The sequence below is a fragment of the Meleagris gallopavo genome, chromosome 5 (genome assembly GCF_000146605.3).
Source record: "Meleagris gallopavo isolate NT-WF06-2002-E0010 breed Aviagen turkey brand Nicholas breeding stock chromosome 5, Turkey_5.1, whole genome shotgun sequence".
NCBI classification, from domain to species: Eukaryota; Metazoa; Chordata; class Aves; order Galliformes; family Phasianidae; genus Meleagris; species Meleagris gallopavo.
This window is the reverse complement of record NC_015015.2, coordinates 53,642,501-53,707,205: the sequence shown is the minus strand read 5'-3', so window position 1 is coordinate 53,707,205 and position 64,705 is coordinate 53,642,501. Positions and strand designations below refer to the sequence as shown.

The following is a 64,705-nucleotide window of genomic DNA, read 5'->3' as shown; positions in this document are numbered from 1 at the left end:
GCGTAAGAACTTCTTCACGGTGAGGGTGACGGAGCACTGGAACAGGCTGCCCAGGGGGTTGCGGAGTCTCCTTCTCTGGAGATATTCAAGTCTCGCCTGGACGCCTACCTGTGCGACCTGGTGTAGGGAACCTGCTTTGGCAGGGGAGTTGGTCTCGATGATCTCTAGAGGTCCCTTCCAACCCCTACAATTCTGTGATTCTGTGATTCTGTGAAATATCTAGAGTTGTAAATAGGGCCATGGCACACAGTAAAGAGACTGTGGAGTGTTTAACATGCTACTTTATTCAAATCAGCAAGCCCCATTACAGCACATTACCATAATGTCTTCTGTCATGCTCATACTTCTTTTCTTCGTTGGAGCTCAGCATCTCCCAGACGCACAGCTGCTGTTTGCATGAGGTATTGGGACCCCTGTCGCAGTGTGAGGTACTGTGGGCAGCAGTTATTTCCATTTCAGCTGTGCTGTGGTTAAAGTCAGCAACTGCACTATGGTTTTCAATCTCCCTTGTGCTGTGCGGTCCAGGCAGTAAAGCAGAAATACCTGTGTTATCTCTCCCAGCTCTGATCTTGAAGCATTAGATACATTCTTTTCTATAGGGTTGTGTTTAACCACACGTAGAGGAAGCACATCGCTTGCTGAATGCACTTTTTGTCAGATTCTAATCACCATCGTTGACATATGGTGAGAACCAGGAAGCAGAATAGAGACAGACCAAACATGACCTTTACCTGAATCTATCTACATTGCAAACCAAATGTAGGCAGGCTGATTTTAGTGACAGAATGCTGCTGGCTGTTTTCACTAATGCTTACTTCTTCTTGCAATAGAGCAACAGAACAACAAATTAAGTACATGGTTAGCAGGCAATATTGGTGGCAGGGGAATGGTTGGACTAGATGATCTCAGAGATGTTTTCCAGCCTTTATGATTCCGTGATTCTAACTGAAGACATCTTTAAAAGGCCTGAATTTTCAGAGGATGTCTCAATAGCTCATAAGAAGCCATGTCCCCCTATTGTCTTACAAGTGGGAGCTTTGAAATCTCTGCTCTCTGTGGAGGGGCTTGATTTGCAGCTTAGGTTATTTCTTTCACATAGGAAATGCACTGACTTGAATTGGACTCGGAAGCAGGGGAGAAGGCCAGGTGCAATGAAAGCAGTGAGATGCACAACATTCGCACCTACTTGTATATAACAATGCGGATAGCTTCCAATAGAACGGCCCGAAAGGAAGATACAGAACCAGGATCCCTGTCTGGAGGCTGTCAGAAGCAGTCTGTAGGATCTAAAGCCCAGCTATGAGATTTCTAGGGAGATGTCTGAAATGTGCCTGCAGTAGAAACAACGTAAAGCCGTCGAACAGATTTTTATAGCGATTGTTCTCAGAAGCTGGGAAGGCTTAATCCCACCGTGCCTCTGCACTTCCAGAGAGATTTTTGCACGCTTCAAAACTCGACACAAGAGGGCTCCAGTTCCATTCGTCAGGCGAAATCCCGGCTGGTGAAAAGAGCACAGCCAGGCTGAGAGCTTCCCGGCCGCTGGAGCGCGGTGACAAGGAGCAGCGAGCCGCTGCCGGCAGAAGGTGTCTGCTGTGTGCCTGGCCCGCAGATCCCCGGGGGAGATGGGAAGAAGAACCTGCAACAAGCACGGCAGGAATGTAGCTGTAAAAATGAATGCAAACACGTTGTGCGTGAAAGCCTGAGGTTTTGTGCTCCAACGGCGGTGTTAGGGGGAGGTCAGGAGGAGTTCAGCCTGCTTGCTTCAGCTCCTGCCATCCGCAGCCTCCTTCATTCTTCCTCTCCTCCTCGTACAGCTCCGAACCGGGCAGGACAACGGTGTGTGCTGCCCTCAGCCCAGGGATGGGCAGCATGGCTGAGAGCTGGAGGGAGCTGGGATGAAAGCACACGGTACTCTGTGCTTAAACGTGAGAGAGTGATCTGGCTCCTGTGAGTAATAATAATAATAATAGAAAGCAGAGATAGGCATTAATTTGAAGCATGACACGAGGCTGTGGTACACAGAGTGAGAGCTGGTCCTCTCTGAAGTTTACAGCAATACTGATCCACTGTCAGCTTGGGCTCTGCTCGGTGGTTTGCCTCATGAAGGTCTCTGTTCTGCACACCCTCTGCACCAGGATTTGCCCTTGGAAGGCAGATATTGTGCTGCCCATTGCTGTCTCCCCTGCAAGAACCATCTCTCTGCTTTTAAAAGAGCTTTGCAAACTTCTTCCTGTTGCTTTAGTACGCTGTCGAACTTGGACAGGTGGTGGAGGGCCTGTTACTGTGTGCAAGATCTCACCCACGATGTGTTCTCCCCTCATGATGTATGAACCAGTGCTGGCATAAGGCAGTGTTTTTTCTCAGGACTCGAGCATACTTTTTGCAAAGAAGGAGTGGTCATATCTCTGAAAGGAGGGACTATGTGCTTAGCAAGTTGCTGAGCACTGTAACTGGGTCCCAGCAAAGGCTAAAGGTTAATCCTGCAAACTGACTTCAGTGCCACTTCTGAAAATCACACCCATGCTGAATTCCTCTGGACACTGTCTTAGGGAGTAGCTCTGACAGTCCATAGTTTGCAGGGTTTTGTGGCACAAGTTATTAACTTTTTCAGTTTGGTTGTTCTGTGCAGCTCCGGCCCCTTAAATATCACCTTTGTATAAACCCCACAGCCTGACCGTCCTGAAATGCAAAGATCCCTAATGAAATTCAGCTTTAGAAAATGCAGGTGTTACAACACCTGCCTTTGCTCTGACAGCACATTAATGCAATTAGCTTCCCAAAGCCTTACTGTATGGGGAGAGAGATGCACACGAGAGCTCCAGGCATCGCTTTAAGCGACAAGTACCTCTTTTCTTCGTGGTGCCAGAATTAAGAGACAAAAAGTTTCATGGGTGGTCTGCAATGACGGGAGGAATCTTTTCCTTTCCTTTTCTTTTCCATCCCCCGCAAACAAGCAGCAAAGAATACATTGCTTTCAGCAGGCAGAATGTCCCTATCACTTTTAATTGCACCTTTCAACGAATTTACCAACTGCTCCGTTGCCATTTATTAGCCAGGGGCCAAAGTGTGAAAGGTGGTGATCTGAAGTGTGCTTTGTGAGGCTGAACTCACTGTGAGGTTGGTGATATCCAGCCCTCGGTTTGTTTGATTGCACTGTGCCCAGCCTAAGGGACACATCTGTGACCCACAGTAAAGATAAAGCCAGAAAGCTACAGGAGATTTGATCTTCTGGATTCTCTCTTAGGAAAAGCAGCTGCTCATATCTGCTTAGATTCAAAGTGGATTCATAGAGTCACTGCATCACAGAATGCTGTGTGTTGCCCATAATAGTGATAAGTTTCACAGAAGTTAATGTCTTATCTGTGCCTCCCCATCCACGTGCCACAGCTCCAGACAGGACTCAGTGGTGTGACCCAGCTTCACCAGTTTGGTTGCCAATGCACTCCTTTAGCCTCCCTAGCTGTCCCCTGGAGCCAGATGTGGGTTCCCATTAAAACACGTTCCTTTATAACCTGGTGACCGTGGGAAAACGCTTCTGCACGCTCTGATATTTCAGAGTGTTCCCATGAACAGTGAATGCCTGTGTGTGTCCCAGCCCAGGCAGATTTTCCTCCCACATGGCCCAGTGGCCAACCAGTGATGCTGTGTGATTGGCGCAGCTGTGATTTGTTAGAGGGACGGATGGAGGCTCAGGAAGCTGGCTCACGCCTTGTCTTGGCTGTAGACTCCCTGTGGGTTTTGCACATAGTGCGTGAGCACCTCCACTATCCCTAAGCACCAGGGACTCAGGGCTTTCTTTGGGATGTGTAGTCTACTCTCTGCTACTTGTAGAACTGGGTCTGGGCAGATAGGAGATGTCCCTACCTCCCCTTCTTCAGCTACTTCATTATTTATATCCCTCACCCCATCACAGCAGCCAGAATCATGGAAACATTGAGGTTGGAAAGAGCATTAAAATCATCTAGTCCAACCACCAGTGCTTGCCTGTGACCACTCTAGATCATGTCACTCTGTGCAACAGTGAGGTACTAAATGAGTTTTTTGAGGTACTAAATGAGTTTTTTGCCTTAGTCTTCACTTCAACATAGCAAAGTGCAAGGTTTTGCACTTGGGTCCCAGATACAGACTGGGAGAAAAACTGCTTGAGAGCAACCCTGCAGAGTAGGACATGGGGGTCCTGGTGGATGAAAAACTGAACATGAGCCAGCAGTGTGCTCTTGCAGCTCGGAAGACCAATGATATCTTGGGCTCCATCAGAAGAGGGGTGGCCAGCAGGGATATGGAGGTCATTTCCCATCTCTACTCTGCCATTGTGAGGCCCCATCTGGAGTATTGCATCCAGGTCTGGGGACCTCAATACAGGAAAGATGTGGAGCTGTTGGAGAACGAAGTTGTCCAGGGGGCTGGAGCACCTCCCCTACGAAGACAGGCTGAGGGAGCTGGGCTTGTTCAGCCTGGAGAAAAGAAGGCTGAGGTCTTCCAGTATTTAAAAGGGGATTATAAACAGGAAAGGAATCGACTTTACAGGAGTAGACTGTGCCAGGACAAGGGGGAACTCGACGATCCTTGGGATCCCTTGCAACTCAAGCCACTCCATGATTCTATGGCAGTGCTGGATCCTGCTGTACTAGGGGTCACCAACCAGTCTCCTGCAGCCCACGTCCTCATGTGCACACTCATCCATGCACATGAAAGAGAGGAAGCAGGATAGCTACAAAGGCACAGTGGCTGGTTTTATATCACCCTGCATAGTCTGCAGGGGCAGCTCTGTGTGTCTGAGCAGTGCTGTCATTCCAGCCTGGGTGAGAGCATGGTGGTGGGAGAATAGAAAGGCAGTGACAGCTCCAGACAGAAACCATCATCGAAAAAGAGCTGGTAAGTCAGCAAAAGTCCTCTCTTCTCATCATCTGAAATCTGACAGAAAAAAAAAGTATGCTGAACAGACCCTATATGACAACCTCTATGCTGGAGACCCTGTATTATAACCTTTAATCCCTTTCCTTTTCAACCTCTTAATGTAATGGTCTTGCTGAAGTCCTCGGGAAGCTCTGAACACAACATCTGATCCTCTGAGTTCAGCCCCATGGTAATAGGATGTGTTCATATGTGCAGCTCAGGTCAGAGGGCCTGTTATGCACAAAGCAAGGTGCTATTGGCTTTATAATCATTTTGAAGGATATCTGTTCTTTGTCTGAATGTTGGATAATGTTGGATTGGTAACATCCTCAAGACTGACACTCTTAGTCTGAATGCAACTTGGACCACACTTCAAAAGAGCTGTTTAAGAAAACAGAAGAAGTCTGACAAGTTCAACTGACTTTTCTTACAGCCAGGTAAGGTGGTTGTGAGTGCTGAACATGTTTTCAGACATACATTTCTCCCTTATAAAGGGAACAGTGTACAAGAGTGATTGTAACACAGAGGTTCAAGATAGGTGTAGTGCCCAGCAGTGGGTTTAAGGGGAACACAGACCCAGGCAGTACTACAGCACTGAGCTGTATGTGCATCTCTGATAGAGCTCTGCCTGCAACACAGGGCAAAGTCAAGGAGAGCTCTGGTTTTGGAGCATCCACTGCTCTTAGCCCAGCAATAAAGGGTTAAAAACACTTCCCTGTCTCCTTTTTCCATTCCTCCCTGCTCAGATGTTTGCATGTGCTGCAATTCTATTAAGAAGAAATGATGCATTTTTTAATGTTTATAATTATACATTCGTATATTTCTCCATGTTGCTGTTTATTAGTACTTTGGTGCCATTTTTTTTCAGTTTCAGCCGTTCTGGATGCGTGTTCAAATGTGTCGTTTCCTCCCAGGGATTATAATTTTTACATTGTGGATAAAGAAGTCCCAAGAGAATAAGGTTTTTCAGGCAAAATACCCTGGGTACAATATCTGCTTTCATAAAGTTCTGGGCATGCTGTTTGTCATTTCCTAATCTCATCCGTGCTTTTCTATGCTATTAGAGACCAACTTCTGGTGGCAAAGTCCTTGTACAGAAAAAAGTGAATATTTTGACCAATAGCCTGAAATCACACATTCTTTCATTGAAAACAGTTAATTAGGAATTGAGCTCTGAAGTTAATTTCACCAAGGTCACTCACTGTTCTATTGGGTTCAGTGACCCTGTCTTAAGTAATCACGGCATTAACATACAAGGTTATAGCTTTCTTTTCAGTTGATGACATAATCTCTTTAATTGGTGTCAGGAGGCCTGCTTGTGAAAGAAGCATGGAAAACACCTATAGACTATAATTTTACTTTCCCCATTCACAGAGAAAATGAAACAAGCCTTAAGAATGTACTAGAGGCTCATTACATCTCCTGGCCTGTCAACACAAAGCCCCTCCACTGCAGCCAAAGCATTAGGAATGATCAATTCTGTTTACTTCTAACTTCAGCCCGTGAACTATTAACCTTTTCAGCAAAACTGGTGAATAGTAAATGTCAGATAATCCTCTCTGAGAAAGTTAAGAGGGTGGATAATGCATTTTAATTGATTAAAACTTCCATGAACAAAAGTTTAAAATATCAACGAGAGAATCCCTCACGGTCCCTATTTTCGGTGGGACCTGATCCAACCATTCTGCTCTGACCCCAATGTCCGCTTCAATTTATCTTTTCCAAGAGAAAACTTTTCCAAAAATTACACCTGAAAATTAATATCCTGCCTAGCAGAAATTCTGCTTGTAGAACACAGGCTCCTTTCTGCAGCCGGCATGCACAGCTCGCGGGAAAGGAGCTGCAAAGGTTTAAGCACAGCCAGGATTTATACAGGTTGTTACTGTAGGTAGATTTAAAACAGATGTCCCTATCGAAAATATTTGCAAAGCTTCAGAAATGAGTGTGAATACTTTAATGTGTTCTCTTTGTTCTGTAGTACTAGGAATTACTTCTATTCAAAATATTTGGTTATTTTTTCCTTCTTTTTTGGTAGCAGTCTGCACTCCCACATATTCCATGATTGATCCAACTCCTTCACAGAGGATTTTCTTTGTAACCCCTATGGAATCTGTCAGCACTCCCTGACTGACAGGAGCTTAAGAAGTTCTACCACAAACAACACCGTGCTCATTCTGGAGATAGCAAGATGCAAGATGCATTTCACCCCTAACAAAATTATTCACATCTTATGTTCTTTTTTTTTTTTTTTCCCTAAACCTGCTACTATTTCACATTTTTAGTATCTCTTCAGAGTTTTCACATAATCCACTTTTCTGTCTTTTTTGGTATTAAAAAGCCATGGTGGTATGGCTCTCAGGGCCGTGGTCAGAGGGCATGGTGGAGGTGGGCTGGGGTTGGGCTTGGGGACCTTGGAGGTCTTCTTCAACTTTAATGACTCTATGATTCTATTATTGCACATTATCTATGATTCTACTATTGCACATTATCACATGTTCTCAGCCTTGTGAAACTATTTCTTAGGTTCACATTTATCAGCTGAAACCAAGACAACTAATGAACCGTTTCTATCCCTACTCTTGGTCACATCAACTCTTGGCACTGGAACAGGCTGCCCAAGGAAGTGGTTGAGTCATTGCTCCAGGAGGTGTTCAAGAAACGTTCAGATGTTATACTAACAGAGATGGCTTAGTGGGAAATGTTAATGGTACGTGGATGATTGAATGAGATGATCTTGAATGCCTTTTTCAACCTTGGTGATTCTGTGATCCTATAGATCTAGGGATCTAAGGTAAAAGTTCCAAGCCTGCAGAGGGCTTGTTTTCTCCTGAGGTGAGATGGTTGGGGCTGTAATTTCTCTCCCATTTCCTTTTCTCCTCTTGCTTCTATCTGGTTTAGTGGGCGTGGTGGGGTTGGGTGGATGGTTGGATGAGATGATCTTAGTGGTCATTTCCAACCTCAATGATTCTATGATTCTGTACTGAAGGAGAGATCAACCAATGTTTAAGACATTGGCCAAGACCTCAGCTGTCACCAGCTCTCCTGGTGGTGGCAGCACTGAGAATTACTCACCCAGACTTCTGCCATGGACTGGAGTGGTGTTTGCTGGGTCAGGAATTAGGTATTCTCTTTAACCTGTGTATTTAGCTAACCGTCATCTCAAAGCACAATCCTGACTTCATGTGAGTGCACAGATTGCTTAGAATTTACTGCAGGGACTCATGAAGAAAAACAGCTCTTCTTCTCAGACAACAGCACCTGTTTGCCACAACATTTGTTAGGCACATTCAGTCCCCCACACCTCATTTTGTCCTCAGAAGTAAGGCAGCTTCCCTCCGAGGCAAAAACACACCACATATTTCCTATTTATCTTTTCTTTCTTCAAACTTGTTTAAGTCTCTAGGAGCCAGTCTTGGCCATTTAGTTACAAAATGTGTGCGTGTGTGTGTTTCCAGTGAGTGAAAAGAAGGGAAAAAACCCACAGGTTCGAGTTTGTACAATGTTTGCCCCTTTTCCCAGCAGGGATGGGTTTTGAGAGCCAGGAGACAAAAAGCATGGCCTCAACAAGCTGAATTTAAAAAAGAACATCATTTTCATTATGTAGTCAATCTCAATTACAAGCAAATGTTTTCTCTGTTGAGACTTTTCTCTTTTCAGAGCATTATGCAAGCCTCTTTTGTGGGTTGAGAGAAAGGATCAGTGGTCAATAGGGAGCAGAGTGTTGTGTACAGTGGATTTTTGTATCCTTTAGTCTACTACATAATGCGTTTTGTCAGGAGAACAGCCCAACATCCTGAGCAGATTTGCTGAATTAAAGAGCACAGCAGGGATAGGAAACTTGTTGCTAGGTGACTGACAACTGCTGCATGTCAGTATCTCTGTGCCGGAGGTTACTCTTTCCTTTTCTTCCACTCCTCAGTCTTGCCTTTTAATCTGCATCTATAATTAACTCTCTTAATACTGCAGATCCATTTGTTTCCCTTTTACCGTGCTTCGGATGGCTCTATTGCCATTATTTCATCTCGAACAGAGGGAAAACTATTTAATTTTTGTGCTTGGCTTGGCGTGGGGAAGTTGGGGGTTTGTGCGGTGCAATGTCTCATGTCTGCGCTGCGATGAGATGGCTCTTAAAAGACATTTCAGAAGATATGGTCTTTGCTAATCTCAATGCTCAGTGAAACATCTCTGTGTTTACCGTTCCCTCTAAAGCCTGTTTGTTTCAGTTCAACTTCATTGAAACGCGATTGTTTTTAACTGTTTAGGCTTGGTGACCTTCCAAGCTCTTACACTTGTGCATTTTGCAAAATAGATTTTCTTTGTATGAGGCTCTTTCTTAAATGACTGGAAACCAAGGGCTGCATCTGGCCTAGATTTGTACTGGCAGAAGTCAATTAAGCGACAGTGTTCTCCCCGCTCATTTTTGCTGTTATTTTTTGTGCACAGACCAAACCATGAAGCTTGGCGTTGTTCTGAGCGTGGATCTGCAGTGAAGAATTGCATCAATGGTTTCCTTCCATCCGTCTCTCTGGAAATGTGTTTAATTTCAATTTTCATTCACAGAATCATAGGATGGCTTAGGTTGGAAGGGATCTTAAAGATCATCAGGTTGCAAGTCCCTGCATTCCAAGAGGTTATGCCAGATCCATGGGATTAGCAAATATACTCATCGCAGGAATACAACCATGACTGTTTGCTTGTTGTTTTTAATTAGAAAATGTCAGGAAAATATACATCAACTTAAAAAGTAATTTTTTTCTTGGGGGTTTGTGACAAAGCTACTGTCATGGAAAAGCATCTACTTGAGTCAGTGTTTGTACTGAAAATTAGATGGCCATTTAAGAAGAATAGCCAAAGTGCTGCTGGTGAAAATAGGCAGCAGTTGTTGCTTCTAGGGGGCTATCACTTGTTCAGCCCAAAAATGCTGAACTTGTGGAATTTAAAGGAAAAAAAAATCCCAAAACTAAGTAGCAGAGATATTTTCATCCATAACTGTGCTGTGTTGTTTTTCTCCTTCCTGCTAGCAAAGAACAAAGCCCTGCCTGGAGGGATCTGACCTGGAGGAGGAGGAGAGGAAAGTTTGCAAACTCTCGTGTTTGGAGCAGCACACGCAGTAATATATAGGGCCAGGAGAGGGCAAGCACTGAAAAGACACAGGCGTGGCTGTGTTTTGGTATCAGAGCTGGAAAATTCTGCGGTGGCTGATCCAGAAGCATAGAGAACCAATAAGTGACCAACTCAGATGAGTTGAACCCAAGGCTTTCCAACCCAAACAAGGTGTGTCCATCTTATCTGCATTCTTATCAGCTTTTTGGGAGCCAGAAAAAGAGATAAAGGTTTTATTTTACAGCAGCTTGGAGTAGAATTGCAGCAATTCCATCCTTCTCTTGTGCAGACAGAAGCCAGTGCTGGTGTTGAACAAAGCAATTTTGCCTTATGCTCTTCAGCTTTGACAACAGTTTGCTCTTTACTGTTGTACAAGTCTCTTGTGCACTGGGACGGGCACATAAATCTGGCACAGCTGTGGGTTCCCCATCTCTGGAGGTGCCCAAGGGCAGGTTGGATGATGCCCTGAGCAGCCTGGTCTGGTGGGGGTCAACTACCCAATGGCAGAACGGTTGGAACTAGATGATCTTTAAGGTTCCTTCCAACCCAAGACATTCTGTGATTCTATTCTATGGTCTGGGGCAGGCTGGGGTGAGATAAAGGGTCTAGAAAGTAGGATGTTATTATATCCTTGTAATTGTGTGTTGTGGAGACATGGTTTTGTTGTACCAATCTTCAGCATGTCCTAATTCCTTCACAGCAGTATTTCACCCGCATTTATGCTGATTTTGACCAAGTAAAGCAACATTACTTCTTTCGTGTGATGCTATAGATCAAGTTCCACTCTTTGTATGATGTTCTCTTTGAAGCCACCTGGCAAAGTTGACTCTTCTACCTGGAGGACCGACTAGGCTTTCAACCATTAATTTGAGTTGTACTTTTCATAGTCGTTGATTGGTACTGCAAACTTGATGATTAATTTATAAACTGTCAGTGACAGGGTCAAGTCCATGGCTGTCCCCCAGCCTCAGGCTCATGCTACATACACAGGAGCAGGTTCTTGTATTTTCTCTCCCTGACCCATAAGGGTGATGGGTGTACCAGTGTTAAGCAAATGGTCATTTACTTGGCCGTGTCCTCATTTGTGCAGCAGAGAAACCAGGTTGTTTATTATTGCTATGGATTTGTTTTCTTATCTGGAAGAAGGTGTGGGATACCTTTATACCTCCACAACTCATCCAACGTTAAAGGTTAAGCTCTGTGTGAGGAGCATGGCTGAGCATCAGGCAGTACACCTACCTTGCAGAAAACGTGCAGGCAGCTGCTTGGGCTTCAAGTAGATTCTCAGGGATTCCTTTGCTAGGTAAGAGATGGGAAATACTGCTTATAAAAGAGCTTGTACTCTGCTCATCTATAGAATCATAGACTTGTAGAATGGCTTAGGTTGGAAGGGACCTTTATTTTCACTATGAGACCTTGACCTTGTCACATATATGGGCAGGATGTTCCTTTGCCAAAGTTTCTCTTCTAAATAGACACCAACCATGGTGTGAGCAAGGAAGACCCCCACAGATCAAACGACAGGCTGACAACAAGAGGTGATGGCCACTGTTCAGGAAGGAGTTCAACAAGGATTAGCAAATGGGAAAAAAGAGGGAGCCAGAGGGCCAGGGAAAGGCAGAAGAAGCAGTGTGGAATCTCTGGTCTGGAACAGCAGGCCCTCAGCATGGGGACATCCTGGGCAGGGATGTCCATCTCCTCCTTGGTGCAGGTATTTTCCATGGCTAGAAGAAACCTGGACTTAGGCTGGAAATGTGAGATTACAAAACATGTTTCAAATCCCAAACTACCCTTGACCCACTAAAAGGGGAAGGAGCTCCTCATCTCAGGGATTCTTTCCTGACTCGTCTTGATCTCTCTTATTAATAAATTTATGGATTCTAAGATGACTTGGCCAGACTGTGTTCGTGTCTAAATTTAGCAGTCAATTTGGTTTATTGCTTCAGGGCTGCACTGAAGAAAAACCAACAAAAAAGCGTCTCCCTTTTTTTTATCACTGCAGTTGAAAGCGCATTTGTGTGAAAATGGATCTGAGCTCAGAAATAACAGGATTTAATTATTTATTACGCCCAAGCTGGGGACAGGCTGTAAAAAAAAAAAAATTGCACAGCGTCTCTCCCACACAGACACTCGTTTGTCCTTTGTCTGCGTGTTGTCTGTGTGTCACAAGGGCTCTGCCAAGGATATTCCCTGGGCACAAATGCTGCTGCAAGAGGAAGCGGATGCCCTAAGCTATCATAGACGAAAAGATCCTCTTGGTGACCACTTGGCCAACAGCAGGACAGACACCATAGCTCCGGTTTCTGCCATTTCAGAAGCCTATGATGCATCTCTTATATTTTAGTCTGTTCCCAGAAGCTGTCCAGATATGGACCTGGGCAACAGACCTAGCTGTCCCCGTTTGAGCAGGTTGGACCCAGTGACCTCCAGAGGTCCCTTCCAGCTTCAGCCATTCTGTCATTCTGTGCTTCAGCTGAGAAATAAAATTAAATCTTTTCAGTGAAATCAATATGACCAAGCAAAACTTCTCTGGAACCATCTGCTGCCTAGTTAGAACACAAAGAAAGACAGTTCCCCAAATTACTCTTTCAATGGAAAATGAGCAGCAGGGTTTTATAACAGAATTTTGTCTTATGGGAAACCAATCAGAACAGCTTTTGTATCTGAACTTGGTTACTGGCTATGTGTCTCATAATCTCTTACCAAGGCTTCAGCAACTGTGAAAGAGCCTGCTGTCTCATTCTGTTGAAGAAAAAACACAGTGGGAATTGGGTTAAAGTCTTGTCTCTCTGCCTCAGTTATCAGTCATTTGTACAGTTGTTGGGTCAGCTTCTATTTCAACTCATTTTCGAGGCTCAAGAGTGTTGGAGTGGCAAAAACCACTGCTGCATCCTCACTGCACTCCTCAGTTCCCCCTATTTTCTGCTCAATTACAATGAGATTCACTGCCCCAACAGATCAGGAGCATCAGCAAGGGCGAGACATGTAGCAGTGCTGCCTAGAGCTGTGGATGCCCCATCCCTGGAGGTGCCCAAGGCCATGGATGGGGTCCTGGGCAATCTGAGCTGGGGGGCACTCAGCCCATGGCAGGGGATGGAACTCAGTGATATTTAAGCTCCCCTGCAAACCAAGCCATTCAAATGCTCCCCAGAATGCTCTGTTGCTTTGTGGTGAGGTTCTGGTGAACGTTCCGTTGAGTCTGGATTTTTCTTACTCTTCATTTCAAAAGGAATTAACAGTGACCCAAATGTGGAAAATGAGCAATGCTGAAATTTCCAGGCACCTTTTCTTCTTGTTGAAAATGAAAATCTTCAGAAATGTAACCAAACTTGTGTTTATTTATGGAGCAGGGAGCCCTGATGCCATGAAATTAGTTGTGACATTTTAATGTAATTAGACAACATTAGTGTCGGATAAGATTCATTAAGGGACCTTGATTTTTCATGGTTGTTCAAAATTGATTTTTTGCACTGGAAATCTGTGTTGGATTTAAAGAAAAAAAATTATAAATTCACCTTTCTGCTAAAATGCTCAGCTAATTGATGTAAATACATTAATGAGAGCAACACACTAATAGGATTATATCAATATTCTCCCTGCATCAGCCAGAGCGCCAGCAGCAATGGTCATTAATTATTGCCTCATGGTAATCCTTGGCAGCTTTTGCAGGACTTGGATTGTCCCTCTTTGAGAAGATCTTTCTGCTTTGTTATTTTTCCCAAATATGAGGCGTTGCTGTTGTTTATACCAGTGCAATCCCACCGGCCAAAAAGTCAAGCTGTAGTTCAAAGGTAACCAGAGAGTCAAGCCTAAAATACAGGATGCTTTTGAGATCAGAGCCTAACAATTCACTTGGAAGGGATTTTAGTGGTTGGACCAGATGATTCTACTGGTCTTTTCCAACCTTACTAGTTCTATGATTTGCAGGAGCAGGAAACACGAGGGTTCAGTTTGTACTAGAAATAAATTTTTATCAAAATAAAATCCTACTTTTCCATGTCCAAGCTGAAAATTTTTGGCTAAAGATTTCAGCTGAATCACTTCATGTTTATAACACCTTTATATCCCTTGCTTTGAACTGTGTCACACTAAAATAAATTGTTAAAACTGCAGAGTTTTTGTATAGGCTAAGAGTGATAAAATAATGTGGATATTTTTGAACTGACTTGGGTTTGTGATCTTGCAGAAATCACTTATGGGTTTAGTGATCGCAGGTTCTTTTACATAAAATCCTGTTTTTGTTTATCATCTCAATCCATCCCAATTTCATCCCAAATACTTAATGTAATACAAAGCACAAGAAACTGTATGTCCTTTCCCAATAGCACTCATCTGCTCTGGAAAGTCAGCCTATAAATACAGAAAATTCCCCTATTTATAAACCAGTTGCAGTTAGATGTAATCCACGTTTGGAAGCCTTACGGAGCAAAATCCATTAAGTCCAGGTAGCTTTGGATCAGGCTCTGCCTGGGCAGGCATATTTCCAGCTGCAGACAGAGCTCCACCAGCGACTTCCCTATGGAGTCTGAATTGCCTAATATCATCATCTATGAGGTCAGGATATTGGCATCAGTGAATATAAATCTCTACAAGAGTTCAAGATATCTTTGCAAACATGAGAAGCAGCTTGCAGGTTGGATATTAGGGAAAAATTATTCTCAGAAAGAGTGGTGATGCAGTGGCACAGCTGCCCAGGAGTGGTGGGGTCACCATGGAGATGTTCCAGAACTATGGAGATGTGGCACTGAGGGACGTGGTTGGTGGGCAGGTGGGGATGGGCTGGGGTTGGGCTTGGGGATCTTGGAGGTCTTTTCCAACCTTATTGATTCTGTGATTCTACAATTCTTTCCAAACAAAGAGGAATTGGGACAGAGCCTATTGGCAGCATACAGCATCAAGCCTCTCCCAAGAGGCAGAAGAAAAATGTAAAAAGAGACAAAAAGAGCCAAAAAGAGACAGGAAATTAAGTGAAATGTTCACGATTCAAGAATTTTGAGATGGCTTGTTCATCAAAGTGCACAAACCAAATGAATGAAGGCAAGGTAGCATGCAATGCAGTGCTGCAGTAGTAGTGCGGGACACAGCAGGGCAGTCTCAGCTGCAACGACTGAGTGTTGTCCCCAGACTTCTCCCCACAGTGGTGTGGGGGCTTAATACTGAGACCAGAAGCTGAGAGACACACCATGATCTTCTTCCATCCAAAGTGACTGAAGAGGTGGGATGTTTTCCTTAAGAAAATAGTAGAGAGGGATAGGACAACATAGATAGAACCTAACAACTGGGTATATCTAACCCTTTTTTTTTGCATAAGCAAGTCAGGTTTTGTATCTTACTGAGACTTAAACATGAGCTTTTAAGTAAATATCAGTAATGGTATGAATTCACACAGCTTCTCTGCTCAGAGGAAGCAAGCAGGCAAGCAATAGTTGCCCACTTGCGACTTGCAGGTTCCCAGGTAATCATGCATGTGAAAAGCATTAAGGAAAGTTGGTCTTTTGTCATAAGCTAAAGGCATTGGTGCTTATTTCTAGTGCAAGAAAAAAAAATTAGACATTTATGAATTACAACAAGACAGAGTAAGATGGAAATCTTTTTTTTTTTACAGCAGCCACTGGGATGGATGGGCTGAGAAAGCATGGGCACACAGCAGTGCTGAAGCTGCATATCCAGTGAGGCTGATGCAGAGGGGGAGCAACAGTTCCTGTAGTCATGTGCAGTCGTGTAGTCAAGTGGATGGAGCCACCAGGAGTTGTGTTTATTTAAGGTCATGGAAGAAAAGGTTCTTCAGAAAGTATCGAGAGTAGGTGAGGGGCTGACTTTGCACAGCACCTTGGGAAGACGATGAGTAGTGGCACAGGGGAAATGCCAAGAGGTTCTCGTGAAGCAGATACTGGAGTTGGTACATAGGGCATGGAGGGCGTGCGGGGGGACGCAGGCAAAGTGGGAGAGCTGGAAGGATGCAGGGCACAGAGGCAAGGACGAGGAGCTTAAACAAGATGTAGCAGAGGAAGGGGGAGTCAGTGAGGGATTGACAAAGGCTGGGTTGGTCTTGACAAAAGCAAAGATAGATTTCAACAGCCGTGTTCTGCCTGGGTGGCAGGAAGGATGCAGAAAAGCAAGTTTTATTAAATTATGAATAAGTAAATAATTATCCTGGGCTTTTAGCAGTGCCACCTGGAAGGCAGAAATAGAGCTCTTGTCATTCTTCTAATACAGATGCTGTTCTTGGTTCCTGGAAAGAGCTCTGACATTTTGTTCAGCTTTACTTTCATTTGTATTGAATTTTTCTTCCTCATTCACGTGCATGATAAATGTTTTAATTTCATCCCAGCTCAGAAATGCTCCAGACTGACTCTTACTCCAGACTTGCATTGCTGCAAACCCACTGGCAACACTTCAGTTACCCCAAATTTTCTGTGGCTGTAAATGCGAGAAGCATCAAGCTCCTTATTTGGACCAAGAGGGCTGACTGCCTCTTAATAGAAACATAATGAAACCATCAAGAGTTTTCATTCAATTAGACTTCTTTTCCCTCTGGCAAATGATTATAACACATTTGTAGTGTAACGGGCAATTACTTTATACTCCTTGTCTGTTGACATCTTATTAAGTCTACATTTTCTGTCCCTAACAAAGAGATCAGATATAATTGTTAGGAACTACAAGGAAGACTTAAGAACTACCAGAATACATTTAAGCATCATGAATATGTATCTGTTAGTGAGCTGCATGATATGTGATGGCAGATTTTTCCACTCCTTTCTGCTCTGGGGAAATCTCCATTACATATTCTTTTGTTTCTTCATACATTATCTTTTCCTCTGATGTCAAAGAATGATCTTTGTGCTGAATGGATGTGGATAATATAGTGAATAATTCTGTATTTGTGAATATGAAGTCAAGAGATGCAGTGAAGGCTGTGGAGGCAATTTTTGCCCCTGGAGGCTTTGCAGATATATATGTTGTTGGCTTTTCAAATTCTTATAGCAGGAGGCAGAGCAGGAGCAAGAACTGATGGAGCTGGGTATGTTGTGAAGCACAATGGATCCTTCTAACAAAGCTGATGTTTTTTGTTTCCAGCATGGTCAGGTTGGATGGGCTCTGAGCACCTGATGAAGCTGTGGGTGCCTCTGTTCATTGCAGGGAGTTGGACCAGGTGGCTTTTAAGGCTCCCTTCCAACTCAAACTATTCTATGATTCTATGATTCTTTGGGTCCATGGCATTTCTTGTCCAGCCTCTGAAGACTGTGACGCTTCTTTGGTGCTCAACCACCTTGGGATGTCCTGGTTTTAGGCAACAGGCAGATGCATGCAGCATAAATGCTATCAGTGCAAACCATGCCACATGTCTTTGGGAACAGAATTCAGCCTTTGGATGGTGCTGCTTAGCAAACTCTTACGCAAGGATTTAACCATGAGACATGAGCCAATGACTGAGGCAAACAATGTGGGACTGTCTGGGCTTTTGCAAGCCATGGCTCTTCATCATTTTCAAGAGTCTGAAAGGACTTTTGCTATCATTACTGCCAAATGTGGATTATGGGCTGCTTTATTCCAGCCTCTTCTGAAACATCCTCATATGGGCAAATTTTCACATGATGTTGGTGGTTCTGTTTTCATGTAATGAGTGATTTATCACACAGTCAAAGTTTAATCAGTGACAGACTTGGGGTAAGGAGGAATTTGTGCCATTGATCAGATGCACACGGGCCGATTGTTTTCCCTTTGGGGGGTAAAATCTTCCCAATGCCATCCAAGTTTGCACAGAAACATACTGAAGGTATTAATTCAACACACTGAAGATGCCAGATTTGCTACTGATGCCAGAGACTGTGTGACACAGAGGCTAGAAACAGTCACTCATGGGGACTGGTGTGTGCTGTGCTGTGAATCCCTGAGCCTCTATCGTGTGGTGGTGAAACTGGGAACCTTCCTCAAGTCTTCGTCCCTGTCCATCTGCAAATTCTTCGGAAGAATAAGAATGCAAACGTGTGTTTCTGCCTACTGTTTGGTCTTGTCTCTTCATCCCATGGATTCAGGCATGACTTTTTTCACACTCCACTTAAATTATTCATTTTCCACCCATTTGTTTTGTATTTCTTTTATAAGGCAATTTTCAGTATTTTCTTAAACCAGATACCCGTATGTACTTTGTTTTCAGAGTGAATATGAATTTCATCATACTTCAATTATTGTTTAATAGCACTGGGGACAGGATGTTTGGAGGCAGTCTGAATTTTGATTCAAAATGTCAGGTCTTTTTCTGAATAGCTCCTTCAACTGGAGACCTTTCCCATCAGCTCTTTCATAAAGAGAAAGGAGACAAATGGGAAGATGAGCTGACTAGGAAAGAAAGAGATATTCCTTCCCTTGACCTAGAAGCCTGACAGGACTCTTTTTCAATGCAGTGTATTATGTAGTGGTTTTCACTATTATGCATATATTTAGCAAATGTCGCACACCGATCTGCAAAGGGAATGAGGTGGTGAAAGATGGAATTCAAGGGAGGGAAGAAACACAGATGTTTTGTCTCTGCTTTTATACTGCAAAGACTGTACTGGAATATAACAAGAATATATCTCCATTGTAACTTGGGATGCTGTAGCATTAGCATCTCTTTATTAATATACTTCCTGGGGACATTTCTGAACAAAAAGACCACTTCAAACTGCTGTCAGGACCAATCAAAAAGCAGCTGTAATTACAATCAGAAGTAAAAAGATGCAACACAGTGCAATGAGAAACGTAGGGCCTATCAGAGAACACAGACCAACCCAGTCCTCATCCTCCAGCTTGAGAGCATGTACTGAGAAAGATGTCCATAAGCTGGATTTTGAGCATCTTTTAAGGCAGGTTATTTCTGCTGAGATCTTACTCTGCACACAGTATGCATCCTGACTTAAAAATAATTTTCACCTATAAATTTTGGCATCTTGAGTACTTGGTACCTGCTAGTGTGTAGATTCCCTGTTTTAAAGACCTGCTGAAGGAAGGTACCTATAAATGCTGATGTGTCATCAGGTACTGAGCATTTTTTGTTTCCCTGTCTTTATCCCCATGCAGATCATCTGTGTCTCTTGGACTCCATAAGGACAAAAGGGAGCTTTGATTCCAGAAGTAGAAATAAAACCCTGAATCGGGGCACCATGGTAAGCAACAGAAGGAACATCTGAAAAGTAGAGTCATGTAAAATAAGAGATAAAAAGAGCATGAGGGTAGTTGGAAGACCTTATGCTTATAACTGATGTATGTTTATGAAATAGGACAGTCCATCTGAGTAAATATACACGCCAAGAGGACATAAAGCCCATAGAAGATATAATATACAGTATACAATGTATTTAGTTAACACATGGGTGGTGGGGAATCTTTGAGCAGATCTCACTTACTTTGCATATTCAGATATTTGGTGTTATTTTTTAAGTTTACTGTGATGTCTTCCACATCTCACATCCGGTCAAAGGCAGCTCTCTGTGAGTATTGAGTGTTTGTTACTGGGGAATTATTCACTGGATGAAACAGAGCATACAGTGAATATTGCTATTGGTCATCAGCCCTCATCTTCAGTCCTGACCTGCTGGAGTCCTTCTGTAATTGCTGCACAAGTCCCTGTTAAAGACATTTTGAAATAGTTTGTGTGGGCACAGAAGACCTGGTACAGAGGGCAAATGCACAACCAGTGACCAAACACAAGCTAGCCCTCAGCCAAACAAACTCAGAGAAGGGCTCAAGTAGGGCCACTTGAAATGTCAGCATTATGGTCCCTCTCCACTATTTCCAGCACTGCACGTATCACAGCAGCTGAACATTTTGGTGATGCAGTGGTACAGCTGTCCAGGGAGTGGTGGGGTCACCGTCCCTGGAGGTGTTCCAGAACCATGGAGATGTGGCACTGAGGGACGTGGTTGGTGGGTATGGTTGGAGTGGGCTGAGGTTGGAGATCTTAAAGGTCTTTTCCAACCTTAGCGATTCTGTGGTTCTATGATTGTATTTCTGTGAGTGTTCCATCAACAGAATAAACTGAGTATTTACCTCACAATGGATTCACTCTCCAATCTTGCAATGCTCAGCCATGGAGTGAAGCATAAAAGCCTCCAGGTGAGCCTCCATCACAAGCCTCCTATGTCCAGTGGTTCGTACTGACCTCATTTCTTCAGCGCCATGTTTTGTTTCCATTACAATGGAAACGCTGCTCATTTTAGTCTCTTATAAAGGCTTTTAGAAGCAACGTGTGTGGCTCAAGTTAGTTCTGTTCTTGGCTCTGCAGTAATCCCAGAAATGAGAATCATTTCCTAAGTTATCTACCATCCATTGCAAGAGCTGTTTGAGTGGACACTGAAGTGACTGAGAATCAGTCTGTAACACCTTGCCATCATGTGGGAGTTGCAGCATTCAGAGCACAAATGGCCTTTTGGGCAAAAAAAAGGGCTACGTTTATTTTTCTTCATCAAAGTGATTATTGATTGGCTTACAGCAAAGCCGGTGATGAACCATATGGGGCTGCCTGTTATGCGATTGGATTAGTTTGTGTCTAACTGCACTCCAGCTCTAGCTTTAGGATCAATAGAAGATGATGAAGAATGATTAGCTTTGTAGCTTCTCTGGGTGCTGTAACCCTTTAGCCATACAGTAATTAAAAAAAAAAAAAAAAAGAAATGGGGAGACTGAAAAAAATAACGATTATCACTAAAATGCTATTCCTCTGTTTCCTAAACCAGGGGAATGTTTAAGAAACACCAGATGCAGATTCTAGCTAAGTTCAACATTCTATTCCAGGAGATGCCTCTACATCCCAAAAGATGCAAATTTGTAAAGGGTTTGCTCATTTGTCTATAAACTTTTTCAGAGAATTAGATCAGATTTCCTAAAGGATGGAGAATAATGGATTTTCCCCACTAAGTAATACAAATTCTTCAAAACATTCTAAAGCTTCTCCTACATTTGTTCAGAAATATATCACCTCCCCTTTCTTTTGCTTTTAGGACATAGCACAGGGCTGCTTTTGTTCTGCTTTGGGATGAACGTGGAAAAATAGATTTTAATACAGAATACAGTCCCCTATTAGGAACAGCTTCCTAATATATGAGACGGCTTGGGTTACTAATCCTATTAGTAGGAGCAGATGTTGACTGTCCCATTAATCAAAGCAAGTCATTAGGCATTAATTACACTTAGTAACAGAATAATTGCTTGGTTTACCTAAACTGTGCTAGGAACGCTTTTTCTTCTTTCTCAGTAAGATAAGCTTATTTAAATTTTGTCCTGTGCACACTCATGGGACATAATGTCCTGTTCCAAGTCTGTAGAAGGTGGTGAGGCACTGGAACAGGTTGCCCAAGGAGGCTGTGGATGCCCCATCTCTGGAGGCATTCAAGGCCAGGCTGGATGTGGCTCTGGGCAGCCTGGGCTGCTGGTTGGTGACCTGCACATAGCAGGGGGTTGGAACTGGATGAGCATTGTGGTCCTTTGCAACCCAGGCTATTCTGTGATTCTATGATTCTGCTTCTATGATTTGTTTTGTACACGTAGAGGTAAGCTCATCTATGATGCAGTGTTGGCGGGTTGATGTACACAGTCTATAGAAAGGACTGATGGCAAAGGGTGCTGGGCACAGGGATGAATTTTGCAGATTGCAGGTTCTTCCATCATGAAGGAGTGGGAGAAGCTGCCAGTACATGGAAAGAGGGAACAGGAGTGGAAAGAGGCAAAGCCAGTAGGCAGGCAGGGCAAGGTGAAAGGAGGTGGGTGGCTCTGCTTCCACTTGGAGCCCTGGGCTGAGTCACACTGAGGTATCACTAAGGTCGTAGTTCAGCATTAGTGACAGTGACTGCATGGTCAGAGAGTCCAACCTTCCTGTATGCAGCACTCAGCACACTCCCTGCAAGGGCTCCATCACACCTTGCTCCATCTGAGCAACCAAAAATGCAATATCTCAGCTGAAACCAAGTCAGTTTTCAGCTTTCTTTTCTAATCGTTGAGTCTAACAAAAGACTGCATCTTCTCACAGACCTTCTAGCACATATAAACAACAATAACATTGTAATTTTGGTCCACTGAGAGCAGAGATATAGGAAAAAAAACCTCTGACAAGTCCAGAGACACATCCAAAGGTGTAATAAAACAACTGCATTTATAGCTTGGCCATTGACCTTAATAAAACAGGGCAGGCCCAGCAATGGTGACACCGTGTTTATGGCTGTTTTCATGTTCACTGCATTGATACACAAGAATGCTAATGGTTTTCCTCTCATTCAGCAGTTCTTTAAAGTCTGCACTGGCACCACACTGCTTTGGGAAAGAAGAGGCTGACACTGAAGTGTGCACCCAAGAAGGAATGTATGGCTGTTAGTTTGTGCACACGAGCCTGTGCTTGCACATTTTCTGCTTACAGAGGTAATTTTTGCTGCTTGTGAATGCTTCTGCAGCCAGAGTGAATGAGTGGCACTTACACCATACTGCACGGATGGGCAAGAGGAACGGAGTGGAACACAGTCTGTCCTTGTTTTCCTGGGTTATTGTAAATTTATTTTATAATATGAGAAATAATATAAGCCCTTTTGGAGATCTCTGTCCATCCACTTGTTGAAATCAGCTGGTACCAGCTGTGAGCATCCCAAAGCTGCCTGCCTAAAGATTGCTGTGCTTTCCATCCCTCTGTTGCTGGAGAATAGGTGATGGTAGCACATGATCCTGTATTTTTCATGTGCTGTGCACATCTCTGTGACCTTGTATATAATATAATACAAATGGAATTGACAGGGATTAAGGTTTTGTTTCTGCTCCCACTAATAACTGCTACAATCCCCGCAGACTTTGCTGAGATGGAATCAGCCCTTAAATGACCCAACACCGACATTTGTGAGAATCCTCCCAAATGCAACATGCTTTGGGTATGACACACAGAACCATATGGACGACCTTCTTTTTGCCTCCCACAACAGCTGCCAGAAGCTGTAATGCTGACTCCAGTAGTGACAACTACCCAGAAGAAAGGGTATTTCCTACAGGAAAAGTAGGACCAGCTTCTCAGGCCACTCACCTGGCCAAATGGTGTTGGTTGCTACGCCTTGATGGCTTGCACACACACTGCAGTTCAGGGCTGTAATGAGCCACACTGGATGCCAGCCTGCATACTGTTGTTCCCTGTGCCACAGAGCTCCCCTGCTCCTCCCAAACCCAGATCTGGGAGTTCTGGGGATTGCAGACATTGATTCATATTGCATACACCCTACACACGATCTAGGGGTAAGAAGAAATTAATGCTTTGTATCCGTGGCACTAATTGTCAGTCTTTCTTTTATTCAAAGATTTCATTGTGACTTCTATGATTCTATGACTTGCTGTTTGCCTCTCTTCCCCTCACCAGATTTGCTTTCATCATCTTTCTCAACTGACATACACTGGAAAGGACATTCAGCACTTTGAAAGCTGCTGTTTTTCAGGTTTTATAAATTTCTCCCAGCTGAAGTTCTCGATGACAACTCTGCTCAGAGCATGGCTTGTCAGTAACACTGATCTAGTGGAAACAGCCCAGTTCGAATGTGGTGAGTGATGCTTTCCTGAGACAGCCTAACAAAACCCAGCCAGAGAGAGGAACTCTGATTTATTTCCTATGACCATCATTTCCAAATGCTGAGTATTTCTTGTAAGGATTTTCAGTCTCTGCAAATGCTATGAAACAAGCAGAGGGGAAAAAAAACTTTTTTTTTTAAATTTTTTTTTCATTGCTTTTTTCTTTTTAATGAGCCCTACAGGCTCAGTGGAGCAGTGTGACCAGTACTGGGATCCTAAACAGCCTTAACCCCCATTGGCTCCAGAAAAAACCACCGTGCTCAGCACTGGTAGGAAGCACTCAGCATTTATGATCCAGCCCAGCACTGTCTGCTCAGCCCTTTTAAACTGTAAAACATTCAAAGCTTGGACTCTCACTGAGCAGCCCTAAGTGAAGCTGTGCCCTCTGGGTTCTCCTGTAATATTGATAACTGCTATGCAAGCCTCCCAGCTATAAATACAAATTAATTCACATGCTTGCTTTTGCTGATGAAGGAATGATAGGAAGGATTGCTCCCAAGTCAATCTTTTGAGACATAGCAGCAGCAAAGCATATCCAGATCTCACATGCAGTGAATAATAAAGTCAGGCTATTTTTTCATTTAGGAGTAGCTGATTGCAAACAGGTAAGTTTTGGTCCAATATCACCCAGTTCCTGAAATGTCAGCCATATCATTGAATGATAGCAGTGATTATTGCTTTCTTTGGCCAAGACCAGAGTCACACGACTCATACTTTGTAACTCTAGATATCTGAATAGCAAATACAGCACGGCAGTTCTGTGTCTTGATATTCATGATCAGTCAGATGAGTGAAGAGTTCACTGTATGACTTCAGAGTTTGATCTCTGCCTTTCACTCACCCTTTAAATCTCACATTAATTAAACTGTATTCAAATTACAACTCTCAACAACAGAATTTTCTAACTATGAAGACAAGTGTTCCTGCTAAGGAAACTTGAGGTATAGTTCAGTGCTACCTATGTGTTCCACTAGGTTACAGAATACACTGTACTGCAATGAAAAGCATGTGTGTTCAAATAAGAACGCTGTTCTAAAATCTTCTTCCATGCAGGAATTTGCAGAGTCACAAGTATTTCCCAACCCAGTTTTCCAAAGACACACTCAGCATTTTTATCTTCTTTTTTACTGCAATTGTTTCATACAACTTAAAGTATCCAGAATTTTGCTATACCCATATATAAGTGCATGATAAACAATTTCATGGAATTAACCATATAAAAGTGGATACATTTGCTGCTCCTAACTACATTTTCTAATTTACAAAGACAATATATAAGCAGTGACCATCAACTGTCAGTCTTGATATGATGTTAATAACAGATAACTTAACAATTGCTGAAGCTCTGGAAGAAATCACTAACCCAGCAGCACTGCCTTGTCAAAAACATCACCGTAACTGACAAAGTAAGCCACAAAAGACAGAAAGCAGAAATTCAAATCATTATTTTACTTTATGCCAATACTTGCAAATGATAAAAGTGCTCTGCCCAGCCTCTGACAATCTACTTTATTCCAATAGTGTCAGCTCAGATGAGGCTCAACGAAGGGAACTGAAATTCATACGCCATCCACCGGAGCATCTTTTTTTTCTTTGTGTGATGTAAACCACTCTGCACTGAAATATTGACACCACAGCATGCGAGTGAGCTGCGACCAACACACAGAGCGCAGTATGCTGCTGCCAGCCTCACACTGCTCTGAATGTTTCATTTACATGCTGGGAAAGGCTTATCCTCAACGTTTTGCTTTTGCTTTGTATTTCAGAGATGCTGAAGGTAATGCTGGAGTGATTTTGGCAATATATGTATTCTGGTTTATATCGTTTGCATCTTCCTTTCCACGATTCCATAATTCCTCTTAACCATAACCAGCACAGGGACTGAAGCTGAAGGTTGTGCAGATCTTCCATATCCATGCTTACTGTGAAGGCACAAAGTGCCATGAGCTCAGGGCAAACCCACAGATGCTTCACGTACAAAGCGAGCTGATCCTCATCTCACCATTTGGAAGCAGCGTTTCTGATTTCTCAGAAAAGAAACTTGTATGCTCCCTGGACGCTGGCACAAAAACCTCTTGCCTGCCATGGTGCTGATGGCTTGATGGTTGGACTTGATGATCATAGATGTCTTTTTCAACCTTCACAGTTCTGCATCATTGTTTCCAAATCTTTTATGTAGATGTGTAATTCTTGGGAACGTTACTATTGACAGCCATGTTCTTTCCATACCCACAGACTGTTCAGCAGTTGAGACTGTAGCAACAGATTCAGAAGTTCTGACCTAATTTTCCTGTTTGTGATCCCCTTATAGATGTGAGGGAAGCCTGCAACAATCCAGCGTTAACATTCCAACCCCAAAAGTAGCTCCTCTACATGTTACTGGGGACTGTGGGATGCTTTGTGATGATGGGCAGATCCACAGCTCCAATGTAACACAAGACAGTAATCCAAGTGTCCTATTGCTAAGCACCAAGCATATCTCAGGACTACTTAAAAGAGCAGCCTGAACAATTAACCTCTTACATGCATCCAATTACTGGCTTTCTTAATGATTCTCCAGGAAGTCACAAAAACCAGTCGTTTTGATACAACTCTGCACAAGAGATGGCACTGCATTCTTACCACCTGTAGCACCAGGTGCTCAGCAGACCTCAGTCTCTGCTACACCATATTTATTTCTATTTGACAAACCAGAACCACAAGCTGATGCAACCTCCCAGCCCCCACAGTGTGAAGCCTCTTTCATAGCTCCCAGGCCTATGAAGTTCAGCTAAAGGAGAAAAATCTGCTCAACTATTACTGCACCATTTCTGCAATCAGAATGCTTCACCTGTGCTAGCAACAAGCTACCTATTTTTTGAATCCTGTAAGAGCACAATCCAAGGTTAAGTGGAAGTTTACATGAAGCAATACCTACTTCTCAGAATCAGTTTCTTTTAAGTGCTCTGGATGGATGGCCAGTTTGGGTTTAAAAGCACCTGTAAAATTTAGCACTGGTTTTCCACATACTCTGTGATTTACATTTTTTAATCAAAACACTTCTCCTCCTTGGCCTCTGATGATGATTCATATGAATTGTTTCAAGATGGGGAAAAAAAATCTAAGCTACGCTCTGCACCGCTCTTCTTCTAACAGAACAGCAGCAGTGACTAGCAGTGGGCTTTGCAATGAGAATTGGTGGCCGTGGCCTTGGTTTAACATCTCACCCCTCAGATCACATCAGCAATGAGTTGGCATATTTTTGAGGACCTCTTCCAACTACGATGGAGAAATACACATGATAACTCCTCCAATATATGCAGCAGTGAGAAACGTGACGAGTCAGAAGCATCCAGGATGAGATTCTCAAGGCAAAAATTATTTTAAAGTACATATTTTATCAGGTGACATTTGTCAACCCACCTGGGATGATTTGAAATCGGGGTGCACACCTGTCCCATTTGGGTGATGGCTAGAAGGTTCAAAGACTCAGCACCTCCCTGCAAAGCAATGCTTACAAGGGATTTGTAGGTAATGGTTAAGAAACATTTTTAATATACATTTAACCACATACATTTTAATAACTCCTGATGTCCATAGCTTCTGGACATAAGCCCTTTCCATCTGCAGCAGTGAGCAACATCACTTCTCACAGTACCGTGCGTTTTGTAAAGCTAGCCAAACGTGCCTCAAGAGAAGGAGAAAACAGCAAGAACCCACACTTAGCCAAAGGCAGTCCTGCTCCAGCAGGAGGGAGCAAACTACAACTGCAAGCTCCAAACGGAGGTTCAGAATGGACTGTCAGCTACCAGGCTTCCCACCAGCCACAGCAGCTGGTTCCCTACCAGCAAGAACTTTGTACTTAACCCTGCAGTTCTTCTTTCCCAGATTTTCCCCAACCCAATTCTCAGAGGACTACGGAATAAGATGTGCTATGAAATAATTTTGTGGCTGCTTTGTGAATTATGGTGAGCGATGGAAAATTATGTTATTAGAATATTTGATCTTGTTTCCCCTAAGGAATGAAGACAATCAACACATTTGCTTTTTGTATATATTTAAACATTCTCCTAACACTGAAATATCCACCTATTGGTGTTTTCCTTTACATCCTTTTGGCAGCATCTGTTATTTGAATGAAATCAAACATAGGCAAGATATTATTGTGGAACACAGTTATTGAAAAGAAAAAAATCTGGAACATAGCAAAGTAAGGGGGGAAAAACTTACCTTTTCAAAGGTGACATGTTGCAAGTGCTAAAAAGAGCATCATCTTCACATCAAATCAAGCAAGGTACAGGAATCAAGAAACAGCGTGCCAAGAGGCAATTTCTCAGCAAGATGTTAGCATCAGAACACAAAGTGATGTGTCTGGAAGCAGAACTGCTGAGCTGCAAACAACCTGGGTGTGAGTCAGAGAACATTAGGACAGCGCCTGTCCACCAGGGATACAGACTTGATTGCATGTGACTTGTGTCAACTCCGGAGACATCAAGAGCAGAACATAAAAGCAAGGCAACAGATACATTCCTAAATGAGCCATTCAGCCTCTAAGGCAATGAGAGTGGCAACAACTCAAGTTCCAAGAGAAAAAGTCAACATTCCAGGTTTGCATTCCATGGTTATGTATCTGTCATTCTTTTTTTTTTTTTTTTCCCAGGAAGAAGGTCACTGAAACATCCTGTTTTAAATCATTAAAAGACACAATCATCTCCTTTTAGACTAGCTCACAACTTTGAAAGCAGAATCCAATTGCCCGTTCAGGCTCATTAGTGTCTTTGGATCCTAATGACCCACTCAGTTGCAGCAAATGAAGAACTAATCCTTGTTTTATGGCACTGACCGAAAAGGATTAGCCAACTCTTGCTGCCCACGCAATCAGCCTCGCACTGGGGAGATTACTACCATCTAATGCTGTAAGTCTACACATTCCAATCTGTTACAATAAGTAGCACTTAAAGCTTATTTCCTTGAAATGCTTAAGCATGTTAATGCTATCGTATAAGATTGTTTTCTTACAGTGCAATTATTCATCTACCACTGCCCTTAAAGATTGCTTTTACCTGTATATGTGGTGTGATGCCTCCTGATATCCAGCACTGTATTAGTTGTATTCACAGTCTTGAAATAAAAAGCAAAAATAGAATATTTTTCCTTAAAATAGGCCCCAAATGTGGCAGGCAAGCATTAAAAGAATTTCAATGGAGTTCAGTGCAGTGACTTTATTGGACTGTATGGAAAGGCTGCAACTTGGACAGTAAAGAGTTGCAAACAGTTTTAATTAATTGCTTGATGATTAGAATTCCAGGTGTATTTTTGGCACCCTACACTTAGTCTTAACAGGTAGCTAAACATAGAGCTACTACTTATATTTAACTCTCTATACTCAATACATGAGTGATAATTCAGTTTTGTACCACTTGTTTCAGTGCAATTTCTCCAGCTCAGCATTCTGTTTGATACATTACTCATAAAATGAGTGGACAGTTTAAGGAGATAAGACTAGAGTGTGATGCTGTGTACTATTCTTTCCCCCTCAGCATATTCACACAATAATACTGTTGAAAATTCTATATGGAAATGAATCAAGTTCATCACTATTATATGCTCCATTCACACCTGAACACTGAACAGTTTTTTTATCTGATATAAAATGAAGGAACACTTACATTTCTATCACCTTAAGAATTATATATAATAGCACAATGAAATTTGTCCTGAAGAGCACTATGCCATGCATGCGTGTTTTATACTGACAGACTCAGAATGAAGTCACAGAAAAGGAACAAATTGCTAATTGCTGACTGGAAACAGTTTGGTGAACATTTAATTTTCTCTCAAAGGTGCTGTGTGAGGCCATAGAACAGCATTACATGAAAACAAACACTACATCCTACAGCTGCTGGATGTCACTGCAGGCTGGCTTTACTTCATAGTTTCTAAGTTAATTTTTTGCATGAAATCTGTCCAGCTGTTGCTTATTTGTTAGCTAACCATTCTATACTGTTCATATGATGACCCTTGAAGGCCATCTACTCCAACTCCCTTGCAACAAACAGGGACACTCACAGCTCGATCAGGTGCTCAGATCAGGACTTCTCTAATGCTGGGAGTATGCTAGTTTTTATGAGGAATTTTCAAGTGAAACAGTTTTCTGACAAAAATGTGACTATAAACTTCAAAAAGATGGTAAAAAAAACATCTGCCTTCTGATTACGATACATGTACAAGATTCAAAGTCAATGCCCTGCTCTGCTTATTTAAGAAAGGGTGAGTTTTTGTAGCATTATTGCCTTAGGGCTCAGTTATGAACCTGAATCCTATTTTATTAGGTGCCACACAATGGCAGAACAGGACAACTTCTGCTTCCAGGTGTTCACAGTACAAGCACACGGTATGAACATGTTACTGCTATGGAGGGAGCTGCACTGCCTTTAAGAGATCTCAGCCCCCCCAGCTGCCATTGCTATCCCACTGCTGGAGCCTACTGGTCTCTAGCTCAGCTGCACTCCTCATCCACTGGAATCTACAGCCAACTAAGTTAGCTTCCCACACTTCCAGAAGTGATACACATCACACCTACCAACTCTGCCTTGAGGAATGAGGAAGAGGCACAGGTCTCTTCCTTTATCTACACAACAGGGACAGTAACAGCAAATTACAACTGGCAATGAACAAAAAGCACTTTGTTCTCAAATCACCCTTGCTGCATTGACAGGAGGATCTTTATCTACACCTTTTGACAAGAGATTGGTGTAATCAGGTGTTCACAGAAAGGACAGAGAAAACAAAATCAGTCAGCATTTGAGTCTCAGCAATCCAGCAACATAACCACCATTGATTTGATGGGCATGATAACAAGGGATCATTTTCAGTCAAACTTGACAGACAACAATAAAAAGTCCCTGTGCATGTTTAAAAGCCATTAATGCTTGTAAATAGCTGAGAAGTATCCAAAATAGTGAGCTGTTGCCTATTATGAAATAGTTTTCTCTTTCTTACGATCAACCAGCTTATCCAGCATCTCTAAGCAATCATTCAGCAAGATGTAGAACTGTGGTTTCTCCCACTTCAGCCAGCAGCCCTTTTTACTGCACTGTAATGGCAGAGATAGGGATGGCAGAATTCATCAGATGACAGGAAAGCAAGGTTCAGTTATGGAATAGCTGAGCTAATAAAATTGTACTTTTCAGCTTCCTAAGTGATCTCAGAAGATTCTCTGCCAGTAACATATCCTAAAACTATCCCAAATATCAGACAGGCTCTCCAAGTCTCTGTGTTAAAACGGCCCTAAGTCATTTAGGGGTTTGGCAGACAGGCAGTGGCATAGATGACAGAGCTTTGGGTCACTTAGGGTTTTGCAGATAAGCAGAGGGAAGGGGAACTCTACTCCACTATGAACTTTATAATTAGAGTTAACTGGCATACTGTGCAGACTGTAATGGTAGGATGCTTTTTGTCAGCCTGCTTCATCTAGTTCAGGTGATCTTCTAACTAGCTTGCACATTTGCAATGCCTTCTGTTCAATTTCCTGCATTGTCTTCTTCAATTTCCTTTGCTTCCATTCCAGCATCTTGCTTGCTTGCTGTTAGAGCATTTATTTCACACTAAGTGACTGAGAAACAGATTTCCTCTACCAAGGAACCAAGAACTGATGGTAGGTGTTTTACATATAACGTTAAAAAAAATAACTCAAGAAGTGTCCTGGTGTTTCCCTCCAAAACCATAAATCTGAAAGTGCTGCTCGTGGAAACAGTTCTGAGGGACTGACTGTGCACTGACACGGCAGCTCAGAACAGTCTGCATTCCTTTCTGACTTGGTACTATCTTCACCACCAGTCATTCCAGAAGGAAAGCCACTTGTGGAAAACTAGTGCATGTATTTGTACTGACCACAGTTAGACTGTGGAAACTGTCTGATCTTGTGTCTTTAAAACAAACAAACAAACTACAACAGCAGATAAAATGGAAGGACCTTCCTTTGCTTTCAGTGTTATAAGCTAGAAAGACAGAAGTTGAGTATTATTATTACAACATCATTTCACTTCATATCTTAAGAAATAACTACAAAACTTTACATAAAATCAATGAAAATGTTTATTTCAAGGATTTTATAACAGATAACCAATTTAAGAACAGTAACTCAAATTCAGCTTTGTCCAGAACAACAAACAGTTACTTTTATTAATGCTTAAATCAGAGATTCTAAGTACTCATCTAGAAGTTTGGATGCTCTCACAGATAAGGAAATAATTACCCCACGTGCTATCTTAAAATGGCATATCTGCTACTTCCAAGAGACAGTTTAGGTAGAACATATCATAACATTTTATGAAAACAGCTTATTTAGAAAAGAAATAAGAAAAATAAGAGCTGCATCTCAAAGCATGCACTTGATGAATGTACACGTGCTCTTGCAGCAATTGCAATAACGTGTTCTTAAGTGAAATGAAAGAAGAAGGTGAAATGCTTTGTACTTTAACTTATGGAAACGGAAACATTTGTCAAGGCTAAGTAGGAAAAGAATTTAAAAGGAAGTCAAAGGTATTCAAAAGAATGTAGATGGCTTCGTATTTTGCAAGGAAGAATGAAAACCTTTCACAGAAGGAGACTGCGATGATCTCTGATCTTGTCCAAAGGCAAATGGAAAACTGAAGTCATCTTTGCCATCTCCAAAAGCATGAGAAGTTGATTCCAAGGGGAAGGGAAAGGCAAATGTATCCTCACTTTCTGATTTCCCAAATAAGCTTCCTATATGGAATACATAATATATTATTAATTTTTACTGCATTCAGCATGCTTTTCTTTAGTAATATTTTACTCCCAACACTTTCTGAGTGTCAAAGGAAAATATGGTTTACAATGTCTGATTCTCCTGCCTCACTTGTGCTATTTTTGTATTGTGCAACCTACATTGATTTAAACTTATGATCTAGGTTTCTCTCATCATTTGTAAACTATTTTCATTCCAGCTGTGGGGAGAGGGAAACAGTAGATCTGTTCTTCCAACACTGAGCTAGTAGCTTTAAATTAAAAAATTGCATTTACCAAGTACTGTAACTTTTACATTAACAGAACAGAGTTCTTTTTAGGAGTGAAAAAGCTTACAGAACTTTGACACTTAAAAATCTTTTCTCCTCTTTTGCTGTTCATCTCAGAAGAACCAGGGATTGCATTAGGTGTGTTTGAAGCACTCTCTCTCACATCTGTTTTTTCAGGACATCTCAGACATTCATATCACGTAAGACAGGTATTTCGAGAATGAAATTAAACTACTCAAAATACAAACTGACGTAACAAGCCACCAAACAGGGTTATCACAGATCAATATGTAACAAATGAACATTTTTTAGACAACCAAAGCTGCCTTGTTCATCAGAATTGTGAGCTCACCTGCCACATAAATATAAATAAAATACAGCTGATATACACAAACACTATCTAATACTTTCCACTTTTAGACTTACCAAAATCTTTATGTGGTGACATGGGATTCAAGTTTCCTACAGAATAACCTTCATCTATCTGAAATGCAACAGTCATTTTATTTAACAAATGAGAAAGAAAAAACATAAGTTCTAATGCTGACACATAATAAGTGAAAAAGACACTTTCCCAGTGAATACTGGTTTCTAAATTTAATATTATATGTCAAACCCTGAAGTTTCAAGGTAAGCTCTTCAATAAGCTTCATGTTTTGTTTACATCTACAGATGCACACTTTCAGACTTTCTGGAACAAAACACCAGATTGTAAACAGGCCAAAACCTGAAAAGATTCAAAAATATTTAATTCTGCAAAATTTTAGAAAACCCCTAAGAAACAGCAGTTACAGCCTCCTAGTAGGATTTGATGTGGCCAGAAAGAATGATAAAATAAGCACTTACTACATTCAGAAGAGTTCTTAAACTCTATTTATAATAGATAAATAAGTTCGAAACTCCTATCTGACTACAGATTGAAGTGACTAGCTATTTAGCTAGACACTGCTAAATTCCTGAGCTTTCACAGTACAACGTGGGTTCTGAGAGCATTACATGACTTACCCATGCACTTTCTTCACTTTATCTACACCCATCTCATTCCTAAACCAGTCACAAACTACTCACCAGCCTATTCTCTCTTATATGCTGCTGATGCCAGGTAGTATCACCCACACATTCTTCACCAAAGACAAAATAAAAATGTGGTTTTCCTCCTTCAGCTTTCACCTAGTAACTGCAAGACTCAGCACACCCACTGAAATCTGAGATACCTGGATTCCATTCCCTTATTTGCATAATGAGGATTAAATATGCATTACCAGTGAGTGCTACCTAACTAATGCACTACACACTGACACACACCTACCTCAAATATCCTATTACATATTGCTAGCCTAGAAAGGAAAAAAAAAATTCCTCTAGAGCACTGTAGTTAGGCAAAGGTTAAGAAGTGTAACCAGGATTCCAGGCTCTGTTCCAATTAGCTACCTATCTATTGTCTTGATTTAAATATAGCTGCTAGTACACACTTACATTTTAACATTTCTAATGGATGAACTCTTCATTCCCTTTGTATTCTACACTGTGTGAAACACGGAGGATAAAAACCTAACATTTTAAGTAATTCCTTGCTGATTCCTTGCTGCAGCCAAACAAAACCATACATGATATGCATGTGAGTAGTATCTAAAATTTTGCATCGCACTGCTGAGTCAGAAACCCTTTTTGTAAATCTGGTTATCTGTGCATCTGCATATCCATATGGGAAAGATCCACACTTGATCAGAGGTCATCACATGGGTATTAGCAGATAAGGAGATAATCATTTTCAAAGGATATCCAGTGTAAAATTAAGCAAGCTCTTAAAATACACTCACTAAAAAGCAGTCTTGTTTGGAAAAAAACATTCACAGTTATTACTACTTCCTTAGCATGTTTTGGCTTTTGGAAATTTAATATTCTTAAGTACTAATTTTTACCTCATCAGATGAATTTTCTGCCCCAAATACAGAAGAATCAAACAAATTAAAGCCAGGTGACTTCTGGGAGATGCCCAAAAGAGAAAAGAAAGCAGGAGATTTTGATGTTGCTTCTTCACAACCCATGTTGTGAATGCTGTAAAGACAAAAAGGTAGAAACTGCATCAATGGTTCTAAAAAGTAGCACAGGTGGCTTTTTTTCTTTCTGACTTTCCTATGTTTCTATAGCTTTCATCAATAATTGCTTCCTGCAACACATAACAAGTGATACAACCCTTTAAATCAGAGTGAGGTGGTACTCTTAATTAATTCCCTTCTTTTTGCTCTCATGCAAAAAGAAAAAATGCTTTAAAAAAAATGAACTGAAGAAAAGCAATCTACAATTCAAGTAGAAATGATATTGCAAGAACAAAGTCTAACTTAGAAAAAATTTGTCTAGTTTTTTTTTTGGAAGAACTTCCTATGAAAGACTTTCTATAGCATCTTTCAAAAATTTTGGAAATACTGGAACAGTAAGCATCATTACAATTTTGCTCATGAAACCTAAATAAAAGCTTTATTCATACAAATCAAATGGAGGTGTTTTAGAAAACTGGGTTTTCTTCCCCTTTGAGTCAGGTGTGCCAACAAACTCCGGTGTTTCAGGTGCTCTTAGAAAACGTTCTGCACCTTCTGCTGCTGCTGTGTCAGGATTATTCTCATTTGGCTTAAAATACGTGCGTGTGTCCTGTTCAAAAGAAATACACAACAGCATTTATGGCATACGTAATTCCCCAAAGTAGTGTTAGTCCATTTCTGTAAGCATGCTCATTGTATGTTTTAAGGTTAGTTAGTTTTGTTTTCATGAAAAATAAAGGCAATTTAATCAAATGCTTCCAGTTGCATATTCACCATAGTTACAACTGAAACCTTAATTTAACTAATTAAAAATTGATTTCTTCCAATTGAAACTATATATGAAAGTCTTCATTCACAAAAAAGAAACATTCGAGTTGGTTGAAAACAATGCCTTGGTTTCTTTCTAAATTATCTCTTAGCTTATGCTTTATGTCACACTGGAATCCTCTTGATATTCCCTAGCAAATTAAAGGAACACCATCATCAGAGTGTACATTATCTCACTAAGAATATTTTCACTTTTTCAGGAAATGTTAACTGGGAATGTACACTTGGATGCTGTGGAGCAACTTTCACAAAACTCAATATTGTTTTAAAGACATTGTTCTCCACCAGTTGCCTGCGAGTGTAGTAGCCTGTAGGAAGCCTGTAGGAAGCCTGTAGGAAGCCAGCTAAAGGATGCTGTCTCAAACTTGATCTCAGTGTCACCCGTATATGCAAGCTGTACCAGAACTGGCTTCAGTAATATGGCATGGTGAGCCTAAAGTCCCATTCAAGTATGCCTAATAAAAGCAGCGTAAATGAAGCCACTCAGAATCTGTGGCCAGCACAGAGCCTACTTTCTATACTATATTTCTGAGGGAGAAGTGAATTTCAAATGCAAAAATGCAAAAAATGTTCAAACGTATCTTATCTTACACAGATGAAAACACCACACAACAGTTCTATCTAGAAACTATAATGTGCATAGGACAGTTGTCCTCAATCCCATTGTCAAGGTAACATTAAAAAACCACAGAATGCTGATATGCTCAAGATCACTCTCTTAGTAATCAAAAGGAATGGCTTCTGTTGGTTGCCTTACAATGAGTCATTTTGACAATTCCTGAGAATTACAATCAGTTCTTGCCAAAAGAGTCAAATACATCAAGTTAGATTGACTACTGTAAATAAAATAACTGCTTATGACATTAAAATGCTCCGCTTACTTGACGTATGTAAGAAGAATCCTTAGGCTCATCTGCTGCTTCTTTATCATCACATTTGGCCTCTTGGTTTTCTATGCAAAGAGACAGCACTCCTTGTATTATAACAGCATTTTAAACGGATAAACAAAAATTATATTCTGAGGAAGAATCCTTGAAAAAGATTTACTAACTTGGCATTGCTATTGATAAGGAAGTGTTCTGACTGTAGTTTCCACAATAACCCACTCTGTGGCAAATTTTCATAATATTTTCCTCTTATTCTGCCACTTATTATTGTCAAAGCTATACTAAGGTTGCTTCATATTGTTTGGTATGTTCTTCAAATCTAGCTGTCGCTCCCTGAGAGTGCTATTTTTGCCCAATCCTTCTGTTGCACTCTGAGAATACTCCTACCAGTCAATAGGAACCACATGGAAACAATATAAAAAGCATGTCCATGAGACTGATGAAGTGTATCTTAAAGACCTGGGCAAAAGCTAGGATAAGAAATGAGAAGAATGTTACTCAAATTTCTGCTCTAAGCTTCAGACCACACAATGTTTCACACACTGTAAGTTAAGATCTTGTGTTTTAAGACACATAATTAGGATTCTACTTATAGAAAAAAATGGACTATAATTTTAAAAATGGTACTAAATGGACAGTGTAATGAGGAAAAAGTGTATTTAAACTAAAACTCAATGCTCTGGATTTTCAAAACTACAGATGCATTTGTAGATTCTCTATTTTGTTTCTGTAAGCATTCTGTGTGTATTTCTTATATCAGTTTTCATTCTTAATGATCTTAATCTGATGCTTCAAGATTCCTGTATTTGTTTGCTATAGCTCTTTTTTTTGCATTTTCTCATGCCTTCTCAGTAGATTTGCAGACAGGTTTTCATTTTACCCAAACAACCTGAGACTAAGAGTGTGGATTTACTAGAAATTCTGGGGGATTCCCTTTATTAGCAGCGGTCGATGAAGAATGCATCTCACATTACTGCACAGTTCAGTCTTCATTTAAACTTAAGACTCAGGCTGCCCGCTGTACTCACAAGTTAAAACTAAATAAAGTGAGAAGGAAAACCAATGGTTGTCCACTTCATATCAGAGTGCCAGCGTGGCTTCCAGAATACTCTGTTTTATCATTATGTGGTCAGCATACAGTTAGATCATATCTGATCAAAGGACAGCAGTGACACTTTACCTATTACATTTTTTTCGCTCTCAAACTGTTGATTAGCAGTCACTTGCTTTGGAGGCCGTTGCAGTCTGAAAGACAAAAATTACACTTGTTTAAATGTGGATTATTTCCATAAACTTTAATCACTAACGTGAAAACTACTTCATTGGAGAAAAGTTACCTGAACTGCATTTGGCTTTGTAAACTTGCTATTGATGGAACCTGGGCAACTTGTAGATTAGTAGTTGCAGCAGTGCCAATAACCATCTAAAATATCAAGAAAAATTCAAGAGAGGCAACACATGAAATTGTTATTTTGACAATATCCTTCCAATTTGTCCTTAGATTGCATAAATCCAGTCAGTTAAGCTCTCTTTAGGAATTATGCAACTTTTTTTGCCTGTCTGCTTTACCTACAGTTTAATATTTTTTCTACATGATATCCAAACCCACATCTGTTATTTCTAATAAAGTTGCATTCACAGCACTGATAACTAAAGGTGAATAACTAACTTTTCAGTCATACAAATACCATTACACGATTTACAAACCTTATTCATGTTTACTGCTACTGTAGCCAGGCCTGTCTCCACCTAAGGCCAAAGTGAGAACACACAGAAGTGATTAAGTCTGTGGGTAACATGGGAACACTCCCCTCACAGACACTGGCCAGATCAGAAGGTCTGACTCAAACATGTAGCATGTACTTGTTCCCTAAGGGCAGAGCGGCACTAGGAGTCTATGCCTCAACATGAGATAACATATTATTTCACAGGGAGCTCCTAGTTCTGGTTTGGTTTTAATTTGCAAAACGTATCATAGAATCATAGAATCAGGGTGGGGGACGAAAGCGCTGGACGTGCAGAATCTGTCCACTATTCACCTCCTTTAGTTTACAGCACTCCTTTCCAGAAGCATAAACACCTCCTTTCCTCCAATCTTTTTCTTTTCCATCTTCTCCCTGTTGCCATCACCCCTTCTTAAAGTTTCCTTAACCTTGACTTACTGCTTCCCACTGTTTTGAGTGCAATTCCAGGTCCCAGATAACCATCTTCATCTGGATTACCCTGGCAACCCTTCTATCATCTTCATCATGTTCAGCTCCCTATGCCTGTCACAAACCACAACTACCTGAAATTTACTTTGGTCTTGCTTCATCCAGTCTAATTCTTGCATTTCATACTGTCTTGTCTTATTTAATTAATGTGGTTTTGTTCCCACAAGCTCCATCCTAAAGCATTTGATGATGCGCTCCCAATAACCTTGATTTCCTTTGTAAGTTATAAGAAAATCACACCTGTTAACTTTTTTACTTGGCAACTTTTCACTGACATTTGGTTTGAAATAGGTCCAGTGACATGTACCTTATGAGGAAAAGTTTCAGTATGGACACTTCCCCAAATTGCTGCACAACAAAAATAGTTGCAAACAATTTATCTCTGATGATACTATTTCCAGTACTCCTTTTATACTTCAACAGTCTATTCAGCCTTGTTAATTTTCTTTCACCTAATGTGATTTCATTAGTGTGGGGTTTTGTTTTGTTTTGTGACTGTGCAAGTTATTCCTCCAGCTTGTTTTTGAGTTGTTTTACTGTGTTTGTGTCTTTAAGATACTGAGCTGCAATACACTTCCCCTTTTCAAAAAAATGTCACAGGAGTTGTTTGCTGGGATAGAGATGAAAACACAGTTTTGAACTTCTTAAGTGTACAAAGAAATGCTACTGAGGTTTTACTTCTCTAAGCCTTTTTTTTTTTCTCTGCATAAACTCTAGACAGTCCCACAGAGCATCCTACATCCTTAGTCCTCAATGAAATCCCTTCCCACAGAGTAGATGACTGATGATGAATCAGTAATAGAAGATTATATTCCTTCTTGAATTCCAAAACTTTGCTGCACACAATCAAATTCTATGTGTTTAAAACTCTGACAGAAATTATTTATTTGGACATACAGTTCACACCAAGTTTGGAAAGAAATCACACAGAATCAAAGAATTGCAGGGGTTGGAAGGGACCTCAAGAGATCATTGAGTCCATCCCTCCCTGCCAAATCAGGCTCCCTACAGGGAACCAATGCTAGAATGTTTAATGTGACTAGCAGTAATAACATGAATCATTTTATAATAACTGAAGCAATTTCATTCGAGTTAGAAATGGCACCAAAAAAAGAATTTTATGATTGCCAAGTCTTCAGCATCTTGAACCCATCATTAACAAGTTTTATGAAAGATAAACTAGTAGTGGGTATATTTGAAGTATTTTGTACTTAAACAACCACATACAACAGATTAAACAGTCTCAGATTTTACCAGTGGGAGTACTCATACCTGTGATGGATTTTCTGCATGGCTGGAAGAACTGCTAGCAGCAACTGCTTGTTCCATAGGATTTTCTTTTTCTTCTCTCCCTAAATTAACAAACATTATATAAACAGGATTCAATATACAAAGCACTGCATTGTTAAACTGGACTTGTCAACAAAGCATACAAATTTTCCTGTTAATGAAGAGCTAAAACATGAAAGTACCAAATAAATTACTACAGATAATAGTTACATTTACCATATATTTACAAACATTCCTAGAAGTACGCTTCAGATTTTTTTCTGATGCAATGTGTTAGGTATATCTGCCATGTCACTTTACTCAATGCACAGATGAGAGAGAAATCAGAGGTTGTCAGAACATGAAGACAGGTATGCACCCAACTTCTGCTGAAAGCCTAGCTACATCCATCACAGTGAAAACAGCTGACAATATTCATTGCCGTGGTTTCCATTTATTTACACAAAAATAACCCAAAATCCTCACCAAAAAAAAAAAAAAAGATAATTAGAAGCACATTGCACCTGTTTCTGTTTGCTGCATAGAGAATCTAGTAGTCTGTAAAGACTGGACTGATTTCCGAGGAATGCATGGGAGTTGTAATGGTTTGTACAGCTGTTTCTCATGTAAGAAAGAAGGATGTTCACTCTCTTCAAATATCCTAAAAAAAAAGATTGGAAATCATAAAATCAAACAGCTTCAAATAAGTGAAGTTCTCAAGGGAAATGCAGGCTTCTAGGGGGATTCTAACTCTTTTCAGCTCCAGCTATCAATAAGACTTTAGTTTCTCTTTGAAGAACACCAAGAATATTACTGAAAGCAAAGGGCAAAGTGTACCAAAGTACCAAAGTGATCATAATAACATTGCTGACTTGAATTTTGTCAGTATCAAAAAAAAGGCAGGAAATTGTGGAGCGTGACCACAAAATGGTGGAATTCGAGATCCTTAATGCATTAAGAGGGTGCACATCAGGCTTGCTGCTCTGGACTTTAGGAGAGCAGACCTTGAACTCCTCAAGGAAGTGCTTGGCAGGTGACATGGGAGAAAGACTTGGAGGGAAGAGGAGCCCAAGAAAGCTGAACAGTATTCAAGGACTGTCTCCTCCAGCCCAGAAGCAGTGCATCCTGAGGAAAAAAAAAGGCAGGCAAGAATTCCAGGAGGCCTCCATGGATCAACGAGGAGCTCCTGGACTTACTTAAGCACAAAAAGTCTATAGGGAGTGGAAACAGACGCAGGATCATTTGCCCTTTTTTTTTTTTTTTTTTTAAATTAATGGTTTTTATTTTATTTCCTCCCTGACATTCTTGCTTGGCACTTCTGTGCTCCAGTTTTCTTGATATTTATTTGATATTACAAATAAGGTAAAATGCAAGATGAACTTTGTAAGGTATCATGGAGTAACATAAGCAATGCTACTGGCTAAAGCATACCAAAGCCCAAAGCAGAAGCATTGATTAAGATACTGGATCTAACAAACTATGGAAACCATGGAGCACCTACTATGACAAACAAAAATATATATCAAACAGAAATAATTTAAAAGCATCTTTATCTTTCATTTACAGCACCTGCAGACATTACTTGTGTAAAGAATGCATACTACAAGAAATAAGATGTTTATATGACTGAGTATCTTTAAGATCAGATGTGGAGAACTTCAGGGTTAGTCAAAGCAGAGCTAAGCACAGAACCCAGGCTGAAATGGCTTTTCCTTGTTCAGAACGACTTATCTGGCCACTTCAGCACAGTCATTCAAAAATGAAATGAACTGAACAAGGCTGCTGCTGATGTCATGATTTAGATTGCCAGTAACCAATTTTTTTACATTACTTACTTCGGATACCAAATTGTGTTTTTAAAAGTTCCTGGAGTCAGTTTCTGTGTGCTTTTGTAAAACCTAGCAGACAACTCCCTGTATTTCTAAAAAACTGCCATACAGGAAATAAACCATTCTTTTACAATACATATCTATTCAGGAGGATGGATTGATGGTAGAGTTGCAAACAGGAGTCAGAAACTTTGAGATATTGATTTTTTAAGGAACAAAAACTTCCAAAAGGACCTGCAGTTAAACTTCATAAACACACAATACATCTGCTCCCTTCCCTCACCAAAAAATTAAAAAAAAAAAAAAGAGAGAGATCTTCCCTGACATTAATAACTACTGGGAAAAAAATCAAACAGCAGACTGAAAGTCAAAATAGTCTGAACTGCAGTAACAAGAAAGGTCATTTGTCTTCCTTTTTCTGCTTCACTTTAAGAAGACATCTGAGTAGGCAGAAGATCTTTATCTCGATCCATGTTGCAAAACATGTAATATTTTCAGTTTTTATTAAAGTGCAAAAAAAGATATTCTTAGGTCAAAATAAAATTTCATTTCCTGAGCAGTAGCTGTGGTTGTGGTCGGTACAGGGTTAATTCTTTTCCAACAGAGTGGTCAGAACCTGGAACGGGCTGCCCAGGGAGGTGATGGAGTCACCAAACCTGGAGGTATTCAAGGAACGTTTAGACATTGTGTTGAGGGACTGGGTTTAGTGAGAACTACTGCTGGTAAGTGGATGGTTGGACTGGATGATCTTGTAGGTCTTTTCCAGCCTTTTTGATTCTATGATTCTGTGATTCTTCACTGATGTTTACACTTAGAAGTCCAGAAACAGATTTACAATATTTTTCCAAGAATTATATTGCAAAGTCTTTTATTTGATCACTGAAGTCTTATCACTTGTAATGCAAAGGCACAGAAAGGACTGAAATCATACTCTACAGAATATCCTCTAGAAGAAGTTTTAGCAAAAACTTCTCATTTGGAACACAAGGTATTTTTGGTATTCAGAGATGAAATTAATGCATAATCAAAATGAAAGAAAAAAACCAGCCAGGATTACAGAATAAAGGAATTTAATCTCTCCTAAACATTCTAAAAAAGCATAGGGAATGAAGATGATACATACCAAAGCACTGTTCAAGATTTCTGTGTAATACTATCTTTAAACAAGAAACACAATCCAGGGCTTCAAAAAAGTTCAAGACACAAGAGCAGTCTGAATCACTTTAAAATTTAACCAGATATACACTATTACTTGGTGTTCCTGTTTGGTCACTGATGAGAACTTTTGGTATGGAAGTTTCAACTATAATACTTGTTGATATAACTGGTGTACTACAGAAGTCCACTACTCAAAGTAAGTAGGTTGCATCAGAAGACTAATGTTTTGCAGCTGTTCCAATCTTTTTGACAAAATGATTACCACTGCCATCCTCCTGCCCAAAGAACGTATATACCAGCAGCTATCAGTTAACTTTCATGTTCATTTCTTGTCTTGTAGCCCTCTCCAGTATTCCATGGGTATTAATTTGTACGTTATTCTGCTCAGTGCTTTCACTGTTCTGTTTGATGTTTGCTGGTGCCATGCTGTTCTGCATCAGCTCATGGACTTTCACAATACAACTCTTTTTTTGTTCTTCTTTTGTGGCAGAAGATGAAGTTATCTCCTGCTTTACAAAGGTTTCTTTGCTCAGGAATCACCCTGTAGTGACTGCACAACAGCTCCTGCCTTTGGTACCCTTACTCTCGTTATATTTTTCTATATTGCCTTGAGTCTACAAAGGCTTTAATTCATATGAACCATTGTCTTAGTACATTTTCTGTTTCTTTCCACAGCGATTACAATCACAGATTAATAATATTCCAATTTTTATCATCAGTAGTTACTCAGACACTTCTGTGCTTCCTTTCTTTTCTAATACACTAAATAGGGATGTTTTAAAACAACTTTCACACCATTTCCCATAAGCCCTTATGTTTTACATAACTTTGGCAAGAATATGCTTTAAAATTTACTCTAGAAGAACAATGCTAATTAGTAATCAGGTTGTGCTCTGGTAGTATATGCTATATCACATGAATACATAATGGAAGTTAAAGAGCAAGGTGAGTTAGAATGGTGTAAAATGTTTACAGCATCTTATAACCATGATGTAAGCCATGGAACTTCAGTAGAGCATCAAAAAGATCAAGACACAATTTTTGATGAAGGTTCAAGCACCGGAAAACTTTATGAAAGAGGTAACTTCATGAAAGTGGCAAGTCCAGCAAGACACCCTACAAATTCCTTTCTAAAAGTGGTTTCATTGAGTACTTCTTGCACCTCTGTGCCCCAAACAGAGATCTCCTCCTCCTATAGTATGTTTTTAATTGGCATTTTCTGCATACCGAACGTACTTGGAGCCCTTTGAGAATTCTAAGGGAGTGTTTCCAATCTTCTTCACCCAGTCTTACAACTACATGGATTTCTTGTTTCCCCGTGTTTCTGAGATCTTGCCAATTACACCAAACTTAGATAAGAAGGCAGAACTGGTGTAAGACTTAAACCATGAAAAATTAATCATTTGAATGATACAGGGTTCTATAAGAAGATATTAAAAGTGTAAAGTATTCCTGGGGGAAGGAGACAGTTAAAAGGACACCTTTCTGTACATATAGTCCACTAAATCCCAGTTCAAAACTCTGAAGAGCAGCCTTATCAAGCACACCATGACATAAAATCATTTGGATTAAGTCTTTTGGACTTTTGTCCAACAGAATCAGTTTTAAGTTTTGTGTCTTAATACTCACAAGAAATCCAGATGAATGTAAGATGGTCCTGATGGTGACTTCAGTCACTGTAATTGAGCTCAAATTAAAGCGAGTCCCAGTTGTAAATGACCACTGACTAATTTACTAAGCCATTAATCCTGTCAATGAAACTTTCACTCACACTTGTTTTTAAGAACCAAATTAAGTGTTAAATTTCTAAGAGTAGTTCGGAGCTGAAGGCAATGACATTTGTAACCCTGAACTTTTCACCAAATGCTTCTTCAGTATAGTTAATGCATTCTATTTTTGACTGCACAGTCACTGTAACTGTAATTAAAAGCCATAAAACTATCCACACAGAAGCTGTGAGGAGCAAAGTTTTACACAAAATACTTCTGAATAGTTATTTCCAGATAACACTTATTTTCCAGCAATAGAAATTTGCCACCACTGAACACCAAGAAATAAGATTCTTTTAAAGCTATGTAATTGAATCATAGGTAATTGAATCATATGTCTTGGGTTGGAGAACCGTGCCAGTCACTATACAGCAACAATTTGTGTTTTGTTGCCACCTTTGTGTGAATATTGAGATGGTTTTCTGGATGAAAGCAAGGAGAAGGAAATAATTTTTAAACGCACCTTTCTTTAAATTCCTTTGGTTTCTCTAGACTTTTCAGATTTTTTCCTTCAATCATTTCTGAATTATTTTGATCTTCTGTGGTCTTTTCAAACGTCTTAAAAGAAAAAGAATAAATAAACATCACAATTTAATAAAAAAATGTGAAAATGATACAGCTACATGCTGCAAAGGGCTTCTAAACCTGATGAATCAGTGCAAGCAGATTTTTTTTGTAGCCAAAATGATCTAAAGAAATAAGCAAAGCAAAGTTCATTGTGAACTTCAGTCTAATACCAAACAATACCACAAAATATAGAAAAAAACCCACCACCTGTGCTCACTGTGCTTCAATCAGCAGAAGGCTGGCTGAAGTGAACGTAGCTGACAGAGCAGTACTGATCACCTGGTCCAGAGAGGCACATACATCCAGGTTATATGGCTGCAGAATTACTGAGGTGGGAAAAGACCCTTAATACCATCAAATACAACCATCAACCCAACACTAATGAGTCCACTACTGTGCTCTGACTATTGAGCTAGCATAGAAGTCATCATGACATACTGAGATGAGGAAATTCTGGTGTAAACAGAGGTCAACAGAAAATAAGCTGTGAGAGTTTTACCATTCATGGACCCCTCTTCCCCAAGAAAGCATATGTAATATTACAGAAGTGAATAATTATTAATTCTAGTATCATCCTGTTGATTCATATGCTTGAAAATATACTACTATTTTGCTTCAGCAAATTAAACGTATAAATATTTACGTATATATAAAACACACTTACTTTTTTAAAATAATTAATTTTCATTTCTATTTCGTCTGCTTCTTTTTCTAGTTCAGTTGATTCTTGTGTAGCAGTTTCAGCAAGCTTTAACACTTCCTGTGTTTTCTGCCTCAAAGAAGCACTTTCAAATTAAGGAATATACATGGCAACATGATTTTATTATTAAGGGGATATAATCAGGTCCCTCACAGTTCTATGCTGTAAGTGCAAGTTCTAGAGTGACAGAAAGTCCTTAGGTCTTAGGAAAGTCTCTAAATCCAACTTCAGTCTTCTCTTTAATGAAGCTTTTTGACTGATAGGTCATTAGGTGAAATACAATTATCTTCCTCAAAATGTTCCAGTAAATTTTAACTGGAAACTATTATTTGACCCACAATTATCCCAAGGGGAATTGGCTGTGCTGCCACTCTAAACATAATTATATTTTTAAATAAAAAGCTGTGAAAGTTAAATATAAACTTTCCTTCCTGGAAACTGTATTAACATTACACTTCAAGGATACATATATAAAGCCCAGTCATTAATGGATTTAAAAGGAGCAGGCTCTGTAAAAATAAAATTTTGTTTCAGAACATTAACAAGTCTCATTTTCTCTACAAATATAGTTTAAAATAATGGTTCAAGAACACTTACCATTGTGTAATAGCTCATCAAAGTAATAGCAGTAATACAGAAAGTAATGACATTTAAAATAGCACAATAAATAAATAAGCAAGTAAATAAATGCTTGAGAAGCTAATTCTAAACTAATATTGGATTGGTTTTTTTACCCTAAGAAGCCCTCTGGCCAACCTCTCCCCATTACACTTACAGGTTGGAGGAAAGAACATTAGCATATATACTCTAACTAAATTCTTCTTCCAAATCTCACTTTGCTATAGTTTTTTTTCCTAAAAATGGTACAACAAAAATCAAGATTTTTTTTACCAACTTAAGAGAAACTTTGGTAAATCAGTAAGTGGATTTCTGTACAGTGCTGTAACACACAGTCCACTAGCAACAGGCTCTACTGCATAAGCATTGATAATAACAGTACCAAGAACGTCCAAGTCAGCATCTTCTTTCAGTTTATATTGTTCAGACCGTTTCTGAATTCTGTTCTGGATTTCCTCAACCTCTTTCTTTTTTTGTAATATTCCTGTGCAAGGGCAGTTTCTGCGTATTTTTCACGGTGTTGCTTCAGAGTCTCTTTATACTGGATTATGTAATCTTGATACATTTTCCTATAAAATATATAATTTAGATAACGTTTACAAAGAAAAGCTATTACTTAATGGAATCATCTCAATTAGACTTGCTGTTGTTCTGGAAAAGGTCAGATTACTTTTTCAGTATGTCTCTATTTGACTTCATTTTGTTTTCTTCCATCTATTTTCATGGAAAATTGTGCTGTACATAGCAAAGAATACATTCATGATGTAACAGCCATTATTCTGAAAGGAATCTAGACCATACCACAATGAAAGGTAGCTTGACAGATGACAAATTATCATGATACTCACAGCAAGCCAAATTCTCTGCTTCTGCTTATTGGCACAACTCCACCTGTATCAGTGGAGCTGTATCAAACTTAAAGTAAAGAATCATTTGGCCCAGCACCCAGTATTTATATACATATAGTATTTATATATATATCTAGTATTAAATGTGGAGGTTGGTGGCCATGCCTGTGGCAGGGGGGTTGGAGCTTGATGATCCTTGAGGTCCCCTCCAACCCAATCCAACCCAATTCCCTGATTCAGGGAAGCCTTACACAAACACAACAGTTACACTAAAATAACAAGACTACCAAACTTATGGTTAAGCAAACACTTAAATGCTTAACTGGAAAAGAGCCAGAATATTCAGTTTCTTGTAAGACTGCCCTCTACATTAATCTCACACTGATATAATTTCACTGACATTGCATGAGAACATGGCTACAAATTATTAAAGCAGGTAGCATCAATTAAAAGGTCCCATTAAAGAAATCTTCATGACATTATTAAAGTTTAAATGAGCTTTTGAAATACTGTTATAAAAACAAACGCCTTAAGAAGCAATTAGAAGTAATTCATCACATAAAGCTGAAAATTGATCATTATTATCTTTGGAAAAAAGAGAAAAAGTACTATTGGACAGAACAGAAATTGTCCTGTGCTAAATCAATGACAGTGACTATGCTGGATAAGATTCTTTGGTCTGTTTTCTCATTTAGACAATGAGTTTGCAGGGTAGCTTGCAAACAACAGATCAAATATTCAACTGTGTGACTGGGAAGCATTTCTTATTACTCCAGTAGTGCTGCTAAGTCTAACGTGCATTACAGGTCATTTCCAATGCAAAGGTAGTATCTGTAGGGAAAGCACAGTGATTAACAACACTGAGTAATTAACAAAGGAACTGGTTCTAATTGTTAACGTCACACACAGGTAACCTGCAGGAAACTAAGAGTTAATTATTAACAGTTTTTAAAATTATCAATAACAACAACCAAGGCCTGGTATATTTATCTCCACATTTGAAAGCAAAAGCTTAATAACAGAAGCACGTGTGAAAATATTATCAGTGCACTGCAGATTAATCAGAAATTCCTCTATGAAACAAATCATTTTGCATAACAGCAACTGAAGGCACAGACACCTATTTGCCTGCAATAAGGAACAGCTCTCACTGTACCCAAACCACAGTATTCCTCTTTAAAGAATAACTGTATGTCGAACTGCTATTACTGATTGACTGAAAAACAGACACTTCTGGCTGCTGGCTGGTTAGACTGGGCAACACAAGAGACATTTCTGTCCATACACAATTGTAGAAACTTCTTCTCTTTCAAAAGAAATGTCAATTTTTTAATGTCATAGCAGAAAATTAGATCTCATTTTTCAAATAAAACGATGCTCCAAGCACTGGCTCCCATTAAACTGACTGAAGTTCAGCACACATATTCGGGGGAAAGAAGTTGTAGATTAACACTGCTATGATTCAAGGTTGTGAAATCAAGAAATTCCCAAATTTAATGTAGAAAAGGACATCAGTTTATTTGGTTTTCTTGTGTTTTTTTTTTCATGGACAGTCTTAGGAATCCATGAAGTTGTTGGATTTCCTAAACGTTTGTGTATACTATCAAGGTATGAAAGATGGAAAACACAGACTTCCATTTAATTTCGTAGATTCTACAAACAATAGCTAAGCAACAGTGACATTTGCTGACATAAAATTAAGAACGCATTACAAATAAATTTAAAAAATATAAATCAAAGTCAAATAACTGCAAGTGGTACATTTCAGGCTTCTGAGTATCATCCTCAAACTTTAAACACACTTCTTCCCCAAAATTTGTTTTCCACAGATAAATATTTATGGCCACATGGAATACAGCATAGAAGTCTTGAGGAATTGACTCTATTTCCAGTATTTCTCCTAAGTAATTTGCATCCTTCCATTCACATAGTTGAACATCAGCTGTTTAGAATTCAGTATTGTTCACATTAAAGTCATCTTTTAAAAACATCTTTGCATGTAAAGCAGCATGTCCTGAATGTCCACAAACGCCAGCCTAAGAAGGGCATTCAGCACATAACTTTTTAAATGCACTGATTTTTCTTCCTAATTTATCTATTTAGAATTTGTTGAATGCACGCCTTGCTGATTTGAGTATAGCAGCAAATGCTTCAGTACAGAGGGACTGTATTTGAAAGAATTCTCTTAAGACAACTTTCATAAAATACATGAACTAAATTTATTTCATGGCTTCTAGTCATGATGTTTTACAATTAAAAGCTCAGGAGGAAAAATAAAAAGCAAACACTTTCATGTTGGAATTGAAACTAGTTATCTAAAGAAGCAATTTAAAAGTAATGCTTCTTTGGCTTGTCAGCTCAAATTAGCGAAGGCCAAAATGGCTCATATACTCATAGAAAGCCAATTTAGCTTTACTTTTCACCAAATACGGAGCTCTAAAGAGGAAGACAGATAAGCTACTAACAGAGTTAATTAAAGGCTGTCCGCCATTCTACTTCTGCTCTCTTGAACTACTTGCAAGAAGAACACCAGCATAAGAACACACATGAAAACATTTGAAATTGCAGTTGCCTACAGTAACGCCCCTACACTGCTATCCAGATGTCTACATGGATCTGCCACGATTTTTTTAACACACAGCTAACCAATCTCTTCCTCTTCCCAAGCAGATCAGTAAAGGTGAGCAACCTCTCTAAAATAAAGACTCTTTTTTTCCCTGAATGTTAAACAATATTTCACAGCATTAACTTTGTCACATCCCACTTCAAAAATGTAAGTGAAAATTTTTGGGGCCTGTTCTTCATCCCATTCGGTGCTGGCAGATACATTCCACTCGCCCTATGATCTAATCCTGGACTTGAATGCTTCGTAGATATTTTGAAGAATTATTCACAAATAAAGAAAAACCAATTATTTGAATGCATCTGTTATCTTGTTTAGTGCAGATGTGAAAGTAAAGGCTCAAGTTCATTTATGTGATGCTTCTAGAAAACATAGAACCTTGGCATTTTCCAAAAAGTCTTCCAAACCTGAATGTCTGAAACTACTGAAATCACAGCATGTGTGAAGACATGTCATGATAATGGTTAAAAAAACCATCTGTAAATAGAATATGTTTCTGCAAATATGCTCTGATATATTGTATTTCTGTCAAAGCTGAAGCACTGATTATCTTATTATTATCCAAATTCAGAGGGCTTCTCTTGAAATTGTGGGCAATTAAACAGTGTTCTGAAAATCGTAATAAGAATTTGGGAAGTTATCTGAAGAAGCTATATTTTATCCTATTTCACTATTATCTACAAAGTCACAGATGAACTCCTAATAATGGAAAGTGAATATTCTTTTATTACACTGAAATGTTTACCAAAACTTTTTGATGCAGATTGCATAACTTTGCTGATCAATTTAGACAGCACTGCCTTCAATAAGCACTGCTTTTATAAATCTTATCTCATAAGATCACTAATACCTCTCATTTTCTGTAGCTTCTTGTAAAACTTCAAGTTCATTCTTCAAATATTCTTCATGCTTGCTAAGAATTGCATATGTGGGCTTCCAGCTGCAAGTACAAAAAAGAAGTGTGTAAATGGTCCTTCCTAATAAAAAGGCAATTAAAAAAGAAGACGTAAACAACTTACTTTAGCTAACTAGAGCAAGTCACTTAATGTGCTGAAAGGCAAACACGTATTTTTCTCGTGTAAAAAACTCCAGCTAAGTAGTTGAAAATAAGTTAATTGCAGATGAGAACTGAACTTCAATTGCTGGCAAGATGTGTTCTTTTTTGCCTCTATGGTATCATCCAGAATACTGCTACTCTAAGGCAATGTAAAAACCTCTAATGAATAAATTTGACTGGAACTATCAGACCTAGCAGACATGCAAACAAATCCCAACTTTTGGAACGCTTGAAGAAGAAGAAAAAAACCTGAAAGCACCTGGAGTCCCACACATTTGGAACAGGTTAACAGCAAAAACAAAAAGTTACATTTAAAGAGATGGAAATTACCAATGAAAAAATGCAGAATAAGGTCACAGCTGAGCAAAGAAACAATTTTCTACTGCAATGGTAAGAGTAATCGAGGACATGTGGTCCATTTTACACTGTATATTCATGAGTAGGGCACATAAAGGGCATTTGGTGAGTACGCCCTATGGCTCAAAACTGAAGAGTGTGTAGCATGCAATCATAGAAAGTATGGATGTGTATCTGGACACGCACTCCAAAGGAGGTGTAAAATGGGCTGCAGTAACAGCTGTTTCCATTATGGAAATAAAGATAGACCAAATATCTGACAATTAATTTGCTAAAGTTCAATAACCTTGAGCAAAAAAACAATGTACTACAGGTGATAGAACACATGTATAATAAACATTTATAACAGCATTGAAGTTTGTCATTGAAAAAAAAGTTCAACGAGGAGTGCAGCATTGGTTCAGGATATTCAGCATTATTTGGCACAAACTAGCTAACACCACTGATCATTAAAAATGTAATTAAGAAATGCTTCTTCACCACACCTACTGAAGATTCAACAGAACGCTACAGTTTTAAGGGCTCAGATTTTTTAAAGGCTGAAACTAACAGTACATGGGTAGGTGCACAGGCACACAAACACTGCGATCTTCTTCCAGAAAACCCCATGTCTTTCTTTGGAGGAAAAAAAAAAGAGGAATGAAAAAGTCATGGAACTTATATTAACCAAAGAACAATCATAGAATCATAGAATGGCCTGGGTTGAAAAGGACCACAGTGATCACCTAGTTTCAACCCCTCTGCTATGTGCAGGTCCCCAGCCATCAGACCAGGCTGCCCAGCGCCACATCCAGCCTGGGATCAGAAGGCTCTACCCTCTTTTACAAGCCAAATGCATGTTACATTTTGTATTCACACTTGTTCTGCAAGCGTGTGGAGAACACGGAGTATAAGAATAAAGCTTTGCAACAGAACAAGGCATGAAGGATCCAAGTAGTTGATCTACTAGTTTGCTAAGTGCACCATTTCATGGAAGCTCTCGATAACTATTGCATTTGTTCCCCCTTTCATCAGCAAGGGTATAGAAAAATCTCTATCCACACTTATCTGAAAGCACTAAAAATTTCCTGTGGTTTAGCCAGCTGGACAAGACAACAGTTTATTTCCTAAATTAGAAACATTCTGTGTTCATCTGGCTTTCTTTTATGTTTTCATCCACTCCACCATCATGAACACAAATTAAAACACTGTAAGAGGAACGATAACATTTGAAATGGTCTCATCAACAGTCTTTCACCACTTCTTGTTCTTGGATCAACACGTCATGCCTGAATCATTCAAGCAACTAAATATTAGAAAAATGTCATTACATTTCTAAGAATATGTTATTTCTTCTTTGTCATTGTATTCTTCAGTTCTTTGTTAAATAGTCTTCTATGGATTTTTTAGAAATCACAGTAGTATCCTGATCCACATCTCATGTACTGTATTTTCAGACTTGTTGCATGTAAGAATGCAGTATTTTGTTCAGTCTTTGTGCCCCAATATGATGTCTAGTAATCCAGAGAACAAGCAGTTTCTTTGAGAGCTCTATTGACTGTTCCTGGCAACTAAATGTAATGATACTCATCTCTGAATCAATCGACTGTGAGGATGATTGCCAGTCAAATACAGAATCTGAATTTACAAGACCAACGTTAGAAACTTGTCCAGAGTATCAGGAGTATCAGCTAGGATAAATATTAGAAGTTTAAGATGATTCTAGTACTTTCTTTGTCTGATCTCACAGCTAGGGCTTGTTTAGTACAGTTTTCATTACGTTGGTAAGTGATATTTTCAATAATTTAAAACAAAATCTCATCCTTCTGCAAGCATAGTCTCTATGAATATCCATATTCCTTATTGAGTCATTTCCTATTTTCAGTCTCTTTACATTAATGCCACTGATTGTTCTTTTTAGGCCCTCAGCCAATGCCCTTTGAATTTAATGGTTCAAAATTTGGTCAGATCTTTAGTTTACCCTTAATTTCTTATTTCCTTGTTTGCATTACATAATAGCTGATTTACAACTTAAAAAAAAAAAAAAGTAATGCAGTGGTTTCAAGTAATTTACAAAAGTGTTCATTTTACATTGCGTTGGAGGTAAAAAAATAGTGTAAAAAACCTGAAATTTTATTCTCAAGTTCAAATCTTTTCCTAACTTATTATAACAAAGCTACAAATCATTACAGAATGACAATCAATTCAATCAGCTGCCAACTAAACCTCCATTCACTTATGATTCCTTTCCTTCTTCTCTTTGCAGCTACTTTGAAACCTAGGAAGGACTCTGGTACAACTTTCACTTCTTTTTTCATTCTTAGAAACTTTCTATAATTTTTTTCAAATACATGCAATGGACATTTATATTCAAGCACTCATCTTCAGGTATAGATTTGCAAGAAAACAGAAAGGATAGGATCTGCTAAGTTCTTTCCTAGGGGAGTGGTGAGGTGCTGGAACAGCTGTCCAGAGAGGCTGTGGATGCCCCGTCCATCCCTGGAGGTGTTCAAGGCCACGTTGGATGGGGCCCTGGGCAGCCTGGGCTGCTCTGAAATGTGGAGGTTGGTGGCCCTGCCTGTGACAGGGGGGTTGGAGCTTCATGATCCTTGAGGTCCCTTCCAGTCCAAGCCATTCTGTGATTCTATGGTTATATTATTATATTCTTATGCTACTTCCTCAGTGACTTTCTAAATGCCAGCTCTAGCTAAAAGCTCAGCTCACATTATTATACTTACGCGTTACAGCTGTCCTTACTGTTCTCATTTTGCTTGCGTAAATCAGCAATTGCATCATTGCAGTTATTTAGATTTTCCTGCAATCTAGCAATTTCATTCCTTTTTTCTGTGATTTTTGAAGAATACACTGAAAATGTAAAAACATGTTTAAGTGTTTGCAACATATCCATGAAATAAAAAGTCTACATTCAGAAGGAATCAAAATTTCTCCCTAAGTGCTTGGTCTCAGTAGTACAGATGAGCCAACAGCCTGCAGTTAAGCAAAGCAACAACAAAGTGAATGGAAAAAAAAAAAGAGCTGTGTGGTGAGAACACTGATTTTTATTTAATATTGCTTTGGAAGCAAATTTCAGTGCTGTTTCTGCACCCCAGTCTGTGTAAAACTGAAGCTATTAATAGTGGTAGAAATTAAAATGCTTATAAATAGTTAATGCCAACTCTTCTTTCCTCCAAAGTTCACAGAAGGACAAGTGTCTGCAGACACTGGAGGTAGTATGCAGGAAAACACTGTGAGCTACTTTTCTTTTGGTAATGCTTGCAACTGGGAGACTGATTGGAGCACAAGAGTTGCTTGAGATAAAAGTCCCTTTAAATATCTTTTCTTCTACAGAAGTCCAGAAATAAGAATGTTTTGAATGGGAAAGCTGACTTCAAGAAAGGAAAACTAAAAACATCTCTAACAGCATATACACAAATGATTGCTGGAATCAGAAGCAAATAAATGCAAATAAAAAATGAATTTACACAAGTTGGAGAACTGTAATGTACGATGGATTAATATATTGAGTAGGAAATAGATGCCAAATTAATGAGGAGCATCTGTTGTAATGACAAATCCCCCAAAACATGAACGTTACCAGCATTCTGTTTCACAAGTACAAGCTGTGAGAGCCACCAAGCATATTCACATTGCAATGCGATGAGCAGAACTGAGTGCATGGTTTGTTTGTTTGTTTTTTCCCTGTGCTTTTTATTTCTTATTCTTTCCCACAGAGGTTCAGAACTACTTGTGCCAAATCTCCCTTGCCATCACTGCTGCCCTGACAACAAAAAGACGGTGCCACTAAACTGAAGTCACTCAATCACAGACATCCTGCCTCTTCACATCTGTTTAAGGAGGCCATCTTAGTTGAGATTTATCTTGAGTCGTGTGAATTACTGCTCTGTAGCTTTAGATCTTCCTAAACTTTGGGTCTCTTTTTACAGTATTTGCTACATATTCACTTGCAATTCCATCTGGGCTGATACAGGAGATCAACATCAGCCAGCAAAAAACAACAGAACCCCAATGCATTTTAATATCTTGAGTAATCCAGAGTATATACAATGTCTTAATACCTTGGATACCTGAAGTCTAAGCATTTCTTTTGAATTCATGCACACTTTCAACTGAACACTCAAACAATTGTAGTATGTTACTACACAGCCTTTGGATTTCACCTAAAACATGCTCACTTGCAGTAAGCTCAAACAAATTTTAAGCCACAAATAGCTCTAAATTTACAGACTGAGACCAAAGAATTATTACAGAACTCTATGGGTACCAGATTTTGTGTAATAGATGCTTTAATGTTCAAAATACTTCAATCTAATATTGATAACCCTTTCAATATGTAAGTACTTTCTTGGACTTAAGATCATTAGAAATACTGCCACCAGTAATCCAGAACATTCTCTCATTCCTGAAGGACTTGAACTTTAGCTTCTACCTATGAGGTACCAGAGATGAACACGGATTTCTTTAGGTTGTTTCTATATCCATTCCTGTAACTGAGTGATACAACTGGCAGCATAGTTAAAAAATAATTAAATCAGCCAAGATCTAAGTCTATAATATTATACTGTTAGTCCTAGGAAGAAAGAATTTCGTGTGGAGCAAGGCTTTCCCACTGGTGTTACTGTTTGGGATTTCAAATAAAATTACCAGCTGCTTGACCACAGAAAAGAAGAACCAGGCTTGAGTAGGTTGCAGCAACTGAGAGAACTTTCATTATTGAAGGAAGACAGAAAGAGAGAAGAAGCAGTGAGGCAGAGGTCCAAATTTGGGAAGAACAAAAAACATGAAGAGAGAAGGGCAGACAAGTGGCAGATGTATTGAGCAAGCACAGCTGAACCAAAGAACTGCCAGCAACTGTGAGGAGCTACAGAGTAAGAGCAGGAAATGGCGCAGCATGAAACTGGCTGTCCATGAGACAGCTGAGCAGCATTAGCTAAAAGTCGAAGGCAAAAGCAAAGTCTGCTAGGGAGAATGAGCAAGTATTGATGGCAAAAGATGAGATAGGGTGAGAGCAGGACACTGGGCAGCTTTCATTATTAAGCTTGCTTCCGCCTCTGAAACTCAGACATGTATCAGGACTAATGAAACAGAGTATTCAACAGCTAATAAAATGATAACTTATCACTACTCACAATTTATCTGTTGATTTACGTGTTCCTTTGCATAAGAAGTTTGTTTTAGCTGGAAAACTGAAAAGAAATATAAACACATTTATCTACAATGAACTGTTAAACAAATATTGTGCAACATTAATTGCACAAACATCAAGTAGCAAAGATTTTAATGAGACATCTAAAAGTACCCCCCCAGACAAGCAATTTTGCTATTAAGTAATTTGTAAAACCTGCTCCATAACGTCATCATTACGTCGGTGATCATCAAAACCTTAATATTTAAATGTTTATTTAAAGTTAATGGAACTGCATAAAGTTAAAAATATCGCTAAATGCAGTGCACTGGTAATTTTCACTTTAAAAATATACAATATAATGACCTACCGAACTCAAGCAGGAGTTTATCCAAGTTGCTTAAGAGTCTGTCACTCATTGTGTAAACCTCGGGAGAAAAGTGCAGTTTACAGATTTACAAAGCTTTACTGATACAGTAAACAAAGTTCCATTTTAATGGAACCAAATTTTTCACCAATTGTAGTAATGGATTTACAGGAGGTCTAAGCCACAGTTGGGGAAAAAGGAAGTGTACAGCTTAGGTAAATGTTCCTGGCGAAGTTCTATCTTGGAGAGGTTAACATTCTTAGGAGGTGGGAAGAATGCAGTAAGAAACGCTCGTGTACAAAAAGTGGAGCCTCCACTCCAGCTGGTTTACTAAGCCTATCAACTGCAGTGATGGTAATGGAAAAGCTTCTTATCCACTCTGTACAGTCCTCCAGAAATAATTGCAAAGTACATTTGAATCAGAAAGTATGTGCATAAGTGGGATTAAAGACAGAACTAAAATGCAACAGAAAGCAGATTATTGCAAATTGATTCTTCTGTTCGTAGAGTGCTGCTACGTGCAGAAATTCAGTTCTGTTTTTTTAAACAGCTTGTAGTCATGTTGCCTTCCTAAAAGGATGCAATCAGTACCTAATCAGAACATCCTGAACATGGGCAGTTAGCTCAGACACACTGAAACATGACTGTCCCACTACAGCCTTCCCATGGGTGAACAAACACTTCCCTTGGCTGTGTGTAAAAAGTAAAGCCACAACCAATTGGCAATGGGGATGAGATCCTAATCCAGGATAAAGTGGAATAGAAAACAACTTCAGAATTGGACTAAAGTGGCATTAAGATTGCATAGTGTAGCACTGAGACTGCGAAAACAGCAGGGAGGGAAGAGAGGGGAGCATTTAAAATGCTGGATGTTTGACAGAAATGAATTTGCCTAATACTTATGTGAGGATCAGGGCTACTAATCCAAGAGACCAGATTAGAACAGGCAGTGATAAAAGCTCCAAGAAAGAGAGAACATTTTTACCAAACATATATACAAGATTGGCACCCTGGTTACTGGTGCCTGGAAACAGCAAGCAACATTTTTAGGAAAATCTTGACAGAAAATATCGTAAGTAATTCAAGCCAAAGCAAAACATTCCTGCTTTTGCAACAAATAGAAGAAAATAATAAGTAATATATTAAGAACTAAAAATTAGTTGGGAGCAGATATTGAAGATCTGTCTAGTGTGCAGGATGCAAGATGAGATCCTCTCACTGCTGAATGATGTCTATCTGACCCTAAAATGTAGTTAAGCAGACACTGGTAGCTAACTATCCAAGGGAAGCACATGAATTCCTGGAAATCTGTATTGTCACTAAATGGGAGTCAAACAGCAAAGCATCAGGTGGGAAACGCTCGTATTTGTTTACTCCTTCTCTAGAAACAGTTTAACAGTGCTTGTTAGCTGTTTCCTTGACAGTTCCTATAAAAACTGCAAGAAAATGGAGCATGCAAATAAGGTACAGAAATGGTGAAAAAAAGAGTACAAAAACTACTTTGAACACATGACAGAAAAGAATTTCTTCTCATTGTTGTATAAATCACAACAGCTTATTATTAAGATGACATATATTATTTACTCCTTTAAAAAGTTATTATTTTGTTCTGTGAATACTAATTACAAAAAAAAACCCTGAAGATAGAGTTGTTTTCTTGTGTATTTTTTTACAGTTTGTTTAAAGAGTAAAATTGCAGAAAATGATAATGCTTCTGCAAGCATGTATACATAAAAATATTTTCTGTTCAAGATATTTTTTAAATTAAGTAACAAAACTGCAAATGACAAATTTCTGTAAATTCAAAGGCCATGTGTTGCTGGTAGAAAGGGCTGAAATTTCACTGCATTGGTGATCTGTTAGGTGACTGCAGATTTTAAAACAGCCTGAAGCAAAAGATGTCAGGGGTATGGCTGTACTAAAGACTGATTCATGGTTTTACTGGAGAAAAGTAGCATTAAACCCTTTGCCAACCTGGGATGACGAATTCAAATGTTCTCATGTGGGGCTGTTATTTTTCTGATCCGAAAGAAGCACTACGGAGCAGAATCCTCAAACTTCTGCTACAGAAAAAAAAAAAAAAAAAAGGCATTTTTAGGGTCCTTTTCAAAAAGAAACTATAGATCACAACCTTTAACAAGTGATGTAATATAATTGACAGCTTCGGTAAGAATAAATGACATTTTTCTGTATTTTAATGCTAATGTGTGAGAAATAAGTACTACACAGCAGTGTGTAAAACAGCTTCAAACAGTAACATGATTTCTAATGGCCCTCTCAGCTTGATGCTATCTGTGCTTTCTGGATCTCTACAAAAAATATATACATTAGGCATCTAGCCCTTCTATACCACCTTAATAAACTTAATTGTATAGGACTCAATTTAATGAATCACGGGACAGCACTGAGTCCAGAAACCAGAAAAACTGTCTGATTGTATGCTGTGTGTCTGCCTGCTATCTCAGCACTGACATTAATGCAATTCCTCATTACAGATTTACAGCTGTGGTTTCATATCCAGTCTGCCAAGATGCTTCATTAAAAGGTGATAAATACCCATACACTAAGAGAAAAATTCCTTGCTTAAAATCACTTGCTCAGAGCTCAAGCCATGCAGGCATTCTCTACAAATAACTTCCTAAAACAACTACTGGTTGTGTATTATTTTTATTTACATGACCCTTACTCTTTAAAGTTCTGTCATAACACTCAACTCTACATGCTGCTGCACAAAGCTATCAATTTCTGCTGGGTCTGTATAAACCATTTTAATTCCAGCAAAGCTCTTCTGATGATGAACTGTATCTCTCCTGTGATATTCGCTATCCTAAACGACTCTCACCCGACTGGTTACCTAGTTCCTGGAATTTAGCTGAGCTCACATTTCTCTGCTAAAAGCGAGGCACAAGTCTCTGTTGTTCTCTCTTTGTGCTGTTACCCCTCTGCCCCTCTTCTGCTCCATCCTTTAAGCAACAAGACGTGAACTCTCCCAAGGTGAGAACTGCTGCTGTTGTCACTTCTTGCCACAACATCGAAGCCCTCTCCTGACTGGTAACAAACCCACAAGTCTAGCGGCTGTAACTGAGCGTTGTAGGGCTCTTCACTTCTGAATTCCCTGTTTCTAACTGGGTTTAAAGCACATCACCGCTGTGTGCGGAGGCCTTCATTACCCAACATCAAGTCCTCGGAAAGTTAAATATCCCCTTGATTGCAAAGCTTTCTTTAGTTGGGCAAATAAAGTTAAAATATATAGCCATGGATTACTCCTTAAATTCCTGGAAATAAATCAATCAATAAATGACATTTTGACACCTCGGGGGCCGCAGCAGAGCGCCTCAAAATGGCCGCTGACAGTGTGAGGGTGTGTGAGGGGCCGCATGTTTGGTCACCGACTCCCTCAAGGCGACCCTGCCCCGTTACAAGCACTGACAGAAGAGGAAGGGCGAGAAGAGCCACGACAGCCGTCCAGGGCCACAGCCACTGTCATGTGGAGGGGAGCCGAGGCGCGGGCACGGCCTCGCTCCTTCAGCTTCTCCTCCGCCATCCCCAAGGGAAAAAGGGATGACCTACGGCACCTACCCCAGGAGAAGCCCCGCGCCCCGCTAAAGGCCCTTCCCAGCTCCTCAGGCTCCTCGCCTGTCTCCTTCACAGCGGCTCGCGCACCCCGAACTGTGAGGCGAGAAAATGGCGAGGCGGCGCCTTCTGCCCTCAGCGCGGTTCGCCCCGCAGCAGCCCCGCGGCCGGAGCTGGGAGAGCAACCACCTCTCCGGGCGCTTCGGGAGCGGCTGAAACGCGATGAGGATGCTCCACCTGGCGGGCAGAGCCGCGCGGCCCCGGGGGTTCTCCTCACACCGACGTCCCTCGTCTCTCAATGTCCGACGAAATGAGTTCGAGGACACTTCCAGAGCCACCCCGCCACGTCCCCCGCAAGGAAAGCGCAGCTCCGCGCCCGGCTCAGCCCTGAGCCCGCTGTTCCGCCAGCCCCGTGCTTTCACCTCAGACTAAACTGCCTCACGGCTTCCCATCCTGATGCTTCACCCGAACGCATCCATTCCCCTCGTTGCTTGCTGCGTTACGTTCTATAAGCGGTTTGGAGGCAGCTCTCGTCCCCATCCTGGGACAATATGTAATATTTGAATATATGAATTTGTAATATTTTCGTGCGCTTCCAAAGGCACAAAATGCGTTTTGCTTTGACACCTCTCGGTTCCCACCTCCCCCGGAACGGGAACGCCTTTTCGCGTTTCCTAAGGGAAAAAGGTGTGAAAAAGGAACTTTTCACAGAGAAAACAACAAGAGCCAGCAGAAACTCCCGTCTTTATTTGAACGCTTTGTTTCCTTTTGTTCGAATTTTCAGAGAAAACACCGATGGGAACCAGAGACCTGAAGCAGAGCGGAGGCGTACAGCGAGCCTCCCCCTCCCCCCACCACACACACCCCTTGTTTTTAGGGACCTTTTGGTCCTTCTGATGGTTATGGGTGCTTTAAGCGAGCACTCAGCCTGCTCTCGCCTAATACTGAGCAGATTACAGCTTTAAGCACAGTTCTTTGGGGGGAAGAAACGGAAAGAGTGGTAAACGATGTTTCAGGGGCACAGCAGTCGGGATAAGGATAGAGATAGGAATAGGGATAGGGATAGGGATAGGGACAGGGATAGGGATAGGGATAGGAATGGGAATAAAGACGAGCATTAGAAAGGTACCGAGGGCAGACCCCTCACACCGCCCAGCCCTGTGCTGAACATCCCCGCTCCCCCCGCGGCGTGGGGGAACCGCTTCTCCCCGCTTCCCGGAGCATCAGCACCGAGCCCAAGCCCTCAAAAATCCCGTCTGGCTCCGCAGGTACCCGCCCCAGGGACTGCCTGCACTCAGACAACGCCGCTTAGCACCGCTTAATGAACTTCCACATCTCCCTCAATCCTATCGAGACCTCTAAAGTGGGGCTTCTCTTTCTCGGGAGGGGATTTGTTAATGCAATACTTAACGCCAATCAAAGGCTTAAAAAATGTATTCGCACCTCTGCTGCTTGCCAAACTGCTTCTACATAAACGATCCCGGGGGGAGGAAGGTGCTGGGATCCGGCGGGGCAGGGGGTGGCTCCTGGAGCCGATGCTGGAGGGCTCCGCTGGCCCCGGGCCGCAGGGCACGGCCCTCACGGCAGGCAGAGTCTTTGCCGATTTATTTTTTAAAGAGCAATTTTATTCCTTCTTCTCCAGTGAGTTCATCCCTGAAGGGCTAACTCTGCACCCTACCTGTAGCGGGGGGCAGAGCCGTGGCCCGGCTGAAGGTGGCCGTCACTGCCGGCTGATAATGGCACGAGGAACGCCTGTAGTTGTTATTTAGGGTGGGAAAACGCTTCCGAAGCCCCCGGCTCCCAAGACGGGGCCGGCACCCGGCCGTGCCCGAGGGCTGCGGCAGCGGTCACCCCTTAGAGGTTAACGAGGGGCTGCTGGGCGCTGCCCGCTGTTGGCTGTTCTTCCCACCCCCAGCAGAAGCAGCGTGGTGGGGAACAAAGGCTGGGAGTTGGGGGGCAGCCCCCCGCCCCGCGAGCGGCTCTCGCTGTTCCTAATGAGGATTCATTTATTTAGCCTACAGTGCTGGCTTTCACTGAGGAGCCCGTCTCGCTCTGTCTACGGTCATTAGGTTGCAGCTCGGTTATTCCCCCACCAGATCATGCGCACGCTTAAAAATTAATTAATTAATTAATTTTAGCTGCAGTATATTATTAATCGTCATATTGCCGATCTGAATGTGCTCCCCATCCGCACACCATTGCCGCCTTCACCTCTCTGAGAACGTCTCAGGGCTGTTCCCACCAGCCGCGTCCGGGGATGCTCCAAGGAAGCCCCGTCCTTCCTTGCAGCTTCGGGGCTTTTATCCCTCCCGACGAGGCTATGTGGGACCCCTCCCTGAGCTGTTCAGTTGAAGCTTTTCCCATTCCCTCGGACGTGGATGGGGCGGATGGGACAAACATCAGTGTTTGAACCTCAGCAATATTTACAGATGTTATTTTCCCCTTCTCCCTTTTTTCCCTTCCTTTTCCCGAGAGGGTCGGTAACCCAGCCCGGGTCCACAAAGCGAAGCCCCAGCGTCCCTCGTTTATTCTTTAAGTTTCTGCGGAGCGTCTCTGAACCCGAGAGTTCTGCGTGTGCTTTTCTGTCTCCCCGGCTCTGTCGGATTCTATGAAAATGAGCAGTATTGAAAGCTGCTCCATCCCGCTAGCTGTGAGCCTCACATAAATGATGTAAATGGCTCCGAGGGTTTTTTTCAAGTGAACTGTGTAGATCTGTGAAAATAATATCAGGGTTTTCCGTCAGAATGAGCTTAGCACTGTACTGAGGCGTACCATAATCTGACCCGACACCTCCGACCATCTGCGCTATCTATCTGCCTTCTGATTTACCAAATCTTCACGAGCAAAAGACAAATTGTACTTGATACTAAAGGAAAGGAGGCGAGCCCAGTGCGGCTCCGTTCTGCGGGGAAATGGATAATGGGGGAAAACGGGAATCTGCTTAATTTCGGGCAGCAGACAAAGGAGGAGAGAAAGAAAAACAGCACAGTGATAGTAATAAATATTAAATTAAAGAAAAAAAATGAAAGGAAAAGGAGAGAGGAAAGTCAACAAGATATCAAATCATGGAAGCATTCCTTTGACAAGTGTTCCAGGAAAAAAAAAAAAGCATCGCAAAGAACATATTGAGCTTATTTCCGAATAGACGCTGCCTTTCCGAGCGTGGCCCCTCACGTTCCCAGGAAAGCATCGCCGCTGAGCAGCGAGATGCGAAATAAAGAACGCGGCCCCATGATTTGGTGCCTCCGCTCGAAACCGCGCTTCGCGCTGCTGCCGTCCCCGCTCCGCTCCCAGCGCGGCCCCGTGTCGGGGCTCGGGGAGGAGGGAGCCGCGGGGAAGGGCTACCTCGGGGTGATCAATATTGCAAAAGATTCCTGAAATCTGCTCCGAGTCGCCGTCCTGACCTAGCGATGACTTCTCACTCCTCGCCGCTGTTCTCTGCGTCTGTTCAGGGCCACTCAGCCGAAAACAGTACTGTTTTAAATGTTGGGGGTGGGGGGGGTGAATAAAATGATAAAGCTTTAATAGGGCAGAGAAGGGCGCTGAGCCCTTTGCAGATATTTCCTCGTAGTAACAGAGACGGGAAGTCACTGATAAGGGGAGACGAGGGGCAGTTTTTCCCTAAATCTCAGCCCCTCCTGCACTGCTCTACCCGCGTCCATTGTCAGTGGCGCTCCCGGCAGCGCTCCTACAACGCAGCAGCCGATCTCTGTGCGATCCCTCCGCCCTGCTCCATCCCGCAGAGCCCCGAGCTCCGGCTGTGCAGCCCCGCGCCCGGCCCTGGGTCCCAGTGCCGCCCTCCTGTGCCCCACTCCCTCCGAATTTTCATCAGCACCGGGGCCCGGTTCTCCTCCCAGCACTTTCCCACTCTGCCCGTGGGATCCCAGAGAGAGAGGGATGGGGACCCCCGGAACTTGATGGGGACCCTCCGAAAGGGACGGAGACTCCCGACAGTGGACAAGAACGCACGGGAGTGGCACGGGGACCCCTGGGAGCAGGACGAGGAGCCCTGGCAGCGGGGCGGAGACCCGTTGGAGAGAGCACCGCAGAGAGTGGGGGACCCCGGGAGCTGAACGGGAACCCTCGGGGACGGGACAAGGACCCTCGAAAGTGGCACTGGGACCCCCGGGAGCGAGACAGATACCCCCGGAGCCGATCGGGGATCCTCGAAGCTGGACGGGGACCCCACGGAACGGGTCGGGGGCACCCGGGAGAGAGTCGGGGACCCCTCGGGACCAGGGCGGGGACCCCTGGGAGCGGGGCGGGGACCCGGCCCGGGGCAGAGGGAGC

At 40.9% G+C, this 64,705-nt stretch overlaps 1 protein-coding gene and 1 long non-coding RNA gene across 2 annotated transcripts; one reads left to right on the top strand and one right to left on the bottom strand.

The window, feature by feature from the left end:
• Positions 1-14,772: 14,772 nt before the first annotated feature.
• On the top strand, positions 14,773-31,563 carry LOC109367924. Its single transcript, XR_002115501.2, has 5 exons — positions 14,773-15,214; positions 19,063-19,148; positions 22,255-22,392; positions 23,366-23,543; positions 25,093-31,563. It is a non-coding gene; the product is annotated as an uncharacterized LOC109367924 (long non-coding RNA).
• Positions 31,564-31,683: 120 nt separating this feature from the next.
• C5H14orf39 (chromosome 5 C14orf39 homolog) lies at positions 31,684-60,645 on the bottom strand. Its single transcript, XM_031553727.1, is given in 20 exon segments — positions 31,684-32,301; positions 33,018-33,075; positions 34,514-34,649; positions 35,080-35,240; positions 36,340-36,410; positions 37,526-37,590; positions 37,683-37,768; positions 39,831-39,910; positions 40,352-40,488; positions 45,047-45,141; positions 45,815-45,935; positions 46,317-46,359; positions 46,851-46,943; positions 46,946-47,037; positions 50,790-50,879; positions 54,071-54,197; positions 56,480-56,536; positions 56,846-56,903; positions 58,817-58,905; positions 60,422-60,645. Coding segments are annotated over 18 exon segments (1,764 nt in total). The 5' UTR covers positions 56,895-56,903; positions 58,817-58,905; positions 60,422-60,645; the 3' UTR covers positions 31,684-32,098.
• Between the last annotated feature and the right edge of the window lie 4,060 nt (positions 60,646-64,705).